This window comes from Musca domestica, unplaced genomic scaffold, assembly GCF_030504385.1.
Source record: "Musca domestica strain aabys unplaced genomic scaffold, Musca_domestica.polishedcontigs.V.1.1 12, whole genome shotgun sequence".
Taxonomy (NCBI): domain Eukaryota; kingdom Metazoa; phylum Arthropoda; class Insecta; order Diptera; family Muscidae; genus Musca; species Musca domestica.
Genome location: NW_026712155.1, coordinates 4,316,566 through 4,387,513, shown reverse-complemented (window position 1 = coordinate 4,387,513; position 70,948 = coordinate 4,316,566). Strand labels below are relative to the sequence as shown.

Below are 70,948 nucleotides of genomic sequence, written 5' to 3'. Positions count from 1 at the left end.
GAAATTGTCAAACTTTAAAGGAGCCAATATAGCACTGCCCCAGCATGAGACAATACCAGTGTTAAATTTCCAAATTGTTCACCATGCCACAAGTGTAAATTCCCCCCAAATAAGAACAAAAGTCCTTGTTTAACAATATTAACAAAAATCCCTTTTTTATTAGCTCATTAAAAATTCCACTGGAATTCCACCTTCACCTAAAATTGAAATGCCTTCCAAAAACTATTTTGCAACGGCATTAAACCACTTCTCCACCTTCTTCTTCTTCTTCGCTCCACTTGCCATTATTGGCTTGTAATGCCATTTAATTAATGAAAGTAAATTAATTAAATGTGTCTGTAATTGTTTCATTAACCTTTTGTTTCTGTTCACCCCAAGTGTTGTACCTTCCTACGCCCATAGATAAATATTCATAGTTGATGTTCCCAAACAAAATACGCTTCTCGAATACCTAATGAGTTTTCTCAGTTTGATTTGGAGCAAGGAGAGATAGCAACGCAAATAGCAACAACAACAACAAATAGCAAAAACAATAGCAGTCAAAGGCCATAGAAGTGAGGCCAAAATGCAGAGCACATAAATACATACTTACAAACATATATTCCCTTGGATATATTTGAAATGATGGTTCACTGGGTCTTCTATCTGTGCGTCAGTTAGGTGAAATGGATAGGTTGGCTGGCTGGCTGACTGGTTGGTAGGTGGGTGGGTGTTTGCGTAGCAAAATGAAAATAAAAGAAATGGGAGAAAAATAAAAACACAATAAATTAATATTTTTTCCCACTGAGCAGTGGACTGTATATTTTTTTATAGGGTGGTTGTTCGTAGAACAATATTACCTTCGTACAAAGGGTTTTTAGCAGTAGAACGTAATCCTATGCTTGTTAGTACTCGTAGAGTCGGTAGAATACTGTAAAAGGCGGCAATTACAAAACGTCACTCCTTAGGAAATGTCATTACCTTTGACATTATGTACGAAGTACAAAGTCGTATTAAGAGGTAGTAGACATTACCTAAGGAGGAGAAAAATCACCCGTGTTACAAATATGTAATATTAACGCAATTTAATGAAAATTCAGTTTGAAATTAAACATTCCGCCGGCCTTTGCAACATTTCACCGTGTTGCAAATTTTACGTTAATGTTAGTTATTTTCACGATCGTGCTATGCCTCGAGGAGGAACTGATCGTATCATGAAAACAATGGTCAAAAAAATTAAAAATTTTGTTTTCAATTTTTCATGCGAGCTCATAGAGCACGATCGTGCAATGCCCGAAAAGGAACCGATCGTAACATGAAAACTGAAAGAATGTGCTCGTAGAGCAAGATCGTGCAATGCCTCGAGAAGGTCCTGATCTTTTAAAGGTTGAACTCGTTGAATCCAATGTGGCGAAACCACTGATCTCTCCTGAAGGAACTCCAGGGACCGTCGAAGACGGATTTTTTAATTAAATTTTCTCCGAGGGAGGTTCTGCTTCATCCGTTGTGTATGCCGTGGGCTTCAGGGATCAGCGCAGCCATCAAATCGTTGTTCCTTATTGTATATGGGACGTAATCCGCACACCATCATCGCAACCATCATTCTAAATTTTCCAACTCATATGAAAATTAGAGAGGAAGCGAAAATGTAAATAGGAACGAACTTTGGTCAGAATGACCACAAAACCGTAGGTCGTTTTTCAACTGTATAGTTCGATGCTTCGCGGCTCTAACGCGGCCATCAAACTAAATTTTTTCCAAATTTGTAGCGAAAAAGTAGAGAGGAGGCGAAGACGACGCGAAACATCGACTATAACTAACTCCGTAGGAGTGGGAAAGGAATTGAAATGGCCGTCGGACGAAAGTGCCGTTGCCAATATTAAATTTCGCTCCTCACATTCGGTTACATTTATGTGAATTATGGATCGGTGATCCAGCAATATAAATAATTATAGATGCGTAGCATCTGCCTCAAGATTTGGCATTCAAAACATTCCCCGTGAACAATATGGGATGCCTCTTTGAAAACGAAATACAGACGGCCGTGTAGCCAATGTTTATGTGGGTTATTCACGTGGTAAATAAAAAAATATGACGAAGTTAACATAGTCGGTCGTTGACCAATATTTGCGTAGCAAGTAAAAATCAGAAGTGTAGGCGATGGAATCTTGAAGTTTTCGGTAGGAAAACTGACCTATGTATACCAAAACGTATGGAAAAATAGCGTCCGTATAGAAAAATGTGAGCAGTAATGACTCAAAGTCCCCAGTCGTAATCTTAATCTAAGGAGAATCCCTAAACAGAAGGTTGTAGAGGGGAGTTTGGCATGGGACCAGTAATGATCCAGCCGAAGACGGTGCTCTGCGCTATCAATGAACCTAGTACGTTGGTACGTGTACCCTGTAGCAGAATCTTCGGATAAAGATCTGCTCCTAGTAATAGGTCAACAGGACGGGAAGAAAAGGGATCAGGGTCGGCCAAACGAAGATTTGGCAATTGCGGAATGGTGTCACGTTTTAGAGAAAATGATGGCAGATTTTCTGCAATTGTCGGCAGAACCAGAGCATTAGTTTCCATTGTCTGCGTAGCATCCAATGGAGAACTGATACGAATGGGACATTGCTTACGGGAAAATTGTGAAACGGACCCACTAACCCCCGAGATTGAAGCTTGAACGTTATTCGCGCCTATACCCAATCTTTTTTGTATACGTTCAGAAACAAAAGATGCTTCCGAAGCAGGATCTATTAAGGCTCTAGCTGGGTACGTAGTACCTTTGTGCACAATATGCACCATAGCTGTGCCTAACAATATTTTTCTGCTCTGGGTGGTATGAAATACCTGTCGGTTTGAAGACCCTGATATAATAGTGGTAGAAGTAGTAGGTAGAATTACCTGATCTGAACTCCTAACATTTGAAGTCGTCGGAGACGATTGAGGCGTGGCCTCGATGTGTAACAGCGTGTGATGCCGTTTTTTGCATATAGTGCAGTTGTAAATGCTGTTGCATTTTGAAGATTTATGTCCGTGAGACAAACAATTAAGACAACAGAAGTGTTTCTTAACTGTGCTGATTCTTTCAGGAACTGAAAGTCTAAGGAATTTATGACAAACTCTTAGATGATGCCTTTGTCGTGAACAAAGGGCACATGATTTAGGCGAGGATGTATGATGAAACCTTGAGAAATGAGGGGCACTTTGGGCCGTGACGGAATTTGATGTATTCGTTGCACCATTCGTAGAAAGCGAACGTTTATCATTGTTTAGAGGTTCGACGTAATCGATGCCCCTAATGTCACGTAAGCAGGTCAGAGTTTGGATCCTTTCAGTAAGAAAGTGATCCAAATCTTTCCACGAAGACAAAGTAGATTTGTTCTTTACGCTTTGTTCCCAAAGCACCACGCAGTTCTTAGGTAACCTCTGAAGACACAGGAAAACTATAATAGGATCCCAGTCTTTTGACGACACATCATAATTAGACATGGATGACATACACCCGTTTATGCCTCTTTGTAATTTCTTTAACCCTGCACTAGTTTCTTTGTCTAAAACTGGAAGGTCAAAGAGGAGCTTAAGTTGGTGGTTCACCAAAATTCGAGGATTGTCATAAGTAGAAAACAAGGCACTCCATGCTAAGCTAAAGTTTTTGTGTGTAAGCGAAAACTTAGACACAATTTCATGGGCATCACCGCTAGTTTTGTTATTTAAATGGCATAAACGCTCGATATCGCTTATACCGCTATTATTTATATATATGGCAGAAAATAAGTCCCTGAACGTAGGCCAGGAAAGAAAATCGCCATTGAATACTTCGATGTCACAGGGTGGCAAATTTAACCTGTGACTGGAATTTTCATTTCCACAGGATGTGAAAGATGAATTTTGGGAAGTTTCAGATCGATGCGGAGCATTCGATGCGGTCGCTGTATCCTCGGAACGAGATATTGAAGTGTTACCTACATGAGATTTTGGTGTAATTACAGTAGGGGACTCAGGCGGAGCCCGTAGCGCGCCTAACTTTCTATTAATGGACGCTAAAACATTTAAAAAACATTTGTAGGCGACATCGTATTTTATGTCAGCGGCTAAAATGTCGTCCTCATTAGAATTTTTATCTTCATGTAGGTAATCGAGGCACTTTTCAAATTGGAATTTAACTTTATCCCATAGTGTTCTGACCTCAGCTCCTTGTAATTCTAGGATGTAAACATCGAGCTCTTCGTCCCGTTGGGAACTGAAATTGGCATCAAATTTTACCAAAGCATTAGTAGCTCGGATGAATAAATCCAAAGGAGTGAGTGGCATTTTGAATGCAAATCAGAAGCAAAACAAATGAATAATTTTTATTTAGACACGTAATGTCTTGTTTGAGAAACAAATGCAGCCGAAAAATACAGAACTGCAGCGAAAATACAAAAAATTGTAATTTAATTTGCACGAAAATGCGTAAAATATTTTTAGAACGACACGTAATGTCAAGAAATTCAATATTTATTTGATGAAAATGCACTTATTGTATAATAGTCGTGGACTATTCCCAATATTAATTGAGGTTTAACGTGATTAAACCACAAGAAGTAAAATATTATTATACAGAAACTCGAAAATTTTCAATTTTTTCTTTCAGTGTATTTTATATTGTTTACAATGTATCGTAAAATACACACAGTGCCTGGCAGGGTATCGTTAATACCACTTACCGATACAAAAATCTAAAAGAAATGTGTAAAAAGTCGAAAAACTCAAAAATGTGACGAAAATCACTAAAGTCGATGGTAGGGTGCACAGACCGTTAGTTGTGCTCTTCCAATCGTTCAGAATAAAGCAAGAAACAAAACAGCTTTTTCGAAAGAGTTTACAAAAATAAATAGTAATATTTGTATTAAACGTTATTTAATAAAATATTACTATGCACGTATATGTATGTCTATACCGAATGTAGGGTGTATTGTATCGGAGACACAAGCAAAATTTTATTATTGGTTGATATTCGAAGAAATCAACACAAAATTTTATTGCAAATGGCACTTTCAATTTTTCAATAAATATATTATGATAAATGATCGTGAACACACCTATTGTATGTGATCAGCTATCATTTATCAGTGAGTGTCACTATTGTAATTTACACGAATGTGTAAACAAAACGGAACCAACAATCAGCAGTGATGACAACAATTACTCTTTTATATTGTTGTTGTTGTGTTTTACAAACTTACAAGAAGATGCAAAACACAAAAAGAACAATGAGAAAATAAAGTAAAATATAAAAGAAATATGCCAAAAATGTAAATAGGCAATGAGAAAATATGTTAGTCTGTGATTGTGGTTGTGTGTGTGTTTTGTTGGAAACAAAAATCACTTTGACACTGTTTTGTAGTTATGATAAATGCCGACGGCAATCTCATAGGAGACGGACGGACATGTAAACTTGTTGTAAAACGACCGAAGGCTTTATTTTGTTTTACAAGCACAACAATAACAAAGTTCGGTATGTCACTTTAGAAGTAATTCAGAGCGTACATACCTTTGTTGTGGCGGTTTAAATAAAATGAAAATAATTAAATAGATGTGATGGTGGTGATCGATGATCCCGTAGTTGTTGTTGACGACGTAGTCGTTGTATCCTCGGTGAGGCAAAGAGACGGATCGTAGAATCCAATGTTTTTGCTGCGAAACAGTCGTTCCTTTGTTGTTTTTCCTCGTGAAGGAAGGAGACAGATCGTAAAATCCGGGTCGATCGGACCAATGTTTGCGTAGCAAAATGAAAATAAAAGAAATGGGAGAAAAATAAAAACACAATAAATTAATATTTTTTCCCACTGAGCAGTGGACTGTATATTTTTTTATAGGGTGGTTGTTCGTAGAACAATATTACCTTCGTACAAAGGGTTTTTAGCAGTAGAACGTAATCCTATGCTTGTTAGTACTCGTAGAGTCGGTAGAATACTGTAAAAGGCGGCAATTACAAAACGTCACTCCTTAGGAAATGTCATTACCTTTGACATTATGTACGAAGTACAAAGTCGTATTAAGAGGTAGTAGACATTACCTAAGGAGGAGAAAAATCACCCGTGTTACAAATATGTAATATTAACGCAATTTAATGAAAATTCAGTTTGAAATTAAACAGTGGGTGTCATTGTCTTTTAAATTGATTTTAATTGTCAGTATCACACAAATAATTGGAACGTGGGAGCTTTGCGGAGAGAAATGTGCTAAAATGAAAAAAAAAAACAATACAAATTGTATTTTAAATAGAAATTTTTAAATTTAGAGAATTTATAAAGAAATTGCGCTCATGTGAGCAGAAAAAAAATTTTTGAGCAAACTCATTTGTTCGATGTTAATTGAATAGGAGTCAGCAAGTTTTCCTAAAATTTTAAATTTAGAGAATTTATAAAGAAATTGAAAAAATAACCTATATTTATACCCTCAGCCATATGGCTATCATTTGATACGATCAAAACTTGCCTCATCGAAATAACCGTTTTAGACCCTAGGTCTTTTTGGACCAAATCCATTTCAGAACATTTAGTCGAGTCGATCTAGCGGTGTCCGTCCGTCTGTCTGGCTGGCTGGTGCGCACTATAACTTTCAAAGGAAGTATCCGTTTTGGTCCAAACTTGGTAGATCGTAATATTTTTGTCAAACTTAGATTGAGTTCGGAGATGGGCAATATCGGTCCACTCCTTCTGATTCCTCCCCCAGAAAAGGTCGAAATTTTCAAAATATATTTTTTGCACAGAAAGAGAAAGGATAATCCGATTTTGCTCCAACTTTGCATATCCTAATATTTGCGTCAGGTTTGAAAATGGACAATATCGGTCCACTCCATCATGTACCTCCCCCACAAATGGTCAAAATTTTGAATAATTACAACTCTCATAAAATGTGATGTAAGAGTCCGATTGTCTTCAAATTACACACATCCTATTATTTTTATGAACCAAAGATCTTATGGTAAGACGGAATATATCGGTCCACTCCTTTTGGTACCTCCCCACAAACACTTGATTTGCTTGTAATTTTCCCCATGCCAATATTTTTATCTCTAGATAGATAGTATGAAAATGGAATACTTCGGCCGACTATATCTGGTACCTCAAGCACATGTTTACATTTTCTAAATATTATCACATATTTTATAAAAAATTATCACATAAATTATCACAAGGAAGTTACAAATATAGTCTACACCTGGCACGTCGCAATGTTTATATCATATTTATTTAGGTCCGATACGAAATGGACAATATTGGTACATTCCTTCGGAACCTACTACATAGAGGGTCACCAATTTAAATAATCATAAAAAAGTAAAAATATATTTAAGTAATCGAACGTTGGCTAAGGGTAAATCATAAATTCCTTATTCTTCGGCTCAACCGACTGATACTTTTTAACTTGTTTTAATGGACTTGTCTTAAAATCCACACAAAGGGTTCCTTCTGAGTATTTTGATTCCTAAAAGATAATTGTCTAAATAGGTCCACGTTTTATATGGCGCCCATATAACTGTACCCCAGATATTCGGTATTTTCATGATTTTTGCGACATTATTCAAGGGAATTGTTTCGAATTCGACGGAATTTTTTAAAAATATTCAAGTTTCTTCCAAATGGTGGAGGGTATAAAAATTTCGGTCTGGTCGAACTTAGCTACTTTTTTACTTCTTAGTATTACTATGCATGCAAAAGTACTCTCGTCTCTGAGTTGGGGCATGATAACAAAAATGATGCCAACAGCAACCCCAAAGTCCACCGAAGAAAGAGCAAAAGAGAGGCAAGCAAACAATCCCCATAGAAACTTCTCAAGATAAGAAAAGTATGTCCACTCCAGTCGAAACTATCCTCGAGAAAAAGCAAAAAAATCTAAATTAGAATTTTATTATCCAATATTGAATAATTATAATAAATATGAACACAGGAAAAAAAATCTCCAAAGGTTTTTCTTTATTTCAATATCAAACCCAATTAAATTTCCCAACACATCGGGCCCACAAAATTTCCTAGAATTTCTTAATAAGCTGAATTTAATAAACATTCTCTCTGGACTTCTTACACCACCTTTTAAACCCTTCCTCCTCCTCCACATTACCATCTATTGTCAGTTCAAAGTGAAATGATAAATAACATAATTAGTCTATTATTACAACTATTTTCTCGGGGTTTGAAGGGGTTCGATGCTATCTCATTTTGTGTGTGTGTGTGTGTGTGCACACATGTTTTAATAGCCATTAATTATAAGGATTACGAGGAGAACGTTTGTGTTACTTAACCAATGGCCAATAAAAAGGGTTACACCTTTCTGTCAACCATTTAAAAATTAATGTCCATAATTTATTTTCGGGGGCATGTTTCTAATTTGTTAGAAATTGTATTGAGGTAAGAAGCAAACACTTTAAGGAAATTGATATTAAAAAAAGGGAGGATTATGGATAGGGAGAAGACGAAAATGATTTCTTATAGAATTTTTAAAATCCTCTTGTAAAAGGCCAAACTGTCGACTTATGGAAAACTAAAACTTTTCCAAAAACAAAACTTACATCCTTTTTAAAGAAAACCAAAAAGTCTCCTTAAAGGAGGCCAACTGAGGACCAATATGGTTTCAATAGAAACGAACATAAAGAGAAGGCTTGTGGAAGTTGAAATATAATTTGAAATCTGTGATATTTTCGCGAAGAACATTTAGAGTTTGATGTTGAAAATGACTTTTTTGAAGACTCCTAACTTAAAGGTATCTGTGTTCATCTCAATGCATACGACATTGCAAGGAGTTTACCTTAAAGGACTACAAGAAAAACAGGAGTCATACAATTTTTACCTACAAGAAAAGTAATGGATTTCTCTCCTTGGTCCTCCAAAAAACAGTAAATAAAATTTAGTCTGAAGACGCTTTCGCAAACACACACACACACTCACCCATAGAAAGTCAGGTTCATTCTCCCATAAACCAGGCGCAGCAGGCTATCAAGTTCAAGCAAAAAAGACTGCACAATGATGACACAAACCGGCAAACGGCAGTACATAACTAATTTCTATGTCTTCTTTTGCTGCTGCTGCTGGTACTTGTGATGGCCGTTGTTTTGACCACCACCACCGCAAGAGAGTCAGACTATTGCTGTTGGTCAAGTCAAGGATATGGGTTAAGAACGACCAGTGCTTATTACACATACTTGTATTTGTGTGTCTGGATGGTATTAAAAAGTATTACCAACACCATTCAGAAGTAAGACTCCAACCCGACAAAAAACCCAGATTTGTTGGCCTAAACGTACATACATACCTACATATTTATGTGTCTGTTTGTAAGCAGACAATTTTGTATCATTTAAGTCCAAACATGTAAGACAATATTCATTTAAATGTCTTTGCGCCATAACTGAAGAATATATTAAAGTGTTTATGCGTATGTGTGTGTGCACTTAAGTTGGCTAAGACAAAGGTGGAGACAGTTTGAACCAACCTCTTGAAAATGAAGAAGAGAAAAAAAAAAGACATGAAAACAGTACTGCTGATGGTGTTGGTAATTTAGTCGAGACTTAAGTAATGGCCAGCAGACGACACCATCCTCATAACCACAGCCATCGATGTTGTCGGCATTGTCCATCCCCACCACTGGCCACTAGCCACTGACCGACCAAAGGGGCCAGTAGAAACAAAATGAAAATCAATGAAATTCATTTATTTTGCTCTCAAGAAAGTCTCCATTTGTTATTTTCGGACAAAACATGGAAACTGTGGTTTTGGGGAGTCGATAGGTAATAATTTAAAATAGGGCTGGAAATCACCAATGGGATCCAAAAATGATTTTTGAAGCCAAATGAAAGCTGCAATGCCATAACCAAATTTTGCTATTCTAAATGTTTTCTAAAGAAAAAAATAAAAATATTTTTCCAAGGAACTTCAGAGCTATAAATGTGGATTTTTATACCCTCAGCCATATATCTAGAGAGGGTATATACCATTTGATACTCTCAAAACGAACCTCATGGAAATAACGGTTTTAGACCCCAGGTCTCTTTGGACCAAATCCGTTTTAGGATATTTGGAGTCGATCTAGCTATGTCCATCCGTCTGTCTGGCTGGTGCTCACGATAACTTTCACAGGGAGTATCCGATTTGATCCAAACTTGGTACATCGTAATATTATTGTCAAACTTAGACCGAGTTTGGAGATGGGCAAAATAGGTCCACTCCTTCTGATACCTCCCCCACAAAATGTCAATATTTTCAAATAAAATAATTTACAGCATAGAAAGAGAAAGGATAATCCGATTTTGCATTAGTGCTACGTCACATCCGAAAATAGACTATATATTATAACTCTTATAAAATGTGATGTAAATGTTCGATTGTCTTAAAATTACATAGACCACAATTTTTTTACAAACTCAAAGTCTGGTTTGAAGGTGGAATATATCGGTCCATTCTTTCTGGTAACTCCCCCACAAAGGGTCAAAATCTTGAATATCCATGAATCTCATAAAACGCGAAATTAACAATCCATTCAGACTTGGCATATTCAAATATTTCCATCAACAAAAGATCTGCTATAAAGATGGTCGGACCATTCCTTCCGGTACCTCCCCCACAAAGGATCAATGTTTTGAATAACCAAAACGATCATAAAATCCGAAATAAGCATCCGGTTCTCTTCAAATTACACACATCGCATTATTTTTATTAACCCAAGGTCGGGTGTGAAGATTGGATATATCTGGGAAACCTTCTGGTACCTCCCCCACAAAGGCTCAAAGTTTCGAATATCCATGAAGCTCATAAAACGGAAAATTAACATCCGATTCCTTTCAGACTTGGTACAACTCAATATTTCAATCAACAAAAGATCTGTTATAAAGGTGGTAGAGATCGGACCATTCCTTCTGGTACCTCCCCTACAAAGGGCCAACATTTGGGCCAACATTGGTCCACTCCTTCTGGTACCTTCCCCACAAAGGGTAAACATTTTGAATATCCATGAAACTCATAAAACGGGAAATTAACATCCGATTTCATTCAGACTTGTCACATCTAAATATTTTCATCAACAAAAGATCTGTTATAAAGATTATAGAGATCGGACCATTTCTTCTGGCAAAATATTGAAATAGTTCCCTCATATCGGTAAATTCCCCTATTCATAGTACCCTTACCGGTAGTTCCCTCATACCCAAGTACTACTTTTATAAATGTCTTAGAACATTATCCAACCCCATGGATTATGCTTTGGTATTCTAAGTTTGTAATGGAAAAACCATTCCTGAAAAAGTTCAATATTGATATAATGTTTAACTTATTGCCTGTAACAAAGAAGTCGCAAAAGATTGCTTCCCTCTTTTTGCAACAGTATAAAGTGGTATGACCACAGTTTCCTTCCATATCTCTTCTGGAAAACATTTTCAAATTAATTGCAATGTTGATGCAGTTTCCAGTTGCCACTACTGGGATGCCAGTAACTACTTTGGCAGTTACATCGTTAAAAGTCTTTTATTATAAGCCTCATTAAATCACAGAATTTGTAACGAACGAAAACTATGCTTGTCGTTTATTTTCAATTTCCATTTTTGCATTTTTGCTTTTCCACCAAAAAATAAAAACACCTACAAAGGAGAGAGAGAGAGAGAAAACATAACGACTTTTCATTGCTTTGTTAATAAAATCCACCCAAAAAAAAAACAGAAAGAAAGAAAACTCTTTGTTAACGTTTTGTATTTTGTCATTTAAGTGAAATTGTTTACATGCAAATGTCACCCGAAATTGTCATGTCATGCGCTTTCTGCTGTTTGTAAGGTGCGCGTTAAAGCAGCGGCTGGCTTTGGAACGTTTTTTGATTCATGCCATTGTTAATTAAATGTCAAATTATGTTAATGTCATTGTTATTATGTATAATTAATGTTGTTGCTGATTTGTTTGTTTCTTTGTATTTGGTTTTTTGTTTTGTGTGTTTGTTTATGTTGTTGCTGTCACATTAAATGAAATTCATAACAGTGAGGTGATTGTGATTAGATCTTAATTTGTTTAATTATTTGAGGTTTGAAGGAGATAATCTTTTGAGGTGGTGTATAATGGATGGGTGAGGTGAGGCTGAGTGGGGAAGGAAAGTATGAGACAATAACTAATTGAAAAATTTCTAAAACGAAATGAAACTAGGAGTGCTCCATATATAAATACGTAAAGTAAGAAACAAATAAGACAATATTTATATATGACAAATAAATAAATAGTAAATAATAAATGCATTTTCCCTGTTCCTGAACCTGTGTACAACAGATATAATAAAGGAAGAACCTGTACTTTCTTGCAATTCTGGAACATAGCAATTATTAGTAACAAATAATTAGTAATAAATAATAAATAAATAAAGGCATAGAAATTAAAAATGCATAAAAATTTAATGATTAATATAAATAGATAAAAATCTGATAAATTACCAAATAAATAAAAGATCTTAAATAAATGACAAAATAAAGTCAACTAAATAAACAAATATTATATATGTTTAGCAGTAGTAGAAAGTTCTTCTTTGTTAAAAAATTATGATGTTTTTTTAATTCTACAATGTTTACTATTTAGATACAATTTCAACTTTAGAAGTCTTAAAAATCTGCGATACGTATATCGAGCCAAATATGAGCAATATGCAGGGTGAGGTAAATAAACTGCAACAAAGTCTAACGCCATAATTTTTATTTATTTTTTTTTTTTTTTTTTGATATTATTGAATGAAAGCAAAAAATGTCGGAAATAGCATCAAATTTTAGAATAAGTTTAGATTTGTTCGAATTGGTCACCTTTGGTACGAATTATGTCCTCCCAACAGCCAATGAAACCGTCACACACTGCCCGAAAGTTGCTCTGAAGTATTTTCGCCTATTTCCGGCGAAGCGCTTGCTTGAGGTGATCGAACTTCGGTATTTTTTGGTGCCAACCTTGCTTTCCAAAATACTCCAGACACAATATTCCAACGGATTGGTATCCGGAGATTTTGGTGGCCATTTTGCGTTGGAAATGAAGCGAGAAACCTCATTTTGTAACCATTCTTGGGTGGCGCGTGCCAAGGAATGTCCAAGGTCTGCGGCCAAAATGTTTGCGTGCCCAAGGCTTTAATACACCCTCTAGAATATTTTCGCTATAATATTCGGCATTCATTCTGATGCCACGGGCGATTAATACGAGCGGAGAGTGACCATCTGCTGTTATGGCGGCCCACACCATCACCATGGCCGGCGCTTGAGTTCTGGTGAGCTAACCTCTTTAGCAAGTAAACACGTTTGTTTACAAACTGCTGGACCACGAATGCTGTCGGCCAAGCGAAGCAACTCTTTAGCTCTTTTGAGTCAATTTCTTTCTATTGCGGTGTAAGTTCCTGAACCTTTTGGAATTTCAATGGTTTTACACCGAGCTCATTTTTCAATATTTGCCGAATGGAATATTTCGATATGTTCAGCTCACTAGCCATTTTTCGGCCACTGCGACGCGGGTTTCGAACAAGTCGCTTCTTTACTTTTCGAACCATTTCTGCTGATGTTGCTGTTTTCTTCCTTGACGTCGGGATACGCTACCACTATCACGGTAACGTGCGATGTAATGAGACACAAAAGATTTATTCACATTTAAATACTGGAGTGCTCTAACGATAGCCACTTGTGGTTTTCCAGCCAAATATAAAGCAATCACACTATCACGCTTGAACTCTATCACGAATAACTTATTTTTCTGTAAAATTCTCACCAAAATGCTTTTGTACGCTTGTAAACAATATAATGAGCTATCACTGAAATAATTTTAACAGCTGTCGGACGAGTGGCTTAGAAATGACAGCAGTCTGAATTGGTTGCAGTTTTTTCATCTCACCAAGTACGTCTTATGCTAGGAACACAATTGGAGCGAACGACGAATTTCGCCCTACGCGGCGACAAAAAGAGCCGCGAAAATTCGTCGTATGGAACACAATACCGACGAAATTATAAAACAGCTGATGAAGTTGTTTCCTTTTTGCTCATTTGGTGACTACAATGAAAATTATACAAGAACTCATAATTCTTTACGTTCTCTATTATAATTTCAGTTATATCCATCTTCTCTATTATAAATTCACTGATATCCATCTTCACTCAGGTGCAAGTGCACAAATAAATAAACAAATTATTTATGTTTTTTTATACGAATAACAGATAGTAGAGTGACCATAACAAATTTTTAAGTAAAAAGTAACTTTATTTACTAATACACATAAATTCGTACAAGTATGGCCACCTTGTACTGTTTTGTCGCCGTTCGCCGGCGTATGAAATAGAAATAAAGCTAATTGAGTTCGCGGCGACCGACGAAAGTTTCGCCGGCGCCGTGATTGCTTATACTTTATTTACTTTTTAGCCTTTTTTATTTGTTTGTCTGTGATTTTTATGAAAATAATTCATTATTTTTAGCGCATTAATAATTTAGAAGATACGTAATTTTCATTATTTCCGGTCTGGATAATGCATGAGCTTACCAAGTTTTTGCGTGCGCATGTATTATTACTGAAATTTAAATTTTTTACTCAAAATTTAGCTTTTTATCTCTCAAACAAAATGCGTATAACAAATTGAAACCTCAAAATATTCGAATTTGACAATAAATTAAAAAAAAATAATTAAAAATAAATTAATATTTTAATATAACATTAATTGGGGTACTAAAATTTCGCACATGTCCCTTTGGGGCAATAAAATTCGAAATGATCATGTAAATTGTTTCTTAATAATCGTCGTCGTCGGTATTGCTTGCAACCGATAATAGGCATATTTTCTCAGGTAAAAATTTATGTCTTGCTATAAATTTTATCGTTTATTAAATTAACAAAAAGATATAAACATTTTTAACAACGTATTCTAGGCGATTATTAACAAATTTCAGATATGAAAACTAGACAAGTTATTTTGACTTTTCAGATTTAATAAAGTTAGGCATTTAGTGTCACTTTACAATTCAATGACAATAAAAATAATTACGCTTCGAAGAAGATAAATGGGTCCATATTGCCATTAAATTCTTGGAAAAGAAGAAGAAATGTATAGTAAAATTGTTAATTCAACATATTTGTATTGAAAAATAAAAATCCTAAAAAATCCCTAAATAATTTGAAAAGGAGTATGGCTTTCTATACGGGTTCCCACTTATGTTTTAATAACAAATTTGTCCTTGTAAATATTGGGACATTATTACCAACACCTCCCAAAAATCCCTGACATTCCTTTACAGCCTATAAAATGACAGTTTTAATTACATTCTCCTGCTTTCACCGGCAGGCAGGCCACAACACCACCTCCTCTCCATTTTACGATCCCATCGACATATGTAAAAGTTTATCTTTAATTACACATCTAAACTTTTATTAAATGGCGCTTAGGTATTTAATGATCCAGCCATCTTATTTTTTATGGGGCAATATTCAAATCATGTACCCTCTGCAAGTGATAACACTCTGGCTCTAGATGGGAGGAAGTTGAAATTACGAATATGTCCTACACATTGTCATTTGTTGCAAGACAATTTTCTTTATTATTATAACTGGCAATGAAATCAAATAGTCGAAATGATAATGGGGTACTTTTCGGGGAAGAAATAACTGCTAGCAATAGACTTTTTATAGCTGGCGCCAAATATTAAAATATTATGACTTGCAAATTTTCCTTGAACCGCAATAATTTTAGTTATTAACATTATTGGCATTGTTAACATTTAAATGAGGAAACAGAAATATATTTATGGTTTAGAATAACTTGAAGAAAATGGTGGTTTCATTGTTTTTAGTTATTGAAATGTTTTTGCAACGATAAATCTTTGAATGTGAACTACACTAATGTTGGTCATCTGTTAAAGTTTCTATAAGACGAAATGTTTTTGCATATGTAATGTCAAATTTTCCATATATACAAGTTGCACATATCGTATGATACATGAAGACAATTCAGTTGTGAAGTAAAGTACAAATGTACTTTTTCCATAGCAGCGAACCCTATTTTCATGGGAACAAGTTAAAAAGTATCAGTCGGTCGGATGTACACCCTCGGCCAATGTTCGATTATTAAAATATATTTTGCATTCTGTTATGACTAAGTATTCAAACTGTTGACTCTCTATGGGGTAGGTTCCAAAAGAATGGGTATATATTGTCCATTTCGTATCGGACCTAAATAAATATGATACAAAATATTGCGACGCTCAATCTTTGGACTATATCGACTACTTCCCTCGCTTTGCATGAAATATGTGATAATTTTTAGAAAATGTTAAAATGTGCTTCATCTAAAAAGATAAAGACTTTGGTATGGGTAAAATTAAAAGAAAATCGAACATTTACAGGGAGAGATGAAAAAACTTCAACCAACTTCAGACTGCTGTCATTTCTAAGCCACTAGTCCGACAGCTGTTTAAAATTTTTCCAGTGGCAGCTCATTCTATTCTTTACAAGCGTACAAAAGCATTTTGGTGTGAATTTTCCAGAAAATAAGTTATTCGTGATGGAATTCTAGCGTGATTTCTTTATATTTGCCTGGAAAACCACAAGTGGTTATCGATAGAACACTCCAGCATTTAAATGTGAATAAATCTTTTGTGTCTCGTAAAATCACTCATTACCGTGATACTGGTAGCGTAGCCCGACGTCAAAGAAGTGGACGGAAAAACATCAGCAGAAATGGTTCGAAAAGTAAAGAAGCGACTTGATCGAAACCCGCGGCAGTGGCCGAAAAATGGCTCGTGAGCTAAACATATCGCAATATTCCATTCGGCAAATGTGGAAAATCTGCTCGGGGTAAAGCCATTGAAATTCCAAAAAGTACAAAAACTTACAACGCATCGCACTCAGCACGCGCCACCCAAGAATAGTTACAAAATGAGGTTCCTCGCTTCATTTTCCAGCGCACAATGGCCACCAAAATCTTCGGATATCAATCCGTTGCACTATTGTGTCAGGGGTATTTTGCAGTTTATTATATCACCCTGTGGATTAGCCTGATGTTCACAAAGGACAAGTTGTCTTGAATTGTATAGTGTGTGTATTGTGTTAGAATTTCACTACCACATACACAGCGGTTCGATTTATTTTGTCACTGTCTAGCATTTTTCAAAACATTAATATATCGAACAAATGCAAAAACAAAATCAATTTAATATTAAAAAAAAAGAACGGGATAAACAAATGAATAAGGGAAAACAAAATTGTTAGCTTTTCATTGATGATTTTGGAAATGTTTTACACAACTATCCGGACGTCTATGTCACAAAGACACATTGTGGTATTTTGACAATCAATATATAAACTCTATTGTAATGTCTTTTGAAAACTCAGGGTAAGATTGGTAGTTAGAATTGATAAAATATAAAAATGCCGGATTTGGATTTCCCCTGGAGAAAATCAACTCTGTAAAAAATTCAACGACAGTTTACGTTTACCATAAGATGGTTCCAAACGATTAAAAAATTATCGGTAAGGACGCATTCGGGCATATTTTCATCACTTTGTTATTTAGTAAAGGTATTGAGAACTTTATTATTATTCATGGCTATGGGTAATTATTTAGCATTTCCTGTATATGGGTTTTTATTTAGCATTTCATTTTATATTTAAAATTTATGCAGTTTTAATATGCCTAATTAAAGAAGATTTCATCACTTTGCCTTTCATCGAACTTAAACCTTTTATTAGCATTAATAACATTTAAGCATGTAATCGCCTTTTCGGCTAAAAACCCATTACCATAAGCTCCCCTGAAGGGATCTTATGCAAAAAAAAAAATTGTGACTCCCAATCTCATTTGCCTTGAAATGTAATTTTTTTATTTCACTTTGACTTTTCAACTTTCCCCCAAAATATCCTTTTGTCACATTCGTTTGTTTGATTTCTCTCTCATAAATGCTAAAGTCAAATATTTGCAATATCATTCGTTGTTTCATGGTTTGTTTATCATCATGGGAACATAAACATGTGGTCGTCGGTGTTGTTGCTACTGCAGCAGCAGCAGCAACATTGGGCTGTCAAACAACCCCCTTTATGGCTTGTGCTTTGGGTTTGCTTCTCTCAAGTCTTGATCCCCCAGAGATGGTGGAAAAATTGTATTTCATTATTTTCCATTTGTTTGTTTGTCGCTTTGATTGTGTAAACAATCTGGCTAATGAGTCTTAAATAGATTTCATTTTTATGGGATTTGGGACTTGGCCGTCCGCTCTGATGGTGTAACGAATTGCACAAATATTGCATGAAAGTGTTGCAATGTGTGGCGACTAAATAATCCGACCAAAGTGTACACGTGTTTCGAAGTCAAAATGCTGTGGCCCATAATTGGAAAGGTTGACAATAAAGGACAATGATGGGAAAATATTTAATTCTCATTTATATTCATGTATGAATGAATCCCAAAAGAATTCGGATGGCCACAAAAAGGATTATTTTAATGAGAGAAGAGAAAATTGTTTTTTTTGCAATATTATTAATGTGCGAACAAAACATGTTCTCACTACACCCACAAATCATGTAAATATTTAATAAAACATTTGAAATCATTTAAGAAAACAGCGGTATTCAAATAATTTGTAATGTCCTGTTTTGCATATTTGCTTTCTCGATAAAAAAATGATAGGTCAAAACTTAAGCCCAATTTAAAATACATCTGATCTGATTCAGTTCATACACATTTTCACCGAAAATGAAGTTCGTCCTTAGCCTGGTTGGAATCCAAAATAAGAGGCTCTTGTTTAGAACAAAATTAAGAAAACTTTCCACATTTTAACAATTAACAGTAATACCTAATTTATAATAAATTCAACCCTTTTCAGACATATACACCCAAATTTCTGTTAATTAGCATACAGGGTGAGATAAAAAACTGCAACAAAGTCAAACGCCAAACACCGGAAAGCATCAAATTTTAGGATTACTTTAGATTTGTTCGAATTGGTCATCTTTGGCACAAATTATGGCCTTCAAAAGGCCAATGAAACCGTCACGCACTGCCCGAATGTAACTCTGTGGTATTTTGGCCCATTTCCGGTGAAGCGCTTGCTTGAAGTGGTCGACAATTTGGTATTTTTTAGTGCCAACCTTGCTTTCCAAAATACTCCAGACACAATAGTCCAACGGATTGGTATACGGAGATTTTGGTGGCCATTGTGCGCTGGAAATGAAGCGAGGAACCTCATATTGTAACCATTCTTGGGTGGTGCGTGCTGATTGCAATGGTGCTGAGACCTGTTTGAATGTCCAAGGTCTGCGGCCAAAATGTTTGTGTGCCCAAGGCTTTCATACACCCTCCAGAATATTTTCGGCATTTATTCTGATGCCACGAGCGATTAAGACGAGCGGAGAGTGACCATCGGCTGTTATGGCGGCCCACACTATCACCATGGCGGGCGCTTGAGTTCTGGTGGCCAACCGAAGATGCACATTTTCAGCTGACCTCTTTGGCACGATACAACACTATCATTTTGTTTGTTTACAAACTGCTGGACAACGAATGTTTTCTCATCGGAGAAAACCAAATTCGGCAGTTCACCACTTTCGGCCAAACTAAGCAAGCCTATTTTCTTGCTGTTGCGGTGTAAGTTCTTGCACTTTTTACCCGAGCTTATTTTTCAATATTTGTCGAATGGAATATTGCGATATGTTCAGCTCACGAGCCATTTTTCGGCAACTGCGACGTGGGTTTCGATCATGTCGCTTCTTCACTTTTCGAACCATTTCTGCTGATGTTGCTGTTTTCTTTTGTCCACTTCCTTGACGTCGGGCTACGCTACCAGTATCACGGTAACGAGCGATGTAACGAGACACAAAAGATTTATTCATATTTAAATGCTGGGTTTTCCAGCCAAATATAAAGAAATCACACTATCACGCTTGAATTCAATCACGAATAAATTCTCACCAAAATGCTTTTGTATGTTTGTCAACAATATAATGAGCTGTCAGTGTAATAATTTTAACAGCTGTCGGAAGAGTTGCTTAGAAATGCCAGCAGTCTGAAGTCGGTTGCAGTTGTTTCATCTCACCCTGTACTTGTCAAAGCTAAGTTATTTCTTCCAAATATAAGGGGGTTTAATTTCAACGCAACGATTAAATTTCCTTTATTTTTGATCAAGGAAAAATAGAAAAGTTACTTCCTCACTTTCTAATCCCATACCAAATCACATCAACACTATTTATGTTTGGTCGAATGTCCATTAGACTTTTATGGGTACCGAGAAAAAGGAAACCAAAATAAAATATTCACAATAATCCCTGAAAGAAAAAAGGATAACAACAACAAGTGCATATGTTTCTGAGTGTAATGACAACGAATCCGGGGTGGAAAGTTCTCTTGAATCAATTTACTCTCATCGATTGGGTGATAAAATATTCAATGGCGAGTCTGTGGGGTTGACGATGTTTGCTTACCCAACAATGTTTTAGGGGGAGTGATGGCCTGGCCAAAAGTCAAAGTTGTAATGATTTAATGAAATGTCACGATGTTGATGCTAATAATGATCGATGTTCTCACAGAACCGCATACAAATTAAATTTTAAATACTGAAATCATGAAAAACATTGGAATTAGTTGTAAAATCAAAGAGTTTTTTGGGGCGGGATGTTGTTTGCCCAAAGGACTAACTTGAAAGGGACAATTTTTCATTTTCTGAGCAAATTTGTCATTTAAAGGGGGAAGATTTTAAAACAATCTGTCAAAGCTTAAAAATTTAATGAAAGTTAACTAATTTTATATGTCATCCAGGAAAAAAGGGGAACAAAGCGGAACGTTTGGAACGTAAGAAAATCTGTTGAATAATAAACATTCATTGGCAGATTTCGAAAAGTAAAGAAGAGATTTGTTGGAAATCGGCGTCGCAGTGGCCGAAAAATTACTCGTGAGCTGGACATATTGCAATATTCCATTCGACAAATATTGAAAAATGAGCTCGGGGTAAAGCCATTCCAAAAAGTTGAAGAACTTACACCGCAACAGAAAGAAAATAGATTCAAAAGAGCTAAAGAGTTGCTTCGCTTGGCCGAAAGTGGTGAACTGCCGAATTTTGTTTGTTCCGATGAGAAAACATTCGTTGTCCAGCAGTTTGTAAACCAACAAAATGATCGTGTTTGATTATGCCAAAGAGGTGAGCAGAAAATGTGCACCTTCGGTTGGCCACCAGAACTCAAGCGCCGTCCATGATGATGGTGTGGGCTGCCATAACAGCCGATGGTCGCTCTCGGCTCGTATTAATCGACCGTGGTATCAGAATAAATGCCGAATATTATCGCGAAAATATTCTGAAGGGTGTATTAAAGCCTTGGACACGTAAAGTTTTTGGCCGCTGACCTTGGACATTCCAACAGGACTCAGCACCACCCAGCTCACAATGACCACCAAAATCTTCGGATACAAATCCGTTGAACTATTGTGTCTGAAGTATTTTGGAAGGCAAGGTTGGCACTAAAAAATACCAAAGTCTCGCTCCCCTCAAGCAAGTGCTTCGCCGGGTTTGGGCCAAAATACCGCAGAGCACGTTCGGACAGCATGTGACGGTTTCATTGGCCATTTGAAGGTCATAATTCGTGCTAAAGGTGGCCAATTCGAACAAATCTGAACAAATTTTAATATTTGATGCTATTTCCGATATTTTTTGCTTTCATCAATAAAATTTAAAAAAATGTAAAAATTATGGTGTTTGACTTTGTTGCAGTTTTCTTATCTCGTCGTGTATTGTCAATTTCCCTGATCTAACCAAAATCCCATTAAAATGTTACTAAGACCCCATGTCTCGTTGCGTTAGTCGGTGTACAGATAATTTACGAATATCGGAATAATCAGAAAACTAGGTCTTAAACCGTTATTTCGATGAGACACATTTCGGCCGTATGAGGTTAAAAGAGGGGGAACTACAGCATACAAATAAAAATCAATTCTTAAATTTGAACTTATAAAGGGAACGTCTGGGTTTACATAAGGAATACATGATATAAGAAGTACAATATACCTTTATGGTTCCAAAAAAAAAAATCAAGCATTTTCCTACCTTAAATATTCACTCTATATTATTACCTTGAGTTTTATAGGAGGTAAGCATGAAGTTCTAATTTTTACTTTAAAATCTAATTTGTTGGATCTACACACAGCAGCATCCTCTCAGGTATTTGAAAGACAACATCCGATACCGATTCAATGTGATTTTCCAAGTATCAATTTTTCATTATCCCCACTTCAATAGCGTTTCCATTATCCCAGCATATACATTATAAATTCCTTCACTTCGATTCTCTGATCCGACCGACAAGTCATTCAACCGTTATTAAAATTGAAAAACCATTAAGAAAACCCCACCAAAGAAAGGGAGAGACATAGTGACGTCGATAAGACGAGATACACACACACGTAAAGAGCAGTGATTTAATGATTGATTAAAGTTTAAAAACACACCTATTGTTTTATAAGAAGTACAAATTTGTACGCCTTAAAAATCGTTTTATTCTATACGCTTAGCTCATGAAGCGTAAGCTGAGAGGCTTTGGGAATTACTTTTGGTTTTCACACCTAAGTATGTAATTGTAATTTTCACGCCATACTGGATGTGACGTTATTTTTTTCTTTATTATCATCCTAATCCCAATCTATATAGAGTTTCTACTTGAAAAATAAAAAAATATAATTAGAATTAATACAACGTGTGTGTCCATGTGTAAAATTAACATTTATCACATATCGATGTATCGAAACTGGTAGACATAATGTCTGGCAGGGTATGTTCATTATGGACCCGAAAAAAATCCATTATTTCTATAAGAGCAATGGTGAGATTAAATGGGTAAAAAAAGAATCAACACATCAGTTATATTTAGCGAAGTCAAAGGCTCTCAGCTCAATTGGCAGCACCGGGAGACTCAATTCTGTTAGAAACCCAACAAAAACGCCGGAAACAGTGCAACTCCATCCTACATCGATCAATAGCGAAGGTGGTGGAGCAGGTGGCTCTCGGCACACTTTTGCATAGTCAACATGCCGATTTACGCGGTCGAACTACTCGACAGCGAAAACACAATTCATCGTATTTCAACAATTTCGATTGATTATTTCCCCATATTGCGATGTCATTCTCTTATTATGGAACAATTTTTAACTGATTTCATTTCATTCCTTTGTCTATATTTGCATTTGTCTATGCCTTATTGACATACCTAGAAACTGACATTGATCTCAGTGGCATTGGTTTCATTAAATGACAACGACTAAAAATAGTGATAGCGCCATCTTTATATCGTTTTATTTTACCCTACTGTTTTAAATTCCAAGCACAAACCCAACGTTAAAATAAAACGACATTATCGACGCATAATTGAGATGAACACCGTTGTTTGTCAATAGATGTCAGGCGACTATATATTTTCCTCTTAAAAATAATACAAAATTGTAATAGGCAAAGCAGTTTAGACATGTGAGGACAACAAGTTTTCTATAAAACAAAAACACAGATGTACAGACATGGTACAATAAAAAGGTAAGTTAGAGTTTCCAGCTGATTACAATTTTTAAGTATGCCCAACTTTTGCCATTTTTGTGTATGATTTTTTTGGTTTGAAAAACAATAACAAAATATTTTCAAAATTAATGATTTGCATGTCGCTATGAAAATATGGAATTGACAGATTGAACAGTTTGGTTGAACGGGGGGCATTTCACTAAGCTTTCGCACAATTTAACTAATTTGGAAATAAGGAAAAATATAAAATAAATGAAAACAAACTTGTTACATATAATTTTCAATAATTCTGGCAGGAAGAGGGCATAGTCTAAGAGCTGTATTTCTCTAGTTTTATAAAGCTGTTCTATCTACTTATTGTACCATGGTCACACCTATCCTTTAATATGTTTTGCCCCTTACCACTTTAAAATGTTTTACTTGGCCCTCAACTGTCTCCTATGCTTAATGGTCACAGCAGAATGAACGGACCACGCGTCATCACAACAACCGCAAAGAAAATTTGATAGTCGATAATGCCGCTTTATGCGTTACGCAATATCAATGAAACAACAACGACAGAGGGACAGAGTAATGCTAGGAACACAATTGGAGCGAACGACGAATTTCGCCCTACGCGGCGACAAAATGAGCCGCGAAAATTCGTCGTATGGAACACAATACCGACGAAATTATAAAACAGCTGATGAAGTTGTTTACTTTTTGCTCATTTGTTGACTACAATGAATTATACAAGAACACATAATTCTTTACGTTCTCTATTATAATTTCACTTATGTCCATCTTCTCTATTATAAATTCACTGATATCAATCTTCACTCAGGCGCAAGTACACAAATAAATAAACAAATTAATTATGTTTTTTTTATACGAGTAACAGATAGTAGAGTGACCATAACAAATTTTAAAGTAAAAAGTAACTTTATTTACTAAAACACATAAAATTCGTACAAGTATGGCCACCTTGTACTGTTTTGTTCGCCGGTCGCCGGCGTATGAAATAGAAATAAAGCTAATTGAGTTCGCGGCGACCGACGAAATTTTCGCCGGTGCCGTGATTGTGTGCACTTCCATATACACATATGTGTTTTATTTTTGACGACGAACATACGCCGCGAAAAAATTCGTCGTTCGCTCCAATTGTGTTCCTAGCATAAAAGGTTCTGACAAAAGTTGTGTTCCAGAACCTGCAAATTAGTACTAATTAGCACTAATTCTGCTACAACGCGTTCCCGTACTCCAAAAACTAGCAAAACTTGCAGCTCTCTCGAGAAAAAATGGCGCTGAGTGCTGCACATTTCTGCTTGTTTTAGCTACATGAATTTGGCCGAGCAGAAATGTGCATTTTGTAAATTTGACATTTAATTGGCAGGGCTAACAAGGTTGAAAAATGTATTGATACATTTCAATAAAGAAAATGATCAACTTGAAAACTAAAGGAAAAACTAATATTTGTCGTGCAAAAAACAAAAAGAGAAAATATGGAGCAACTGATGTATTCACTTTTGGATGATTCCAGCAGTGAAGAGGACTGGCTGAATGAGGAATCGATTATTAATTATTATTATAAATTATTAATTTTAACTTATCGTCTTCAATATTCATTTTTTAAATGTTGGCGCTCTTTTCAGTAAGGTTTCACCAGTCCGATTTAGGCTGTTTACTTTTGGAATTTTGAATTTTGACATTTTATCGCATTTCTGCTAATTTTCCGTTCCCTTATTTTTTGAGCAAACCTAAATGAGAATGACATTTCGAACTGTTCTCTCTTCTGCTAGTTTTACTATTAAAAAAGTACTGGAACACAACTAAAGTTTTTTTCCCATCCTTAAGTTCGCTTAAAAACCAAGAAAGCTACCTTAAACCGCCATATTTTACCAATAAGAGAAATTCGGAAACAATTGGAAGTATCATTGACAAATAATCTCTTACAACAGTGTTGTTTTCTATGTGGTTGTTAATGCATGTCAGGCATATATCTTATATAAATATACCCAGTTAAAGCCTATGTTGAGTCTTTATACGTTGTTGGACAAATTAGCTCAAAATCGGTTGTTAAATTAATAATTTGTTATATTCGATTCATTGTTTTAAAAGTGACCATTCATTTTGACAGATAATCATGATATCAGCTGGTCTTGTTTAATGTTTTGCGGCATTTGGAACGTTTTTCAATCTGTTAGGCAGAGTTCATCAGAAATGGCCAAAATGGCGAATTAGATTGTCGTCCGCGAATTAACTTGTTTACAATACAATGCAGCCAGTAAGAACAAATTATTTCAAATAAATTATTTATTAAAAACTTCTCTTTGCAGACTATTGCATCGTTCTTTCAAAAAGCATCCTCGAGTAATGGAAGCAAACCAAAAGAAGCTGAAGCAAAAGAGCCGAAAAAGCGCAAAGCTCGGGTAATTTCAAGCGATGAGGACGATGAAGTTGTCCCGGCGTCCCCTCATGTTTCCAAAACGAAACATAGCAAGAAATCAAAAACTGAATGTAATGGTTCAGGGACATCGAAAACATCGCCCACTTCCCCAAAGAAGTTAAAATTGGACAAATTGAAATCGAAGTCACCTTCGAAGAATCCATCAACCGCTGTAAAACCAGTTGATCCAATGTCGTTGTTTGGTGGAGAAACAAAGCGCATTGAAGCCAAGAAACCGCCAAAACCCAAAGATCGGGCTTTACAAGAACTTGAGGATGATGACATTGATAAAAGTCTAATGGAAATCGATTTGGAGGAAAGTGTGTTGGAAACTACCAAAGAGAAGAGCAAGAACGATGCTAGTGAAAGGCCGCCAAAGAAGGATAAAAACAAGGAGGAAAAACACACTCCAGATCATGAAAAAATTAAAGAAGAAAAACGAACACCAACAGAGGTCAAGGTCAAGGAGGAAAAAACTCCAAGGAGCAAAAAACATTCTTCTGCTGGACATGATGATGAAAAACCAAAATCAGCCAGAAAATCAAGTGCTGATTTGGATTCAAGTAAGAGAGCTATGAAATATATTATAATATTGTATACCTAATCAACTGCAACCATATGATAATTTTTTAGGTATTTTAACCGACGAAGAACGTCATGAACGTAAGCGCATGACAGCTATTTTGTATCAGAAATATAAAAATCGTTCATCTGTCATTAACCACGGATGTAAAGAGGTTCCTAAGGTAATTCGAAAAACTTGTATTAAACCATATTTGCAATTGAATTAGCCTTACTAAATACACAGGGCAAACCGAATTGTTTGGCTGGATTAACATTCCTTGTAACCGGGGTATTAGAATCACTTGAGCGGGATGAAGCATGTTCCATAATTAAGGAGTATGGTGGAAAGGTTATGACCACTGTGGGTAAACGTTTAAATTATCTGATAGCCGGTGAGGATTCTGGTCCCAAAAAGCTTGCCCAGGCCGATGAGTTTAATGTCAAAATCATAACAGAAGATGATTTCCTTAATCTTATCAGAGAAAAATCGGGCATGAAAGTTGAAAATGGTGGTCATGAAGACAATGAAAAACCTACCACAAGCCCCAAGAAAAAAGAAGATGTTAAAATCAAAAAAGAAAAGCACAGTACCACTCCAGAAAAGAAACACAAAATGGAAGAAATCGAAATTAAAAAGGAAAAATTGGAATCACCTCCAGAGAAGAAACCTAAAAAAGAAGAATTGAACAACAACATAGCTGAAACAAAAATTAAAAAAGAAGTCCTAGAGGAAAAGCAGCATATTAAATCAGTAAAGGAAGAATTTCCCAGACCACCACCTGTTACAGAAGATATGATGGCCTGGGTAGACAAATATAAACCAACATCGGTCAAAGAGATTATTGGGCAACAGGGACCGGCCAGTAATGTGGCAAAGTGAGTATTTCCTAGTTGTATTAGTTTCCTAGTAATACAATAATCACCTATCTTTGCTAGGCTAACAAATTGGCTTTCTAAATGGTACGTTAACCATGATGGGAAGAAAAAATTACAAAAGCCAAATCCATGGGCCAAAAATGATGATGGTAGTTTTTATAAAGCCGCATTACTCTCCGGTCCACCTGGAATAGGTAAAATGTTTTCAATAAAATTAAAAATAATCTAACCCGAAATAACGCATTTCAGGAAAGACTACCACTGCAACATTGGTATGCAAGGAACTGGGATTTGATACTGTGGAATTTAATGCTTCGGACACCCGAAGCAAACGACTACTGAAAGAAGAAGTCTCCGAGCTGCTTTCGAATAAATCACTTTATGGCTATTTTTATGGTAATGCCCAGGCTGTTACCAAGAAGCATGTTCTTATTATGGACGAAGTAGATGGCATGGCTGGCAACGAAGATCGTGGGGGTATTCAAGAATTAATCGGACTCATTAAAGAGTCCTCTGTTCCTATTATTTGTATGTGTAACGATCGCAACCATCAGAAGATGCGATCGCTTGTTAACTATTGTTATGATCTGCGTTTTAATCGACCCCAATTGAAACAAATCAAGGGTCGAATCTTAAGTATTTGTGCCAAGGAGAATATTAAACTTGACTCCACTAAATTAGATGAAATTATATCGGCAACTAACAATGATATTCGACAGTCTATTAATCACATCTCATTGCTTAGTGCGGGCAAGGAATTGAATCTAACATCGGACAAAAAATTGTCCAAAGAGGAAGATAAAACAGCACAAAAGGATTTGAAAATGGTAAAAGTTCAAAAATAATTTTATACATTACCAAGTGTATATTTTAATGCAAAACTCTTTCAAGGGTCCCTGGGATGTCGTTCGTAAAGTATTTTCGGCGGATGAACATAAAACTATGTCATTTTACGACAAATGTGATCTTTTCTTCCACGATTATAGTCTGGCTCCATTGTTTGTCCAACAGAATTATTTGATTGTAAGTCCAGCCGGACCCAAGTAAGTATAAAATTCAGATTCTATAACCATATATGTGCTTGATTATAAAAACTTTATCCTTTTAGATCTGAGGTTATAAGCAAAGTTGCCAACACAGCAGACTCCTTGAGTTTGGGAGACCTCGTAGATAAGAAAATTCGTTCCAACTCCGCCTGGGCCCTTTTGCCTACACAAGCGATTTTCAGCTCAGTTTTGCCAGGAGAATATATGAGCGGCCACTTCACGGGCCAAATAAATTTTCCCGGCTGGCTGGGAAAAAATTCACGCTCGACCAAACGTAGCCGTTTGGCTCAAGAAATTCACGATCATACGCGTGTAAAAACCTCTGGCTCACGTCTTTCCATTCGTTTAGACTATGCGCCCTTCTTATTGAATAAGATTGTAAAACCTTTGGTAGACAAAGGTCAGGAGGGAGTTGAAGAATCTCTGGAAACATTGAAGGAATATCATTTGCTTCGAGAAGATATTGAAAGTTTAATTGAACTAAGTTCATGGCCGGGTAAGAAGAGTCCAATGGATGCAGTAGATGGAAAGGTTAAGGCTGCACTCACAAGAGCTTACAATAAGGAGGTTCTGGCATATTCATATTCAGCAACAGCAGGTGTCAAGAAAAAACGTGCCGAGGCCTCAGATGATCTTGATGCATTGGGCGGCGGAATGGAAGAGGGTGAAGAGGGAACAACCAATGCCGCCGTCGAATCCGAGGATGAAAATGATGATAACTTGGAAAACGATGGTTTAATTAAGGTTAGTTTTGTTGAATAATTGTTTAGAAGTTATTCCATTCAATTGATTTTCTTATAGGCGAAGAAGAAAAGTGCATCTTCCACAAAGGCTTCTACGTCGAAAGGCTCAGCAGCCAAAAAATCCACAACTACCAAACCGAAAGCAGCAGCCAAATCAAAGAAATAATTTATTTTGTAATTGCATGTTTGAATTTTGTTGCATTCTTGTGATTATTTTTGATTGAAATATATGTGTATACATTGAATTGTGTAAAATTCTCACAAAAATCAAAAAGGCCTGATCAGCATTGTCAGCATATTGTTACTTTATTATTGGGATTCCGAAGCTCGTTTATGTTTCTTTTCTGCAGTGTCCTCAGTACTGTTTGGCAATTGTATATTAACTGCGGTCAAAGCTTCTCGTATCCACTTTGGTACGGGCTCATCCACAAAGTGTTTGCTCATAAAATCTTTAACAAATGCCGGAAACTGATCTTGTTCAATTGCTTTACGCATTGTGCGCATCAAACGCAATTGAAATGCTATATTGTGCACACTTAAAAGACTACAGGATACACTTTCTATTGTCGCGATGTGGTGGAGGTACGACCGGGTATAGAGTTTGCAGGTACTACATTCACAATCTTCATCGATTGGCCTCAAGTCCAGTGCATATTTTTTATTCTTCAGATTTAATTGACCCTCCATGACCAATGCACAACCAAATCGAGCTGTGCGTGTCGGAAAAACGCAGTCAAACATATCTATACCCAGGGCCACACATACAACAAGATCCGCTGCGAAACCCACACCCATAAGATAACGTGGTTTGTCCTTGGGCAACAGATCGGTACATGTATGAACTGTTCGCCAAAACTCATCTTTGCTCTCACCTCCACTCAAACCGCCAACAGCATATCCCCTTACCTTTCTCTCCATAAGACCGCTCACACATTTCTTGCGTAGTTCCGGATCTAAGCCACCTGTTAATAGAGAGTAACAATCAGATTAAAACGTTCATGATAATTGTAAGTGTTATTCTCACGTGCCTTGAACAATTGGAAATAAACTTTGATCATCGTCTCTGGCATGAGCTTTAATACATCTATCCACCCATCTGATTGTGCGATGCATAGCCTCCTCTACTCTTGGCCCAGTAGTTGTTGTTTTCACCACATCATCCAGCTGCATCATTATGTCAGCACCAATGGCATTTTGTATTTCAATGGAATGTTCGGGAGTCAACATACACTCCGAATTATCAAATGGCGAACGGAAATTTACGCCTTCCTCGGTAATTTCAGCTAATTGCAGCAGAGACACCATTTGAAAACCGCCCGAATCGGTTAGTATTGCCCTGGGCCAGCTCATAAATTTGTGTAAGCCTCCTGCCTTTTTAAGTATATCAATGCCAGGTCGCATGCCCAAGTGGTAGGTATTTGACAAAAGTATTTGACAATTTAAATCAATTAGTTGATCTGGAAGAACTCCTTTCATGGTGCCTTGAGTTCCGACCGGCATAAAGACCGGAGTGTTTACTTCGCTGTGCCTCACAGTCATCAGTCCTGCTCGTGCCTTTGATGCGGAACATTCTGCAATAACTTTATACGTAAGCGGTGGAACTTTATTCGTTGCCATAATCAGTAAGTTTTTATAATTTTTATTTAACTCGGCAATAAAACAAGATAGACCCACTCGCCCACAAATTAGGAGGGAACTGTCAACATGTGTTGTGAAGACAAAAGCAAGGCTGATGTATTAGGGGTACTCGCATCATCCATTTGTTACAACAATAAACTACAATTAAACGTCAAATTTCTGCCCCCTTAATTGCAAAAAAGAAATTTGTCTAAAATATCTTTATTCAAAGTAATTCAATATTTATTTAGTTAATTATTAATTTTTTTAATTCTATAATTATTTCATATATTACTACTTATTTTGACATTCACGGTGCCGTCAACTATGCTGATGCGACTACATAATACTTCTCCCTTGAAAACGAAACCAACTGCTGATGACAATTCTTAAGTAGGATACACACTATTAATAAAAACTGACATTTTAGCAAGAAAGCCGAATGCTTTTATTTGCTTCAACTCTTTGCAGCAGCCAGTCTGGTTACTTTTCCTGCAGGAATTGTCCAGCAACATCTTTCTCAGAGAGAGTAAAAAAATTAGTCTTGCTAATTAAAAAAATATATATGTATTTTCAAATTGAAAGCACAAAAATAATAAACAAACAATAGAAAACACCTGATTAAATGTCAATGAATGAGAAGAAGAAGAGTTGCAAGTGATTGCAAAAAGAAATTTGTCCAGCAAGAATTTTCAAACTCTCTATGAAAGAACTGTCAAAATATCTCTCTCCAACCGCTCTCTTTTGCAAAACTTTCACTTAACAGACGACTTCCACTAACAATTTGTAACAATTGTTACACATTTTAGAGTAACCAAACACACGTATTATTGCGCCATGGTTCCATCCAATTCGTGTTAGGCGTCATCGATAAAACAACAAGCACCAGTAAAGTAATTACCTAACAAGTCAATGTCAGAATTAATGACATTTATCGATAACCACCGTTTTTAATTTGCAAAATTTTATGTAGTCTACGCGTTCGGCTTTGTTTTAAAGTAGAGGTTGTAGGGAATGTTACATATTTTTAATTTTTTTACCAATGTGGCCCCTGCGAGCATAGCTGTCATTCAAAACTGATGTTGCGTACCCAGTTATTTTAAAAAGCTTCCTTTCGAATATTACGTCAATTAATGTTGACAAACAGCTGATTGTCATCATTAATTTATTAATTTTCCCTGAAAAAGACAAAAAATTCTTAACATAGAGGGAGAAAGTATATATTTGTTTTGTAATTTTCCCTTTCATAATAGTGTCAATAAACAAAAAGTTCACATGAAGAAAACTATCAACAATTGATGATCGGTTTGGAATAACAGCAATTTGCGTCGTATCGCTACTGTTGATATTGAAAAGTTTGGGAATTCGGAAGAAATGTTTCGCAGTCGTAGCTGGTTTGGTGGCGGTTGGAATAAACCAAAAAACCGTCTATCATTGGATCATTTGAAATATTTGTATAGCGTTTTGGAAAAGAACACAACAGTATCAGAGAATAATAGAGGCTTGTTGGTGGAATCCTTGCGAAGTATTGCCGAGATATTGATATGGGGTGATCAGCACGATTCCTCAGTGTTTGAGTAAGTGTTGGGTCCCATAGTCATCAGACCCTGCCCGGTCAACTAGCACAACTATTATTAGATATTCTAATTGCTATTCTATAAATATGCATATTCCTTATCTCTAAACTCATTCTTTCAGTTTCTTCTTGGAGAAGAATATGCTGTCCTACTTTCTTCATATAATGCGGCAGAAAAGTGGGGGCTCTAGTTTTGTGTGTGTTCAATTATTGCAGACATTGAATATACTGTTCGAAAACATTCGCAATGAAACTTCTTTGTGTAAGTCAAGTCAAGAACGATATGTAAATATTATTTCTATTTGTATTTCTAACTATTTTTAGATTACCTTCTCAGTAATAATCATGTCAACTCGATTATTGTACACAAATTCGATTTTTCCGATGAGGATGTCATGGGCTACTACATATTGTTTCTCAAAACGCTAAGCTTGAAACTAAACACCCATACCATTCATTTCTTCTATAATGAGGTAGATGTTAATGTACGTAACTACCTTTTGTTAACTACACATATTTTGTTTTTGAATTTCAGCATACAAACGATTTTCCTCTCTATACGGAGGCTATTAAATTTTTTAATCATCCCGAGAGTATGGTGCGAATAGCAGTTCGAACAATTTCTTTAAATGTATACAAAGTACAAAATGCTAGCATGTTGCGTTTTATAAGAGACAAGTGAGTTAAAGTTTGTGTTGTTGTTGAAAATGTTGATCAACTTTTATCTTCGTTTAGAACGGCTGCTCCATATTTTAGTAACTTGGTATGGTTTATTGGTAAACATATTTTAGAGTTGGACAATTGTGTACGCACAGATATAGAGTAAGTTGTAAGGTATTTAATGTTGTAATAAATTAATTGATCATTTGTTCTCTCTCTTTTTAGCCATCAATCGAATCAAAAACTCTCAAACCTGGTTGCCGAACATTTAGATCACCTGCATTATTTAAACGATATACTCCTATTGGAAATAAACGATTTAAATGCGGTGCTAACAGAACATCTGTTACATAAACTTTTTGTACCTCTATATATATTTTCATTAACACCGGCACCACCTCCACCATCTTTGGCATTAGTTACACAAAACTTGGCTGCAGTTTTGAATCGCAATGTCGATATTGACATTCAGGAAATGCAAAATCCCAGAGTATCTTCAATTGTTGCTCTATATCTTTTATCGCTGGTATTTTTGGTGGTGACCCACTCCCCACTGGTCCATGCCCTGGCATGGGTTATATTGAATGGTGATAATAGCGTATTTAAGGAAGGTGCTGCATCAGTTCTGTACGAGGAACATCGTCAAGTTGTGGTGCCCAGTTTTACAGAACCCCGTGAAAGTTTGGAACAAGCATTGGATACAGCGGCTAATTTCTCCGGTTACTCATATGGAGAAGAAACCACCGAGGATAGTTTGGTGACAGCTTCTAATAATGACTCAGCAACGACTAGCAATATCCATCCCGTAGAAGAAACTGAAATCCACAGCTCTACTGAAGCCTTAGAAAATGCTGTTTCGACCTTGTCCAATGCAACGAAATTGGCAAATATCACCGACGAAGAAAAGGAAAAATTACAGCAACTAACATCTCCCACCGCAGTGACGGTGATCCATCCAACATTAAACAGACCTTTTTTGGATACTGTCTTATCGGCATTGGACTGCTCCGAAAATGACTATTTGGCGCTTTTGGCTCTGTGTTTAATATATGCCATGACTTTTAACAAAGGTTGTATTTTTTTGTAAATCGAACTACCCATAAAAGTATTCATATTTTCTTTTCCAATCTTACTATTCATGCTGCTTGCTATTTCTAACTTTAAATTATTACGTTTGAGTAGATGGTATGTAAATGATCACTCATTTCAATAGCTCTTCAATATGCTTATTCCAAACATTTCTTAAAATCTAAGACATTCGCACTGGATACATTTATATAAGCTATAATTGATGGTACTATAACTAACATTAAAATTATACTCTTCTAGGAGTCAAAAATGATTGGTTTCATCAGGTGCTATCCAAATCAAATGGAGCACTCAGTTATAAATCGGAGATAATTGAACGCCTACTGAATATTATTACATTGTCCAATCAACCATGTAAGTAACATAACTTATTTTCCATGCGAAATGTAGAGAGAAAATTTGCCAAATACTCTGTTTCTTTTCTCGTTACAGCTTGTCGTATTCGTCTCATTACTATTGAAATAGCTTTACATCTACTGGTGACCTTTACAAAGCCAACAGAAGATTCGCCTGCCACAACCTGTATAACAGAAGCTCAGCAGGATTTGTTGTTTGCAGCTCGAAATCAATCAATGTCTGTGTTGCGAAATTTCTATAAATCCGAAGATATTTTTCTCGATCTATTTGAAGATGAATACAATGAAATGCGCAAAACCAATTTGAATGTCGAGTTTCTATGCATGGACTCGGCAATTTTATTGCCACCCACCGGTACTCCATTGACTGGTATACCATTTACTAGACGTCTTCCCTGCGGTGAAGTAGAAAAGGCAAGGAGAGCCATAAGAGTATTTTTCTTACTACGCAAAACGTGCCAACAATATCTGAATGAAAAAGAAAATATGCTGCCGTTGACGAACTCCGTTAATTTGGTGCAAATTGACAATGTCTTGGATTTGAGTCAGTATTTTAAAAATGTAAAAAATCACATGTTTCTAAATTTATTTATTTTTTCCAGACAACAGTGATTTGATAGCATGCACGGTTATTGCAAAGGATAACGTTAAGCAGCGTAGATTCCTGGTCATTGATTCGCTGCAGCTGATCCTAGTTGAACCCGATGCCAAACTTTTAGGTTGGGGCGTAGCAAAATTTGTAGGATTTTTGCAAGATGTTGAAGTTATTGGCGATAAAGATGACAGCAGGTGCTTGCACATAACTGTGCATCGCGGAGGTGCTAGCCACAACCGCACACCTCTAATATCTGCCAAATTTTTATTTGATGATCATATTAGATGCATGGCTGCGAAGCAAAGGTTGACGAAAGGCCGTAGTAAGGCCAGACAAAAGAAAATGTATCAAATAGCACAGATGATCGAAATACCGGGCCAGGTGATAGATTCGCCGGTTTATGCTGTTGCTGGTTTAAGATCTGCCAGTGGTCCCAGCAGTAGTAGCAGTTCTAGATCTTCACGTGATCACAGGCCAATCTTTTCTACAAATAATCGAGTTCCTGGTTTCGCAGCTGCTTTACGAAGAGAAAATGTGTCGGGCGGTGTTAGTCGCATTCAAATGGCTCAAAATCGTTCCATAGAAGGGTAATTTTAAATAATTTGTATGTATTTATAAAAGTAATATAAACTTGGTCTCTATATATGTCCAGTATACGTAATGAAGGTTCGGGGCGTTCTCGCAGACGTAGCCCAACTTCCAGTGCTGTTGTAAGTAATGGAGAAACAGGTTCATCGCAGCGCGAACACTCTCATTCTCCCAGTATACGTGCCAAAAGTTCTTCTCACTCAAGAGACAACTCATTACAAAGGACATCACGCGAAGGTAGCCCTCTGACTCAAAGGCCTCGGTATGTGAATATATCAATTATATGCGATTTTTCCTATCAAACATTATCGTTGTATTAATTGCAGGTCCGAAGAAATTCCTTTGGAGGATTTTCAACATTCGCGTAATAACAGTCCGCATGGAAGAACGCCTTCATCATCCTCTAATGCTGGTTCACGTTCACATACACCGTCAAGAGTGTTAAATTTTGATCAAATGTCAGTACACAATGCCTCGCCACGACGAGACAGTGCAATGTCTAATCAAACCAATGGCGTTTCGAGCAGTAAAGATAATGTATTACAAACTCAAAAGTCTTCGGAGGAAACATCGTTTATAGCTACGGAAGAACCAAATTCCTCGAATTGCACAGCTGGTTCTAGTGCTGCTAGACGTAAAGGAACCATAGAAACTGTTTAAATCAGTTCATATTCATATTTTTCGATAGCATATACTTTTAAAATTTAGACTAACATTGAACAATTGTTGCACGGTAATGGTGATTTGTTTTAATAGTTGATAATAGTTTTATTTACAAAAGATTTGATTTTACTGCACTTACAAACATGTTGACTAAAATAATAGAATAATAGATTATACATACCTACCTATATATATATTTAATAGATTGTAAATAACCAATATTTAGAATACAATTGTATGTTATTTTAATACTAAACAAGGATTACTAATAACCGAAGCGAAATCGTGGGTAATATTGAAATACTTAAAATTAAAATAATAACAGTTAACATGATTAAATACATTTTTTGATATTATTTAAAACGTAATTGAAACTGATCGTGAGTTGGTATCACACACCCAGCTCATAATCGAATTTAATAAAACTTCTTCTATTTAATATATGTTGAGTGGAACGAGGCTATTTAGCGGCAGTCAAATGTCTCATAACTTGATTTTGAATGATTGGGGACAAATTTTGAATACTTCAGTTATAGTATTTTCTGGATAGTAGTATGGTACAATAAAAAGGTATGACAGAGCTTTCTACTGATTTAAATTTTTTGAGTGTGTCCCATATCTTTGAAAAATAACAAGTAAAAACGAGTTAAGTCTGGCCTGACGAATTTTTAATACCCATCACGAGGTAAAGAAAACCTTTAAAATTAAAAGTATCGGAGTTAAATATTGGATCCATTTTCAAGTGAAATCGGTTAGTAAACATTCTTCAAACTACCGTGCAGTCGATGGTAACGGGTTTCTATTATAGTGGTTGCAATCTATTGCAAGTTTTTAATGCGAAAATTTAAAAAAAAAATATGGCTAAAATCTCAAAAATATGCGGAAGTACCCCTATATATGTGATATCAGAAATCATAGTCTTATTCCATCAACAGAGTCTATGACAAAGAGTGCATTCCGAATTTTGAACGATTCCGCTGAAAATGTGGCTAAAATCATCAGAACACAGAATGTCGAAAAACGTGAACCTATATGACAGTGATGGTCTGTTCCAGATCCATAAACATTTTACTACGATAACCGTTTTTTTCCTTTATGATATCCAAAAAAAATTGTAAGACTAGTAGATTCTTGCAGGTTCTGGAACAGAACATGAACTGCCACAGGAGATAGAACCCATTACGGACCCTCAGTACCTAATTTTAAACAATTGCATTAGGAAATGGAGCTACAATCAGAGTTAGAAAATGTTACAAACTCTTAATACTAAAATTGGAACAATTCCTATAGAAAATGGTTAAAAAAAACCGAATATAGGGAAGTGCCGTTATATTGGGGCTATACGAAACGTAGACGGATAATTTGACTAAAAGATGCTAATGTTAATGGCGTAGTGCTTTTCCCAAACTTGTTATGTCTTGAACGTTATTTTTATAAAAACAACAATAAAGGGGTTAAGCCTGACCATTTTGCAACAACAATATACTATGGTATCCCGAACAAACAAGCCAACACTATTCAATTTTTACTTCCATAACTTATTTTCGTTTATGCAAATGGAGATTTGAGCAGGTTCTTCAACAGAATCATAAGCATCAGGCGTAGTCGTAAAGTACTAGTGTTACTAAAGGAATACACGAGCTACATCTAGTTCCGATAGTTCTTTTTCCTGAAAAGTGTTTTTGAACTAGTTCATTTCGGAACGACACAGCTCTAGTGACATAACAAGAGTGCATTTTATTTGTTTTAGAATTGGACGGTGTCTTTAAAAATTAAACATGTCTGCGAAAAAGTACACCGACTTGGTTAAATTGACCACACAATATGCCCGCAGGATGAATTATTTGTCCAACCGCATTTTTGGAGAAGTGGCTCGCACCACAAATGATAAATCAATGAAGGTTTGTAACGCGAATTCTTTTTGTGAAAGATGAATGTTTTTGTTTACAATGTGCTCGTTTTATACAGGTGGTGAGAATGTTCAGCGAGGAGCCGGTGGACAAGCGCGACTATGTCGTAAATTGGTATCCCAGACATGTTGAAACACATCTTCTAATGATGAACCTTAGAGATTATGGTCTATTCAGAGACGAACATCAAGACTTCAAAGAAGAAATGAAACGTATGCGCAAACTGAGAGGCAAAGCTCCGCCTAAGAAAGGCGAGGGCAAACGTTCAAAGAAATAGATATACATTTTATTTTCCTAATTTATTGTTGGAAATAAGTAGCTTAGCAAGTCCCTCAAATACAACGTTATCGCCTTGTTTACATTCATAAGTAACAGTGGAAATTTTGCGTTCGTTTTGTGTTCGAATGAGAAATTCACATTCAACATTTATGCGGCAAGGTTTGGGGAATTTAAAGCTCTGCTCCAAAACAATTGTTTCTGGTGGAAAGTGAGTTCCAATGAGACCGGCTATGATCGCATTTAAAAAGGCGCCATGTACCATACGACTTTCCTCTGGAATGCTGTTACTGTGAATAGGATTTGGGTCGCCGGTCAAACGTGAAAAATTGTCGAGATCTTGTTGAGAAAATATTTTTACCAGTTTGATAGGCTTTTGTTGGGCGGCGGGTGTAGTACTCAAGCATATCTTAAAAAAGCTACTATTTAGCTGGCTCCTCAGTAAATTCATAGCGTCTACAAAAATCTAATAGCAGTAATTCCGAAATATTGGCCAGTCTTTTGTTGTTCTTGTATTGGGAATTGATGTGTTGGATACGTTTTACTGTGTCTCTGTAGAGTATGTCTCCTCTTTCTCCTTGTTGATTATTTAGGAGCTGATATATGATTGTACAGCAGTTCAGGAGAATTTCAGTATTCTGCGAATTCAAAAGCAATTCTTGAATAATTTTAAAATTAACGGAATTGCTTAGGTGCAACGATATTTCGTGGTCTGAAAACTTAATGAGTTAGTGATATTTTGAAAGACGAATAATCCTATACATACCCAAACTTATGTTGCACAATCCAGCGATGCCATGCAATTTCAGTCTGTCATTGTTGCTTCGCAACAACTCTAGGAACAGTTGAACCGCTTCCTTCTTTTTCAAATATTCCCAATTAATGGGATCATACGCAAAGTTTGCAAGATTAGCAGTAACTTGTTCTTGAGCTTCTATAAAGTTAAGTAACTTAAAACGGAATCTAGCAGAACGTTAAAATTTCATACCAACATTCGTTGTAGTGTAGTACTCTTCCACTAGGTGTTCTATGAACTCTTCGCGATTAATTCCAGGACATGGGGTCTTTCTTTTCAAACTCTGATGGGAACTGAACATAATTTGTTCCGAAGTTGTATCGTTTTAGATCGATCGAACTTGTTCAAAGAAACAATTCTTTGAAAGGAACTATCGGAACTGAATCGGAATTTATACTGTTATTATTATTATTGCCGTATTATTATTCCTAAAAATATGACACGAATAATAATAAATTTAAGCACTTCTGGAAGAGAAATTCGCTGTTTTGTCGTAAAAACTATTCTCATTGCATTCTCCTTTACCCTGCGTTTAAGCACACAGAACAATATAGTTTATGGTCACAATACTACAATTTGTTTTTGTGACGAAGAGTTCTGCCATTTGCGAAGACAATTGGAAATCATAACTGAAACGGTTTTATGTTGGTTTAATTGTGCCATGGTACAACACATGGTAGAAAAATACAGGTAGACGCATCGACGCTTGAAACCTAAATAGTTTATATGTTTTCTTATACGAGGCTATTATAATTAGAGTTTTTCGACAATTTTTACAAATTTAAATAATTTTTCATTCAAAATTTTCAATTCCATAATTTGTACGACTGTTCATTGTCCCAGCAGCTGTGTCGATTAAAATCACATATTTAATCGGATTCCGTTTTGTTTAGAAGCACTCAACGATGGTGTTGTCCCTTCGAAAATAAGCACGAATTTAAATTCTGTGAGACATGCCCACAACCTTTACAATCGGTTTGTAAAACATGCCAAAAAAAAATGGATTTTCTTTACAGATGCAACTTTGTGCAACTAGCCCACGAACGATACACTCTTGAATGCAACCTCTCCAGTTGTACAACTAGTTGTATCGTGTGTGGCTTGTATAAAACGCACTCTCTTTCACAATATTTATCTTTTGTATACATGCTTGTAAATACAACTCTGGCCTTTAACTGCACCTCACTTAAGCTCAATTCCGGTAATCAACTTTCTTTTTGTCTTCGCCGTCTGAGAAGAACAGTCGGTATATAGAACTTGAGAAATGGTAAGAAATTATTAAGTAATAATTTATTTAAAGAAATAAAGTTTTTGAACGTTTTGATCTCGTTAGAGTGGCAAACAATATATACACACACAAATAACTGGTATGAAGTTGTGTGAATAAAATAAATGGCGATACCTTTCGTCTTAAGAAAACACGTGTTTGTCTTCGTGCCATAAATTTCTTTTAAAAATCAGTGAAATTGACATATTTTTGGAAAAATAAGCTATACTCGAAATCTTGTGTGTTTATGTTGACTTGCCACGTTTTGACTATTTCACAAACATAACCTCAACGTTTGCATATTTCATTTGCCAAATTGTAACATTCCCATTTGTTTTTCTATTTCAGTCTCACCGTAAATTCTCGGCTCCCCGCCATGGTTCCATGGCCTTCTACCCCAAGAAGCGCTCTGCTCGCCATCGTGGTAAGGTAAAGGCTTTCCCCAAGGATGACCCCAGCAAGCCCGTCCATTTGACTTGCTTCCTTGGCTACAAGGCTGGTATGACTCACATTGTCCGTGAAGCTGACCGTCCTGGCTCAAGTAAGTTTACAACAATCGACATATTCTTTAATCAATTCAATATTTTTTCTATGATGAGAAACAGTTAATTTTTTATGGTTAGAACAAAAATGATTCCCATGATTATAATTTAACTAGGGCGGACTGATCACTCATCATGAAAAATCAATATTTCTACGCTATTTGCAAGCTTCTAACAATTTGTTTTCTTTTGTATTCCCGCATTATAGAGATTAACAAGAAGGAGGTTGTTGAAGCCGTTACCGTTTTGGAAACTCCACCAATGATTGTTGTTGGTGCCGTTGGCTACATTGAAACTCCATTCGGTTTGCGTGCCTTGGTTAATGTTTGGGCTCAGCATTTGTCCGAAGAGTGCCGTCGTCGCTTCTACAAGAACTGGTATGTATTTATTGTCACGACGCCATTTTGTTTTACTGTCAACGACACGTGTTCCTTCAAGCAATTGTGTGATGGTCGCTTTGTTAAATGATGATAGATGGTATCTGAGAGCTCTTATGAGGATATTTAAATGTATTACCATCTCTGCCTGCCTTCCTTCTGATACTACAAAGCACCCAACACCCTTTTTTTCTAACTAGTGGAACCACGTTGAAATGAGATAATTTTTCTTTGTTATACCTTACTTAATGTAAAAATCACTATAAAGTTCTTGGATCAGTGTTACACTGAGAGGGCTTTTAAAATACCAAGTGTCTGGATGAGCTATGAAATTTGACAATTTGTTGAATTGGATAAAATTTCATTGTGGCGAGCCCGGACTGGAAGATGCAATCTCCGCTCACTTAACGTGATGAGGTTCGCTTCCCTTTTGTTTATTTTAAAAACAGCTACGATATTGCGTTTATTTTTGAAACCAATGGAGCTGCCCGTCTAGAGGATAACTGGATCGAAATCTCACGTTGACAATGCTTTAAAGCGACGACATACAGTAATGCCGCCACATTTTGACACCAAAAGCTAACAAAAGATTTCATTGATTGTAACCAGGTACAAATCCAAGAAGAAGGCTTTCACCAAGGCCGGCAAGAAGTGGAGCGATGATTTGGGCAAGAAGAGCATTGAAAATGACTTCCGCAAGATGCTCCGTTACTGCAAAGTCATCCGCGTTATCGCCCACACTCAGGTAATTATTGCAACATTCAGTATAAAATCGAGACTCATATAGCGCGACGTCCTTGGGCATTAACGCGCTGTGTTGTAGCTGTGCCTTCGGGTATAGCGGCGACGCGGCGTGTCTATGTTCCTAAAAGGCGGTCTGGCTGTGATGCTCAATGCACAGTAATTAACCGCAACGTCGCAGATCAAATTGCCCTTCGGGTGGCGATTTGTGATATATTCCACTAACTGTTTGTAGCCGCTTAGGTCATGACCATGCAGTTAAACCATATCACAGACATTCCCACATCATCCATTTTGTTGCATTTTTATTTGAAACATTCGATTCTAATGAAACATTTCATTTAATTTTTGTAGATCCGTTTGATCAAGCAACGCCAAAAGAAGGCCCATGTTATGGAAATCCAATTGAACGGTGGTTCCATTGAAGATAAGGTTAAATGGGTTAAGGAACACTTGGAAAAGCCCATCCCCGTCAGCAATGTCTTCGGCCAAGACGAAATGATCGATTGCATTGGTGTCACCAAGGGTAAGGGTTTCAAGGGTGTCACTTCCCGTTGGCACACCAAGAAATTGCCCCGCAAGACCCACAAGGGTTTGCGTAAGGTTGCCTGTATTGGTGCCTGGCATCCTTCTCGTGTGTCGACCACCGTCGCCCGTGCTGGTCAAAAGGGTTACCATCACCGTACCGAAATCAACAAGAAGATCTACCGTATTGGTGCCGGTATCCACACTAAGGATGGCAAGGTAAATATTACTCATGTTATTCAAGATTCCATATTTGTATATCTGTGATGATAAACTCATAAAGTTCCGACATCAAACATAAAACTTATATTTGATTAACCACATGATATTTAAATGATAGGACTGACTCCATATATGCATTTAATGTGCATTTGATATTTACGCAACTCTCATTGATTCACTTCTTTCTTCTTTGCTTTTTAGGTTATCAAGAACAATGCTTCCACTGAATACGATTTGACCGACAAATCCATCACCCCCATGGGTGGTTTCCCTCATTATGGTGAAGTCACTAACGACTTTGTCATGATCAAGGGTTGCTGCATTGGCTCCAAGAAACGTGTCCTTACCTTGCGTAAGACTTTGTTGAAGCACACCAAGCGTTCTGCTTTGGAACAAATCAAGCTCAAGTTCATCGATACCTCCTCCAAGATGGGTCATGGTCGTTTCCAAACCCCTGCCGACAAATTGGCCTTCATGGGTCCACTCAAGAAGGATCGTATCAAGGAAGAGCAAGCTGCCACCGCTACTGCTACCACCACCTCTGCTTAAATTTAATATTATACATATATTATGTATATACATTTCCCAGAAGCGTATGGTTTTCCATATGAAAAATACCTTCGTATGGTAGAAAATAAAGGATGTTATTAGAAAAGATTTGTCGTTTTTGTTACTTTGTGGGTAAAATAGGTATAACGATTAAAACAGTGTATCTTTTTCGGAGACTCCATACAAGTTATGATCTCTCGTTAAGAAATGGGTATCAAAGCCAGACAGAGGGCAAATCATTATGAACGTTGCAAGCCTTAGATGCTTGCTAAAATGAGAGGAAACCACACAGCATTTTGTTTAGCAATACAAATGCTGAGAGGCCAACGCGAAATGGACGCGCTGCGCGTTGCGATAAGTTACGCTTGTCACATACCACGCGTCACAGCGCGGATTATACACAAAGCATATGTCTACCTTGTAGCGACATCTAAATTACGCGATTTGTAAAGATTCGTCTGACGTTTTGCCAGAGGGGTGCGAAGATTATTTAAATAACGTTTTAAAATACAAGTTTGGTGTAAGCATGGTACAATGAAGACTACGTAGCATGGCAGAAGAATACAGGTAGTCCCATCGAAACACCTGCTGAAACAATGAACTGTCAAATTAATTTTGAAATTGAAACCTATTAAAATATACTTATTAAAAAAAAAAACAAAATTTTTGACGTATCAATGTTCCCTTGCGTCGATCCATCTACTTGTATTCTACTTTGTTTTTATATTCGCCTTTTGTTATTCGTTTTTTTCACAACGCGGGACAAAAATTCCACAACTAAATATATGAAGCATATGTGTATACTGAGTCTGTCTGGTTACTTTTGCTGCAACTATTGCTCAGAAACTTCTTCCATTTACAATTAAAAAAACATGTGACTAAAAAAAGTCAAAAAGTCGGTAGTCCTAATAAAAAAATGTACAAACCAATAATGTGCAATTTTTTTAAAATTATAAAATTTCAATTTTTATGAATTTTATTTAATCGTTAGTTTAATCGTTAAAACACAAACCTTAATTTTGACCAGTTGATTTTTATATAAATGCACATATGGCTGACATCCAACGTCTTTATAAACTAGAGGTTTCACTTCAAATTTCAAGTCCATATTCCCATCTCAAATGAGAAGAGGGATATATAAAATCAGAAGCACATGATGTCAGACCTAACAAAATAATCTAAAACGACGAAATCTGTTGATTTCCCCAAAGGTTAAGAAAAGCCCAATACTTGAAATAAATTGTTCATGTATAAACTCAAAATTACAATTTATTTAATAAAAACGTCATTTATATTGTAAAGTATGTACATTGTTGGTTTTTATTTATTTTGTAAAATACTTTTCTCTATTTGTGTTTGGTTTTGAAATAAATAAAAGAATGATATACATTTTTTGTTAGTTAGACATATAGTATTTAAACGTACAGCTTCATCTTCTTCTTCTTCATGCAGACATAACAGGTTTATTTATCATCAATTCAATATCACAGGGCAATACAAAAATCTCCTGAGAAATGGTACGTTTGTTTTCATCGTTTCGTTACATTTTTATGAGTTTTGTGTTGGGTGTTTGTTAAGTTAATTTTGCTAAAGCTAAACACAAATTGGGCAAACTATTTCAACTGGACAATTTAGTACTGTAAAAAAATAAAATAAATAAATAAAATGATGAAAAAATGAACATTTAAAACTTAAAAAAATGAGACAACTATTTTAGTTCGTAATGTATAATGGCTATGATTTATATTGGGACATTACTCTTCTTTAGGTTTTTGCATAAAATATTGATTGTACATGGTGTATGCTAGACCTAGTGTCAGACATCCAACAACTGTGCCCTGCGCCGCCACACGTAACTGCATAAGGAACACGCTTGTGCTCATCGTTCCACGATGTTTGTATTTATAGGCGCCAATGAGACCGGCAGCAACGAAACCAGCCAGACCTGCAAAAGAATGTTAAAAATTGGTTATTGTCTGGTTTTGTAAACTGTTTTTGAACATATCCTTCATTAACTAAGATAGTTAATGAAGGATATGTTCAAATATAATAGCATCTCTACAGAATCAACATATCTTTACTTATTTTTTTTTTTCAGTAACTGAGTTTTTTTTAGTTTTTTTAGTTTTTTAAAATTCAATTTTAAAATGTTTTCTACATTGTCTTATATCGATTACGAGTTTTTTGATATGGACTCTAATAGCTCAATTCGTTAAGTTGCTAAGTGCAAAATGTTTACAAAATAACAGCTGATTAAAAAATTATCTACAAAACAATGAAAAGTGTTTCAGACACCCCATTGACTCATACTTTTAAATTCTACGTCACACTGAAGTACAGTCTCTGTTGCTTTCGTAACAAGCTGAGGAAACGAGATAGAGCACATAGTTCCTGTGGTGATCTCTGGAGAATCGCATTCTAAGGAGATTTAGCCGTGTGTTTTTGTAAGTAAAGGACAGTCCGCATTTACTGTATTTTAATTTAGTTAACTGATAATTGACAGTCAATCAAAAAATGCAGTGTTTTCGCGGAGAGAAGAGATCTTTTATATTTTGAAAGGGACAGAATTGATTGAACCCGTGGAGAATGAAATAATTGAACCAGTGTCTATTTATGTAGATAGTCAAGCGGCTCCTCAATTAATCTGTACATTACTCTCCGGCTTTGCCTGAGGGTACCTGGTCATTGTAATATCGAAGGAAATGAAAAAGCCGATGAATTGGAAACGATGGGTTCGCACTCAACAGACCTTGAAGTCGCCGACATGTTGAAACCTACATTTTAACAGAGCTTTAGAACTACTATTAAGGGAAAAACGAAAGTGGGCACATATCTCCTCGCGTAGAACTTAGTTTCTGCTAATTATGAACTGCAACTTTCGATTAAGAACGGCCAAATGGGATAACTCTAAAGTCGATTACGGCAGGCTGTGTGAGGGTAATGAAGAGAAAAAAACGATCGAACACCTTTCATGCCACTGTCCTGCTCTATCAAAGCAACGACCTATGGGGGAACATTCGACTCATGACCTCAGTGTGCATTTAGACACGGATTCTTTTTTCATCTATAACTTGTCCATCCATTCTATTTCTCTGGAAAGATCTATCACCTTTTATATTTTGCAACCTTCATTCATTCTTACTTTTCTTTTCTTCAAATACCAAATTTGAAACAATTCCGGTGAATAATGTCGCTAAAATCATCAAAATACCGAATATCGGGAGGTACAGTTATATAAAGCTGCCCTCAGACACACCAACAGTTGGCACAACTTGTCACTTTTAAGTTGTATTAAAAAGTTGGTCGGTCTCCTCGCACGTACCAACTTTTCATACAACTGTTGTACCAAATTTTCATTTACAAAGTATTTTTGAAGCGTCAACATGAACTCGGATGCTCTTGCGCTACTTGGAATTGATATAATTTTTATGATTATGTTTTGTTTTCGTTTCTCTTCTTGCGCTCAGCGCTCAGCTTATGTATGTGCTGCTTCACCAAAGTCAAGACATAAATGAAGAAAACACTGAAGTTGGTACAACTTGCCCTCGCACGCACCAACAGTTGGCCCAACTTACGAAATGATCAAAATTTTTTGATATTTCCAACCAACTTCAACCAACTTTCGAAAAAGTTGTACAACTAGCCCTCAGACGCACCAATAGTTGTACCAACTTGTCACAAGTTGGGCCAACTGTTGGTGTGTCTGAGAGCAGCTTAAGGACTATACGAAGTCTTAGACCTGCACATACAATTTTCTGTCGTAGGCTGTAGGAATTTCCCGAAAAAAAGTTATTGTTGATGGAGTTCAAGCGTAATGGTGTGATTTCCTTTTATTTGACTGGAAAACCACTAGTGGCTATGGTTAGAGCACTCCAGCATTTAAATGTAAATAAATCTTTTGTATCGCTCGTTACCGTGATACTGGTAGAGTAGCCCGACGTCAAGGAAGTGATGAAGAAAACAGAAACATCAGCAGAAATGGTTCGAAAACTAAAGAAGCAACTTGATCGAAACCCGCGTCGCAGTGACCGAAAAATGGCTCGTAAGATGAACATATCGCAATATTTCATTCGTCAAATATTGAAAAATGAGCTCGGGGTAAAGCCATTGAAATTCCAAATAGTGCAAGAACTTACACCGCAACAGAGAGGAAATAGACTCAAAAGAGCTTAAGAGTAGCTTCGCTTGGCCGAGAGTGGTGAACTGCCGAATTTGGTTTTCTCCGATGAAAAAAACATTCCTTGTCCAGCAGTTTGTAAAAAAAACAAAATGATCGTGTTTACTTGCCAAAGAGGTCAGCTGAAAATGTGCACCTTCGGTTGGCCAACAGAACACAAGCGCCGATGGTCGCTATCCGCTCGTATTATCCGATTGTGGCATCAGAATAAATCCGCAGACCTTGGACATTCCAACAGGACTCAGCACCATCGCACTCAGCACGCGCCACCCAATTATGGTTATAAAATGAGGTTCCTCGCTTCATTTCCAGCGCACAATGGCCCCCAAAATCTCCGGATACCAATTCGTTGGACTGTTGTGTCGGTAGTATTTTGGAAAGCAAGGTTGGTCCTAAAAAATACCAAAGTGTCGATCACCTCAAGCAAGCGCTTCCCCGGGAATGGGCCAACATACCGCAGAGCAACATTCGGGTAGCGTGTGACGGTTTCATTAGCCGTTTAAAGCCATAATTCGTGCCAAAGGTGACCAATTCGAACAAGTCAAAACTTATTCTAAATTTTGATGGTACATTTTTTGCTTTCATTTAATTAATTCATAATTCATTAACATTAAAAAAATGTAAAAATTATGACGTTTGACTTTGTTGCAGTTTTTTTTATCTCACCCTATAGTTTGTGGTGTCTTAAATGTATATTTCAAAGGTGTTAAGACGTCTCAAAATCATGTTATCACGATATAGTTCATGGTATGAAATGTCGTTTTGAAATTTGGCACACACATTAATACCAATTTTTATATGCGTGATTTTAAAAACCATCTTAAAACGGCATTTAATATTTCTCTTGTTTCAGTTAGATGATGCCAAAATTTATCACCATGTTTATTTACTTTAATTAACGTTTAACCCGTCACAAGTTTATTAAAACGAATTATCGGGATTCGTGTGGAAAAATTAGTTTGACCTACAATATGTACTTGAAATTTCAAACATTTCTGTTCAATATGACACATTTCGTTAGTCATATGTGAATTGCTTTGAAACGAATCAATCAATAATCAGGACAGACGTCATATTAAATTTAGTTTTGAAGTTTTTAACAAACATTAATATTACTTTTAGGATGTGTGCTATTATTAATGGGATTTAGCGCTCCACGTGTGGGTAGGTACATTATTCATGAAAAAGTACCGCCGGATATTTAGTATTTTACTTATTAAATTGAATAATACCCAAAATTATCACAATGTTTTTTACTTTAAATTAAGGCCATCAAAAGTTAATTGAATCAGACTTTCGTGCTGCACGTGGAACAAAAAATTATTTTGACCTACAGTATGTACTTGAAATGCCAAATATAAATATTTTATATGAAAAAAATTCGCTAGTCACAGCTTTGAAATGAATTTATCAAAAAGTAAACCCCCTACAAAATGATTACAGAGGTAAAGTACAGAAGCTTTCATTATTTCCCAAATGTAATAATTTACAAATCACTACTACATTTCTACATTTTTAAATAATTTAATTTTTCATATGAAATATTGTAAAATTATTATACTAACTCTAGGAACCAGATTTTTATTTAATTGTTGTGAAAATACATGTAAAAATAGTATTGCCATCATTTGGAAAAATTATTAGTTACACATATACAAAAATAAGCAAACATCAAAATGTTTACAAAAGAGATAAATGCAGAACAACTTTATTTCAATTCCCCGAACGCAAATACATGTTTATAGCTTCTTTTGTAATTAATAACAAATTTTATTTGGAATTACATCATACACAAATTATGGCTTGGCTGTTCAACAAAAGAGATTAGCGCGTCATTGCTCGCTCGTCAGACATACAGACAGCTCATGATTAGATAACACAGAAGTGCAAGTCCTAAGTCAAATGCTTATGTCTTCTATTCCTGGACCAATGTCTTCTGCCCAACATGACACATGCATACAATCAAGGTCATGGCCATGGGGTGTATTCACCACCATGATACTACACTTTTTTTTGTAAATTTCCATTGGAAAAAATTAGCGAAAAGAGAATGCTCACAAAAGAGATGGTCAACGTCACAAAAAGTATTCACACTTTGTGCTTTGATTACGGAAACAAATTTTGCAGATATTTGGCATCATGTGGTTCGATAGCTCTTGGCAACAAAACAAGTGACTTACCCACAACCATAAATGGGGAATCCTTGGCCTTTTTCGACAATTTGCCACCTTCATCTCCAGGCTCATCAAAATAGGATTTAGAACTCATGACGTTGGCAGGTACTTAACCGTTTATTTAACTACTTTTTTAACAAATAAGCGAAGACGTTCCCGTTCACTCTCTCATTGACTGGCTTTTTTCAAACTAATACAAAAATTTGGTTTTGCAAAAATAAAACCAAATCGAAAGAGAGAGAGTATAGGGATACGTAACTCGAGTTTTGACGATAACACTTGAAAAGTCTATAACAGAGTAGACACTATCAGTATTGTCCATGTGGACACAATAGTGATTAGAATATTGGAACTGTCATTTTCAATGGGAAGAAATCACCCATGGCGCAATGATAAGATATTACACCGATAAGACGAATTATCAAAATTTGTCAACGTTTTGTTTCGTACCCAATAAGTGTTTTGACAACTAATCTAGATGATCAGCTGCGGTAAATTTGGGACCTATTGATTGTGCCATGAAATTACCAATAATGCGTTTATGTGATTCTATTTATCCATTTTATTTGAAAAAGTTTATTATTTATTGGACAAAGGATCAGCGTCCTAACAAGGTAAAACTCAAAAATTCAAAATTCTGCTGAGCATGGCTGGAATTGGAAACGCGAACCTCGGTGTGTAGCCAACGAAAAGTTGCACTTTAAAAGTTCCAAATATGAGCTTAACCCGTTTTCTTACAACAGCACTACAACAGGTATATGGATTGGAAGCAATGTAGTTGTCGTTTACAAAAGACCGATCCCTACAAGAACAAACTTGGCTGAGGAAAGGATTTGCTAGTAGAACTTGAATCGGGCTTGGATGGTGTTCGTGGTTTAATTCGTATAAACACATTCGCAATAACTTAAGGTGGGAATACATAATGCGCTTATTTGGGTGGCTTAAGTTATCGGCAGGCTTCTTCGTAGAGGAATAAAGGAGTTTTATTTTAACTAAGTTCGATTTTGGCCCTAGGCTCCTTTGTTCATTTCCGAAGAAGCCAGCCGATGACTTAAGCCAGCCAAATAAGCGCTTTATGTATTCCCAGCTTAAGCTCCTTTGTTGATTTCCGAAGAAGCCAGCCGATGACTTAAGCCAGTCAAATAAGCGCTTTATGTATTCCCATCTTTAGAGATTTATAGAGCATGATTTTGAAAAGAAAATTTTAGCTTTCATTCATTTTTCGCTTTTTTGTTTATTTATTCAAAATTTATGCCACAAGTTGCTTTGTTTACTTGACAAATTGTTGCATTTGTTCACAGTAATTCTGACATTATAACCCATACAGGTAGGTCTCTATACTTGCAGCTTTTTTCAACTTAAGCCAGCCAAATAAGCGGTTTATGTATTCCCACCTTAAAGATTTATTTCGCAATAAATATTTCTTTAAAAATAAGTAGATTTGTATATGTTTTCCTATATGGCGCTAATCGCCTATGCCGTTTTTAAACAATTTTTACAAATTACAATAATTTTTCATTCAACAATTTCAATTCCAAAATTGGTTGGTTTGACAGTTCATTGTCCCAGCAGCTGTGTCGATGCGACTACCTGTATTCTTCTACCATGTCAAAGCATATTTAACTTGTTCCTTCTTTTCCCCAGTGAACTAACGTGTTCATTTGCAACCATCTGTTGTATGTGTTTGTTGTTAGCTTCGGTTAATTTGATTTCACAAGAAACAGAAAAAAACACTGGTTGAGATGAGTTCCTGGCATCCAGAAGATGAAATATCCATATCGGATTCCGAAGACGAGGATGATGGCTTGAAAAAAGCTTTTCATGGCCGGGATGCCATTGTTTTTGTGGTTGATGCCTTTTTGTACCATGAACCGGACTTTTTGATGGCAGCGTTCTCCTTAATCCGGGAAGCTTTTTTATCGGGACTGCTTGTGAATGACAAAGATCTTATGGCTTTGATATTGACTAATACTAAAAACTGTCCTGAACCCAATGAAGCCAACTGTTTGGACGCCATTGTGATGCCCGAAAATTGCGCCGTATTCCTGCCTCCACGTCAATTGAATACGGCCATTGTTAAACATTACTTGGAATTTCTGGAAACTGTTTCCGAAGATTTCGAAGAAGTCTATGGTGTGTGTGAAAATGATGGTGCCAACTTTTCTCACATCTTACGTTTATGTTTGGATTTGGTTGACCAGTGCACCTATTCCGTAGACAATACCACAATCGTTTATTTAACCGATAAAGATACGCCTCATCCAGTTAATTCCGAGGCATATGGACATGCACTACAGAAAGCTTCTGATTTGAGTGGCAAAGAGGTGGAATTCCAAATTATTCCAATGTGGGATGAATTTAACTATGATGTATTTTACAAGGAATTTATATGTCTGGTACATAACATTGAGCTAGATTCATTTGAGCCCATGGACCCTCAACGTTCAAGAGAAATGCTGGCAGATCGCAAATTCAAACAAAATTTTGTTAGACGTTCGTTGGGACACTTCAAACTAACTTTGGGCCCTGATTTGGCGCTTTCTGCTCAATACTTTAACTTCTACCAGAAAGCTAAAGGACCTCGTAAAGTTTTAATTCGCCGTGCCGACAATGCAGTAATACAGAGAAAACGGCTCACCAAAGTATTCAAAAAGGACCCTGAAACGGAAGAGTTAACTGATGGACGCTTGATTAACATTACCGACGCTTGGTACGAAATAAATTTAGGCAATACGCCCATACGCCTATCCTACGAACAAGTCAATCGTGTCCGTAATCTACATCAGCCTGGTATGATGTTATTGGGATTTCAGCCACGTTCATGTCTGGATAATTTCTCATATTCTAAAACGTGTAACTTCATGTATCCTGATGATAGTCATATTGTTGGGTCTAAACGTTTATTCCGTGCTCTCTGGGAACGTTGTAAGGCTAGAGATAAGATTGCCATATGTTTGTTTATGAGCAAACGGAAATCAATGCCCCGCTATGTGGCCCTGGTGCCAGAATCCAGAGAAGATGCAGAGAGCGGATCGCACTACTCTTTAATTACAAATGATGGCTTCAAAATAGTCTACATTCCCTGTGCATCGTATGTACGTGAATTGGATCCGTCCGAATGGAATTCTATAGAGAACAGTGCATCTGGTGAACAGGTTGATATTTGCAGTAAAATTGTAAAGAAGTTCCGCTTGGGCTACGATCCAACAATGTTCTGTGATCCGGAATTAGATCAGCTGCAAACCAAACTATTGGGTCTGGCATTTAATGTTACAAATGAATCTACGGGCAGCCGTTATTTTCCCGACGCAGAAATGCAAGATAAACGTATTGAATCAATTCTACCAAAGTTTCAAGAGCTCTTTGGTGAAGATGAGGAACCTGCCAAAAAACGTTCAGCCGCCGCCAGTAAGGCAGATGGCTCAAATGCAGCTAAAATTCCAAAATTGTCGACAGACAATTTGAACAATAAAGATTATGTTTTGGATATGGCCAACAAAAAGGCACTGGATTCCTGTACTAAGGATCAGTTGCTACAAATTTTGGAACAACATTACAACAGAAAAGTTGCCAAGTCAACTAAGAAGCAGGATCTTTTAGATATAATTTACAACAACTGAAAGAGTTTGAATAAAAATGAATTTGTTATTCTTTTCAAAAGAAAAAAGTAGTTGAATTGGGTCTTAAATTGGAAATGGATAATGAGATTCGATATTGAGTAAAAAACCCAGAATAAATTGGCAATTTTGAAAATTCGTCCTTGGAGGATTCTAAAAATGGCATTTCGAATAGTTTTGCTTACAAATGTCACAAAATAAAGAATGAATGAATGAAAAAGATGGGAATGCTAGTTTCCAAATTCAAATTTATCAAGAATAAAAAGGCAAGTAAATTGTAAAGCTTACTTTGCAAAGATTATCATTAATTTTTGAAACTATATCTAGTTTGAAATGAGTTTCGCAAAAAAGAAAAGGTTTAAACAAATGTGGGATGTTAGAAACAATAATTTTTAACAAAATCTGTGGATAAGAGACATAAAATTGTAGAAAATTTAAAAAAAATATTCAAAGACCATTAATTATGTACCACATAAACATTACCTTAGGAAAAAATCAAATATAAATATGAGCGATGGAAGTACCAAATATAGTTTAAACTTGGCACATCGTAATATTTAGATAAGACTTAGGCTAGGTACAAATATGGACAATATTGGCCGACCTCTTCATGTACACCCCCACTGAAACTTTCTTACTTGTTAGTATTTATTATACCATTATTGGTATTATAGACAACACGAAACACCATTGAAGCAAAGTGTTTCCTTATCCCTGAATACTATTTAAATGCTTCAAACTCCCTTGTGTATCGCGTTTCGTTCATATAACAATAAGAACTTATCTTTCCGATCATTCAATACTAATGGTGCAATATTTAGCGATTTTTAATACCTCGTTTTGTTTAATTAAACCCCATGTTGCTTACATTTTACTACAATTTTTCAAACATATAGTCGTATTACACAAATCTTTAAGACAAGACATAAAAGATATGCAGGGTGAGATAAAAAAAAACTGCAACAAAGTCGAAGAACATAATTTTTACATTTTTTTTTAAATTTTATTGAAAAAAAAAAAAATGTCGGAAACAGCATCAAATTTTAGAATAAGTTTAGATTTGTTCGAATTGGTTACCTTTGGCATAAATTATGGCCTTCAAACGGCCAGTGAAACCGTCACACGCTGCCCGAACGTTGGTCTGCGGTATTTTGGCCCATTCCCGGTGAAGCGCTTGCCAACCTTGCTTTCCAAAATACTCTAGACACAATAGTCTAACGGATTGTTATTTTTGGTGGACATTGTGCGCTGGAAATGAAGAGAGGAACCTCATTTTGTAACGATTCTTGGGGAGCGAGTGCTGAGTGCGATGGCGCTGATTCCTGTTTGAATGTTCAAAGTCTGCAGCCAAAATTTTTGCGATAATATTCGGCATTTATTGTGATGCCAAGGTCGATTAATACGAGCGGAGAGCGACCATCGGCTGCTATGGCGGCCCACACCATCACCATGGTCGGCGCTTGAGTTCTGGTGGCCAACCGAAGGTGAACATTTTCAGTTGACCTCTTTGGCAAGTAAACACGATCATTATGTTTGTTTACAAACTGCTGGACAACGAATGTTTTCTCTGATCGGAGAAAACCATATTCGGCAGTTTACCACTTTCGGCCAAGCGAAGCAATACTTTAGCTCTTTTACGTCTATTTTCTCTCGGTTCCGATGTAAGTTCTTGCACTTTTTGAAATTTCAATGGCTTTACCCCGAGCTCACTTTTCAATATTTGCCGAATGGAATATTGCGATATATTCAGCTCACGAGCCTTTTTTCGGTCACGACGCGAGTTTTGATCAAGTCGCTTCTTTACTTTTCGAAGCATTTCTACTGATGTTGCTGTTTTCTTCCGTCCACTTCATTGACGCCGGGCTACGCTACCAGTATCACGGTAACGAGCGATGGTACGAGACATGAAAGATTTATTCACATTTAAATGATGGAGTGCTCTAACGATACCCACTTGTAGTTTTCCAGCCAAATATAAAGAAATCACACTATCACCCTTGAATTCCATCACGAATAACTTTTTTCTGGAAAATTCTCCCCAAAATGCTTTTGTACGCTTCAAAACATTATAATGAGCTGTCACCGGAATAATTTTAACAGCTGTCGGACGAGTGGCTTGGAAATGACAGCAGTCTGAAGTTGGTTTGCAGTTTTTTCATCTCACGTTGTATGTATAATTTCAGGTATGTATTTCCAACCCCCCAAACCTTGTTGTTTCCCCTTTTTCTGATGCGATTTTGAAAGATTCTTGTTGTTTGGTAACGGCATTCAATTACAACTCCATGGATCCTCACAAAAAAGTACACATTCCTGCTACTCATTCTGAATAATTGTGAATGTTTTAATTGCTACCTTATTGCAGTAATTTGTCATTCATTTATGGTCATTCTCATTGCTGAGTATATAATTACATTGTACCTTTGGTGTAGGTATTCCTGTTCCATGGTCTCTCATACTTGCATTTAATAACTCGCTGTCGTAGCTTGGGGCATTTAACCCCATATCCGCCTATGAGTGTGCGCGCGTCTGTGTGTGTGAAGAGTATAAAAGTGAAGAATAGCATTACATCATAGATGCCCAATGTAATAGTATTGGTGAGAGCGACGAAATAACACTGGAAGAAAATATTTTTCTATTCATTTTATTTAGTCGTCAACGAGATAGCGACGAAAGCACATGTGTGGCGGGTGTCGTAATTTTTTGCTTTTTCTGGGAAATGTAAAATTAATGAATGTACAGGGATCGCCGGGTTATACTATTGCGGGACAAAGGTAATTTTTTAATAAAATTAGTGTTAAAATTAAGTTTTTCAAAAACTTGACACAACATATTTTTGACAAACGGCCCATCTGAAAATGGCCTTCCCTTTTTTATAATATATAAACTTATTAAGTTAGATAAACCCATTTTTAAATTCTCCTCCACCATATCTTCATCATTATCTCTATATTGATTTACCCATTCCTTCAACTTTTTTATAAAAAGTTTCTTATACATTTTAAATCGTTTTTCTTTTTCTTCCCCCTGCAAACAATTCATGTCTTTATGAACAGTTTCAAAATGTTTTTTTATTATATTTCTTATTTTTTTAAATGTCTTATAACATATAACACATTGCATATCATCAAAAGCATTTTATAGCATAAAATGCTTTTGAAATGACATCATTGACATATCGCAATAATTTTCAGTTTATGTGTTCACTAACAGCAGTCTCGATTACGATTAAATGTAAATATTACACAGAATTTCTGCCTGTGTAGCTTGTCTCTCCCACTCATATTTCTGCTTTCCTATTGGTTGATTGGCGATCAAACAAAAGAGCGTAAGAATACGTGTGAGTTGAAATTGCTGAAATCAGCCACTACTGGGCATCTATGCATTACATCGAAAACACATGTATGCGTGTGGATATAACAGCAAGTGTATAACAGGGTCCTGGGTGAGCTTGTGGGTAATTTAAGCAATTAACACTCACTTATGCGAGAGCGTCACACGGTTAAACTTTATTTTTTTTTAACAATGTTCCGTGTTATTTGTGCGTACAATCTTTGTTGTAATTGTTGAAATTCTTTCACAATTTATGGTGTTGTCGGAAACGGAAGTGGGCAATAATGAACCAAAAAATGTACTGATATGAAAAGTTTGCTTTTTACAAACCAGAAATGTTGGGAGCTTCATGTACCTATATTGCCAAATATTTAAAGTTTGGAAAATTATCAATCCGATAAGTTTATTTACTTTCTTTTTATTCATAATACCTATTCTTTCATCCGCTAATTTTGTATAAATATGATATGGTATAAATATGATATGGTAGGAATCATCTCCTACTGTGCATACTCTAACGAAAAACAAGTTAGATAGCACCTATCGTTTTGCCAACAATTATTTGCCTTCAGCATATGACCGTCTATTATAAATATTATGATATAAGATAAATACACCAGCTCGTCACCAAGATAGACGGATGTATTTGGTTGGATGGACTACATATATCATGAAACGGATGAATGGGATCGTCCCAAGACACATTTTCGTCCTCTGTCGACATAAAGCTGAAGGAATACAAATTCAGTTTCTGAAAGAGGGAAACCAGTGATGAACCAGTTCCACCCTCTTTTTATACCCTCCACCTTGGAAAAAACGGAATGACAAAGTTAATATATCCTCCAACTTAGTCATTCCGTTTATAACATCCCTAAATATTCGTCGTAGACTCCATAAAGTATATACATTCATAATCAGCATAAAATTCGATTTAACGATGTCCGTATGTCTGTCTGTTGAAATTACGATACAGCCCACATTATTTGACGTAGTGGGTTAAAATTAACAGAACAATTTGTATTGTGTCTAGGATGGTTGGTATTGAAAATGAGATATATCGGTCCACGCTTTGTTATAGCCCCTCCCGATTTTTGGTATTTTGATGATTTTTGCCACATTTTTTTCACGTATTTGTCTAAAAATTGGTATTTGCTAGTCATAATGGGTTCTAGCTACGGTGGCGAAACATTGCAAGATAAGTCCACGATTTGGTATAGCCCCCAAATAATGGTACCTCCCGATATTCGGTATTTTGATGGTTATTGTCACATTTCTTAGCGGATTTGTCTAAAAATTAGTATTTGTGTGTCCTAATGGGTTCTGGCTCCCTTGGCGAAACATTGTATGTATAGGTTCACGTTCTTGTATAGCCCCATATATCGGTACCTCCCGATATTCGATGTTTTGATGATTTTTGCCATATTTTCTTACAAATATGTCTAAAAATTGATATTTGTGGTATTAGTACTAAATTATGATCAAATTCGAAGATAGGCCTAATATATTCTCACCTTCCGACAAAATCAACTGAATATTTTCAAAGCAATTAAAAAGAAGTGCAAAACATTTCAAATTACAACATTTTCTCTCACAACACATACAATTTGTTTTTAATTGCCAACAACCTTAGTCATTTATTCTATTTGCTTCTAACATTCTTCAAATGGAAATTGCCAACCGCTCCCCTTCGAGTCATAAAGAACTTTTATCAAATAAAGCTCGCTTACAATCAATTTCAATTCAAACGTTTTTTTTATTTCTTTGAACTTGCAACAAAGTCCGTGCGGCTTGTTAGCCAAAGTACTTAATAACAATTATCTGGCCATTTATAAAATGAGGCGTATACAGGACATGGTATTTTTTTTTGAAATCGCCAGTGTATAACTTCGTGTCGTGTCATCCATGGCATGCAGAGCCGGAGACTTCTCCAACCATTCATGTGTCATATTTAGCTTTTGAATGTCTATTTCAATTTCTTGTTTTATGTGTGAGTGTGAATGTGTGTGTTTGTGTTTCTGTTTCATATAAATAAAACGGAAATTACACTTAAATATTCATTTCCTGTTTAATTTGCATACACACATACGTGCATACATGGGGTACCTAAACAGGAACGTACATTCTATACCGCATGCTAAGAAGCTATGGCGTGTAACACACATACATATGTATGTGTGTTATGTATTGTTGGCACAATTTTTCACAATCGCCCATAAATGAATGAGCTATGACTCTCTCCCTTCGCACTCCCCCCCCCCCCATTGACAAGTATGAATGTGTGTTCGAGTGTGAATATGTGTCGTGTGCCTTCTAAACACCCCATGGTCTGTGTGGTCTGGCATTATTCGTATGTTGAAAGGAATTGACCAAAACAATAAGACTTGTGCATGGACAGGCCTACCAACAAACATGAGTAACATCCTGTTATACCTGACATACGACACTGGCTTGGTGAGTTATTTATGCATTTGCTGCTTCATCATGCTGTGAAAAACATTCAATGTCACAGACATACCAATACAAAGTCAATGAAGAAGACTACATGAGAAAAAAATCGTACGCTTTTAATGGAAAGTTGTGGAAAAGTTTAGTTGGTTGAAAAATTCAACTTTATATCGTTGTGATAGGATTAATACAGGGTGAGATAAAAAACTGCACAAAGTCAAACGCCATAATTTTTAAATTTTTTTTAAATATGATTGTATGAAAGCAAACAATGTCGGAAATAGTATTTACTTTTAGAATAAGTTTAGATTCGTTCGAATTGGCCAACTTTGGCACGAATTATGGCATTGAAACGGCCAATGAAACCGTCACACTCTGCCCGAATGTTGCCCTGCGGTATTTTGGCCAATTTCCGGCGAAGCTTGAGGTGATCGACACTTTGGTATTTTTTAGTGCCAACCTTGCTTTCCAAAATACTCCAGACACAATAGTCCAACGGATTGGTATCCGGAGATTTCGGTGAAAATGAAGCGAGGAACCTCATTTTGTAACCATTTTTGGGTCGCGCGTGCTGAGTGCGATGGGGCTGAGTCCAATGTCCAAGGTCTGCGGCCAAACTGTTTGCGTGCCCAAGGCTTTAATACACCCTCCAGAATATTTTCGCCATAATATTCGGCATTTATTCTGATGCCACGGTCGATATGGCGGCCCACACCATCACCATGGCCTGTGCTTGAGTTCTGGCGGCCAACCGAAGGTGCACATTTTCAGCTGATCTCTTTGGCAAGTAAACACGATCATTTTGTTTGTTTACAAACTGCGAATGTTTTCTCATCGGAGAAAACCAAATTCGGCAGTTCACCACGTTTGGCCAAGTGAAGCAACTCTTTAGCTCTTTTGAGTCTATTTTCTTTCTGTTGCGGTGTAAGTTCTTGCACTTTTTGGAATTTCAAAGGCTTTACCCCGAGCTCATTTTTCAATATTTGCCGAATTTTGCGAGATGTTCAACTCACGAGTCATTTTTCGACCACGCATTTTTCGGCTACGCTACCAGTATCACGGTAACGAGACACAAACAATTTATTCACTCTTAAATGCTGGAGTGCTCTAACGATAGCCACTTGTGGTTTTCCAGCCAAATATAACGAAATCACACTATCACGCTTGATTCCATCACGAAAGTTATTCGTAGAAAATTCTCACCAAAATGCTTTTGTACGCTTGTAAACAATATAATGAGCTATCACTGGAGTAATTTTAGCAGCTGTCGGAGCAGTGGTTTAGAAATGACAGCAGTCTGATGTTGCTTGCAGTTTTTTCATTTCACCCTGTATATGATTTTCGACAATTTTTTTTACGAATTTCTCTGTTCCATAGCCTGTCTGGGTTCTGGACTCAGTTTGTATATCAAAGCCCCAAAGGATTTCCGGGTTCCTAAACCAAACTTTATTAAGGTTCTATATAGCCTTGACCATATAGCCTTGAGGGGTTTGTCTTCCAATCGTTAGTTTGATCTATTTTGTTTTGGTTACTTTAATACCATAACTATTTTAGACATCTGTGATGTGCCAAATGATATTTCGACCGGGAAAATTGAATTCTTTCATCAATTATTTCCTTAAATCAATTAGACAGTGGAAAGGAGGGGCCTCATCACCATATTGTGTCCTCTAGTTGCAGTAATAAAACGAAATTCGTTGACATGAAAACGTGCTATAAAAATATCACCAACCTTTCTTCGTATTCCGTATTTTTGTCCAATGGTGTCCAATTAATCAAAACTATCGGAAAGGCAGGCATAAAACCAAAACAATTTGTGCTAGCTGTGGAAAAACAGGAGCATATGTCAAATCTGGTGATTTGTCATGTATCTTTGGAATATGCTAAAAATCTTTCCACACACGTAGGCACACACACTCCCTCACAGGCATACAAACGTTTGGCTGTATGGAAATGTTCTCCTCAAAGGAAAGCGACCATTTTAACAACTTCATTTGGTGTCATACTTACGGTTATAAACCATATAAAATTCTGTGACGAGCAGAACTTTATCTGGAAATTTTGTTGGAGGCAGCTTCGGCTGCTGCTGTTGTTTTCGGTTTTGTTTCATTGATGGAATATATGAGTGTTGGTGTGTAGGTGAAGTTTTGCTCACGTTCATTTGACAATAGTTTTTACCACAAAAGTTATCGGCATTTGAACAAACCACTCGTTAAACCATAAATGTATTACGTCTACTCGTCTCTGTTGATATCTGCTGTACCCCCACCCGCCCCAACCTCAGCCAGCCAACACCACAAACAAATGACTACAAAAACATAGCAAAGTTTTCAACTGCCAACAGGCAATAACCAAAAACCGTTAGTTAACTGTTTAATATGCATAAGATGTGATTTGCGTACGAATGTATGAAAGAATGAGGGGAAGACTGGATGTGGGGGTACAAGTCGGTTCAGTGTTCGTCGCCGCTTCCTTTGGCGAATAATTTCAAGTGTTTGCTGGCATTTGTTTGCCAGGATATCTTAGTTTGGCTATTGGAAGGTGTCTGTCTGTCTGTCGGTCGGTGTGTCTGTGTTTGTGGCATTTGTAACCACGTCAACATGCTTGCATGCGACTTTTGTGTGTGTGTGTGAGTGCATATGTGTGTTGTTTACAATGCCAGTCTGTTGGTGACTTATTGTTGTTATTGTAGTTGCCGGTTGGTTGATAGTGGTGGTAAAGCTTTATTTGCGGTTTATTTAGCAAATTCGCCACTGTTGGTGGTGTTGTTTTTGTTTTTGCTGTTGTTGTTATTTTCGTACACTTTTAACTGGTCCACTTGGTTTTTGGTTGTATTTATAATCAATTCTATACACATTTGCATATCAATGTGACAGGGTTGGACCATAGGGGGCTAGGTAAAAATATTTGTGTTAGAATAATTTTTATTAAATCATATGTCGAGAATGAAATCTTCCCGGAACATGGATTGGGGGAGTGATTCCTCTGAGGTAAGCTTAGTCTCAGCTAGGGTCAACCTGAGGACCCACATATATAGAACGTTTACCATTTGTACAACTTTCTTTTAGTAAAATGATTACCAGCTTCTTTCTGATTGGCTAAAGTTTTGATTTTGAAATAATGGAAATGTTGAGATGTACCAAGTCTGAATGGAATCGAATGTTAATTTCGGGTTTTTATGAGCTCCATGTATAATAAAAACCAGAAAGAGTGGACCGATATATCCCATCTTCATATCAGACTTAGGTTAATAAAGAGAACCGGATGCTTATTTAGATTTTTATTATCGTTTTGCTTTTTCAAAACTTTGACCCTTTGTGGGGGAAGTACCAGAAGGAATGGTCCGATAACAGATCTTGTGTAAATGGAAATATTGAGATGTATCAAGTCTGAATGGAATTGGAAGTTAATTTCGCTTTTCATGAGCTTCATGAATATTCAAAATTTTAACCCTTTGTGTGGTACGTACCAGAAAGAGTGGGCCGATACATTCCATCTTCACACCAGACCTTGGGTTAATGGAAATATTGGGGGAGGTACTTCATGTAGTAGCCCCATATTTTGATGACTATACCTAGCACTGATGCAAGTATTCGAATTTGGAAATTTGAAAACAAATCGGATTATCCTATCTCTTTCTGTTCAGTAAATTATTTTCTTTGAAAATCTTGATATTTTGTGGGGGAGGTATCAGAAGCAGTGGATCGATATTGTTCATCTCCGAACTCGATCTAAGTTTGACAATAACATTACGATGTACCAAGTTTGGATCAAACCGTGCGAAAGTTATCGTGTGCACCAGCCAGCCATGCGGACGGACGGACGGACATTGCTAGATCGACTCCAAATGTCCAGAAACGGATTTGGTCCAAAGTGACCTAGGTCTAAAACTGTTATTTCCATGAGGCACGTTTTGGCCGTATCAAATGAATATACCCTCTCTAGCCATATGGTTGAGGGTATAAAAATGGGGTAGCCAGTTGTGGATAAGTCTCAGGGATGGAAAACTCAAGAATTGGCCAAAGGCTGTCTGTTTCAAAACTATCGTTCGTATAGCAGGTTTTGGACGTATCTCAGAGCAGATAATATAATTTCCCGAAATCAGGGAAAAATATATACCTTTAGAGAATATTTAAAAAAATCGGTGAGTTTTTACTAAACCAAAATAGTTCCTTGAAAATCCTTTAAGGTCTTTATAAAGAAGATATACCCTTTGATAGCATGATATCAAAAGATCAAGGGGCTCCTTTTCTTAAGAAAGCCTGAGGAAGGTTTGAAGGTTGACAAGAGGTATTTTATTTGCTGAAACTGTCATAGAAGGACTACAGAAGACCTGTGGAAAGCCTTTAAAAGACCCTTGATTTGCAGTGATCCAAATTACAGTAAATTCTAGAGATGTAATGTCTACTGAGAAATCGAAGGACAACATTTCAGCCATAATGGCCGGAAAAAAGGATAACATTCCCAAAATCGTGTGGTATGGATCTAGGGGTATTTTATTTTAGAGTACTTCCTAGTATCGGAAATGCCATATTACAAGACATTGAATTTTCGAATTCCGCCACTGAACAATTATTTGTTAAATACACTTGCATTTGTATGTGCCCTGGGTGTGTGTGAGTGAGTGTATGTGTTTGTGACGGGGGTCTATGTTTAATTTGTTTCTATATGCGATTTTGTCTCAATTTGTTGGTGCGTTGTTATTCTACTCCTTTCTCCTATCCTGGGTAGAATGTAATGTTTTGTTGCACATTTGTTTGTGTATCTATGATTGTGCGAGTGTGTGTATATAAGAGATAAGCGCGAAATATGTGTTGAGGTCTCTCTACGTATCAAAAAGTCACACACATATACACAATGCTAAAATCTGTTTGTGTGTTTGTCCCCACGAACATAAGTCCTTGTCGTCTCTCTCTGTTTTCGTTTTTGTTTTTTTTTTTTTTGGCAAAACACCACAATTTCTACATATGTTTGTGTGCACAGTAGTTGTTGTTGTTGTTGTTGGCATTTAAAGCTGTAACAGAATTTCATGATTCATGTTCATTAATTTAATCTTGGTCGAATAAAGTGTGGACTTTTAGAAAATAATTTTCCTGCAGTCAAAAGTGAAGAAGACAAGGAATTTAAAACAAATGAAATAGGGTAAATTGTTTTTTTTTTCCTTTAATTAAATTTAATATAAAATTTCTGAACAATAAAAACCCAGGATTTTTTTATAGAACCCTTGGACAAAGAATTCTTACAAAATCTGTATTTTGTACAAATAGCATAGGGACGACACTTTTTAACATTTATAACAAATAAAATAAATGTTCAGCTTAAATGTAACGCTTAACCTAGAATATTTTATAAACGGACAATTAAGACATAGAATATAATAATCTTTTTGTTTTAAACAATATATCCACAGAATAAAGATACATTACTTCCTTAGATACAATAAAACTTAAATATTTTTCCCTCTTTGATTTCCATGAATGGAGAATAGAAAAGCAGATATATATTTTTCTAATGGCAATATAATGCAAATACAGGTATTAATTAAAGTTTATAAAATATACATAAGGATTTGCACAAACTCAATACACACACACACATCTACGTGTATCCTTGAATATATAATCGCATTCAAATAAATTTCAAATACATATGATAATTCTCTTTTAACTAAGAATTGCATCCATCACCAAAAAAAGACCTGGAGAGTAACAAAGTAATTCTGTTATTGTATCTGAAGTGTGTCATTTTATATGTGAGTGTGTGTGTGCGGATGCAGGGAACAACTTATTGTCTATATAAAAATATATATGTGTTACAAAATAAAAACATTTTTTAGAATGGATTTGTGCCACAAAGTAAAACAATAACGTGTAACATAAACAATTGTTGCTTGTAGTTTTTATTACAGTTTCAATTACACTGTGAGATATTTAAGTAGGAGCAGCAGTAGAAATTCAAATAGGAATATGGTAACAAAACTTTCACGATAACTGTTAAGTCCGCCCTATACAGACTTGGTGAACAATGTCGGTGAAGCTCCTCCAACATCCAATACGAGTGGAGAAATTCAAGATGAAAATACAACACGACAGTTTTAATAAATAGTTTGGCCAATTGCCGTGCGTTTATTGAGTTTAAACGATGTTACCTTTTAACAAGTTAAAAAGTATCAGTCGGTTTGCCGACAAATGTATACCCTCAGCCAATGGCCGATTATTTAAATATATTTTGGCACAGGTTCCGAAGGAATGGGCCAATATTGACCACTTCGTACCAGACCTAAATAAAAATGATAAAATTATTGCGACATGCCAGGTTTGGCCTATATCGACCACTTCCTCCTCTTTATATGAGGTATGTTAGTATTTTATTTTAAATAGGCGTAAGGTTCCACTTATAGTCGACAGAACTTCTCCATTTTCATACTTCATTTAATACAGATAAAAAAATTGGTATGAGCAAAATTATAAGAAAATCGAACATTTATATCCAATTTTATGCGAAATCCATATTCATCCTAAGTTTCTGGTTGCGAGAAATATTTAGATATGGTAAGTTATAAAGAATCACTGACTTGTTTCGTAAGTTATGACAGACAAAAATATTGAAAATTGTGACCCTTTGTGGGTGAGGTACCAGAAGGGATTCGCAGATATATATAATCTTCACAACAGATATTTCTATAAAAAAATCAGTCTCTCTGACAATTTTTTGCCTAGAGAAAAAATCAGCCTTAGTTTTCTAAGGATTTTTCTCAATAGGAGAAAATCAGCCTCAATTTTCCGAGGATTTTTTCTCTATAGAACAAAACATCAGCCTCACTTTTCTGAGAATTTCGATCCTTTGTGGGTGGGATTCGCAGATATACAGGGTGAGATGAAAAAACTGCAACCAAATTCACACTGCTGTCATTTCAAAGCCACTCGTGCGACAGTAGTTAAAATTATTCCCGTGACAGCTCATTATATTGTTTATGAACATACAAAAGTATTTTGGTGAGAACATCAGCAGAAATGGTTCGAAAAGTAAAGAAGCGACTTGATCGAGACCCGCGTCGCAGTGACCGAAAAATGACTCGTGAGCTGAACATATCGCAATATTCCATTCGGCAAATATTGAAAAATTAGCTCGGAGTAAAGCCAAATGCCAAAAAGTGTAAGAACTCACACCGTAACAGAAAGAAGACCGAAATAAACTCAAAAGAGCTTAAGAGTTGCTTCGCTTTGCCGAAGTGAACTGCCGAATTTGGTTTTCTTTAATAAGAACATATTCGTTGTCCAGCAGTTTATAAACAAGCAAAATAATTGTGTGTTACTTGCCAAAGAGGTCAGCTGAAAATGTGCACCCTCGGTTGGTCACCATTACTCAAGCGCCGGCTATGGTGATGGGTGGGCCGCCATAACAGCCGATGGCCACTCTCCGCTCGTATTAATCGACCGTGGCATCAGAATAAATGCCAAATATTATCTCGAAAATATTCTGGAGATTGTATTAAAGCCTTGGGGCAGCAAACATTTTGGCCGCAGACCTTGGGCATTTTAATAGGACTCAGCACCATTGCACTCAGCAGGCGCCACTCCAGAATGGGTACAAAATCTCCGGCTACCAATCCGTTGGACTATTGTGTCTGGAGTATTTTGGAAAGCAAGGTTGGCACTAAAAAATACCAAAGCAAGCTCTTCGCCGGACAAGGGCCAAAATACCGCAGAGCAACATTCGGGCAACATGCGACGGTTTCATAGGTAGTTTGGAGGCCATAAAAAAATCTAAACTTATTCTAAAATTAGATGCTATTTCCGACATTTTTTGCTTTCATTCAATAAAATTTTAAAAAAATGTACAAATTATTGCGTTTGACTTTGTTGCAGTTTTATATCGCATCCTGTACTATTTCCAAATTCATCTCAAAGCTACAGGCTCACAGTAATCTTAATACCAAAATTCATAATTCCATGTAGTTCCTACGCTCCATACCGAATTAAGTACTCTTCGTACACTATATAGCACGCATTTCCAAAAACTGCCATTGTCTAATCTGCAGTGACCCTTGTTGCAAACTTCATAAGCTCAGCTCTATTCCTACACTTTATATCCAAGTCAGCATTTCAAAAACAACTTCTTTATTTGAATCCTACCCACTAGCAAGCAGCTAGAGTTGTGCCAAGCAAGTCCGAACGGACTATTTCCGTGACTCTGTTCATTTGTATGAAAATTCTGCGTATGAGTGATATGAAGTTTACAAAATCACTCATACGTTTAGGAAATGGAGTACATATGGACACAACAGTACAAGCAGCGACCCCATTACCCATATTTAAAATTCCCAGCTCCATTCGTTCACCCAAGACCGAATTGTACCAAATTTAGTACCAATTAGTACAGTTCTTACACTTCCAAAATAACATTTTTTTAAACAAATGTATTTCCCAGATATAACTCTTATACGAAAAGTCAAAATTGTAGTTTTATTCCTTCACATAATACCAAATGGTTATTGCTTTTTAGTACTTTAAGTACAGTTATGGTTCGAATTTTCAAAATTTTGGTACTTCTACTCGTATCCATCTGTGACCCTTATTTCAAAATTCAGAGTTCTAGCTTTATCCCTTCCATAAATACCAAATTTAATACCATTTTGTATATAGTAAGGTGCAATTGTACCTTACTAGTTTCACACATGCAAGATAATATGTTTCATGATAGACCATACCCTGCAAGGTTATAAGCAGTTTAAAGGTCTTGGCCGTAAAAGAAGTTTTTGCAAGTTTTGGCCTCTGAAACTTGTCCCAAATTAAGGATAATTGATTTCACGATAGTTTAAGTTTTTACATGGTGGGTCCTCACTGGGTTTCTTTTTTCAAATATCCGGCAGTGTATTTTGTATTTTTAATACTTTTTATTTTATTCAATGACTTACCGGAAAGTGATTCTATTTTAGTTATTACAACAGCTTTTGCTCGACTCTCGTTGCAGGTTTTTGTTTTTTCAATATATATATATATATATATATATATATATATATATATATATTTATATATATATATATATATATATATATATATATGTATATATATATATATATATATATATATATATATATATATATATATTACACAGCAATAGCATTTTTCAATTGAATACAAAATAATTTCAAAAAAATGGAAACTTGCATCCACACCCACCCAACCAACCAACCAACTACCACAAACGTCATAGACCAACAAGCATTTGATATTGCCAACGCCAGTAATGTTCGGCAGTAGTTATGTATATTTGGATGTTGGTTCGACTGCCAACTGGTATTGTGGGTTTTATTTAACTCGGGTAAGCGACTGCATATTTTATTTTATTTTATTTATGTTGTATTTGCATGACACATAAAGTTAATTAAATTCAATATTTTTCCTGTTTCCTAAGCCACAGCAGAATCAAGGGAAAAACTAAAGGTCCCCATGCATGTAGATTTATATAAATGTGTGTTTGGATGTCTGTATTGCAGTTGTATATTGTGTGTGAGAAGAAATGAGCAAAAGACAGAATAGAAATAGAAATAGAAAAACCAAATAATAAAATAAACTGACAAATACTTAAAATGCCTTAGTAAAATGCCATTCCGTTGCGATAGTGTTCTTTTCTGTTGACTTTTTTTCTTCTTCTTCGACGAGCATTTTATTTCTTTTGTTTTGTGGCTTTTTTTCTTCGGTTCCTAAGTCTTTTGTATTTCTAGAGCATCCGGTGTTCTGTTTATTTTTTTTTTCTATTTTGGAAATACTTTGATGATAATAATAAAGATTTTACAGAGGGCGGAGGATGGTGTTGGCTGCAACAATAGTGATGCAGATACTGTTAACAATTTCCAAGTTGTTATTTCATGGACATCTTTGAAAGATACTCAAATAAACACAAACACACACATACATTTATATATATATATACATTCATAGATGGATAGATAGCAAGACACATGATCACATTGTAAGGTAATACGCATATCCTTGTTATGCTACAGCCACCATTATATGAAACACAAGCACACCCACACCCATACACCGTCACACAGATATCCTATTGGGTGTCTGTGTGTGTGTTGCAAACATAGTTTGACTAAGTTTTCACAAAGTAATTCTTTACAATTTGTCTCAAATTTGTAATACATTTTCCATTGAATATGAAAAATAGAAAAAAAAAACTGGTTTTGTTTCGTTTTATTTGTCTCTTTTTTTGTCTTGGCGTTCACACAGAAGATGTGCAAATGTACTTTGGCTTTGCCGAAATGTATTCAAATGAGGTTTTAGGTTTTTTTTTTTGTGAATATAAAAGAGAATTTAAAAATGGATGGATATTTGAAAAAATTGGGAGTGGTATGTTGTTAGAATTGTTAAAATAGGACAAGCATATCAAACACCTACCCTCAGACTTGTCACTACAAGGGCCATAAATCATTTGATACGACCAAAATTTGCCTTATCGAAATAACGTTTTTGGACCTATGTCTTTTTTTACAGGCATATGGCTAGAGAGGGCATATGTGAATTGATACGACCAAAACGAGAATCATCGAAATAACGGTTTTAGACCCCAGGTATCTTTGAACCAAATCCGTTTCAGGACATTTGGAGTCGATCTAACAATGCCCGTCCATCCGTCTGTCTGTCTGGCTGGTGCGCACGATAACTCTCGAATCGTAATATTTTTGTCAAACTTAGATCGAGTTTGGAGATGGGTAACACCCTTTTAAAAGCACGGCCTTTTCAAAAAATATATTTTCTGCAAAGAAAGAGAAACGATAATCCGATTTTGCTCCAACTTTGCATATCCAATTATTTGCATCAGGTGTGAAAATGGACAATATCATCCCACTCTACCAAGTACCTTCCCCCACGAGGGTCAACATTTTAAATAATTTCAAGTCTTAAAAAATATTATGCCAGAGTACGATTGTCTTCAAATTTCACACATCCCAATAATTTTAATTACCCTGGTCTGGTGTTAAGATTGAATATATAGGTCCACTCCTTCTGGTACCTCCCCCACAAAAGGTTGAAATTTTGAATATTCATTAATCAAAAAACGCGAAATAAACATACGACTCCATTTAGACTTGGCACATCTGATTATTAAAGATGGTAGAGATCAGACTACTTTTTTCTGGTACCTCCCCCACAAAGGGTTCAAATTTTGCAAAACCAAAACGAGCATAAAATCCGAAATAAGCATCCGGTTCTCTTCAAATTTCACATATACAGGGTGAGATGAAAAATCTGCAACCAACTTCAGACTGCTGCCATATCTAAGCCACTCGTCCGACAGCTGTTAAAATTATTCCAGTAAAGAAGCGACTTGATCGAAACCCGAGTTGCAGTGACCGAAAAATGACTCGTGACCTGAACATATCGCAATATTCCATTCGGCAAATATTGAAAAATGAGCTCGGGCTAAAGCCATTGAAATTCCAAAAAGTACAAGAACACGGCAACAAAAAAGAAAAAAAAAATTCAAAAGAGCTAAAGAGTTGCTTCGCTTGGCCGAATGTGGTGAACTGCCGAATTTGGTTTTCTCCGATGAGAAAACATTCGTTGTCCAGCAGTTTGTAAACAAACAAAATGATCGTGTTTACTTGCCAAAGAGGTCAGCTGAAAATGTGCACCTTCGGTTGGCCACCACAACTCAAGTGCCGGCCATGGAGATGGTTTGGGCCACCATAACAGCCGATGGTCGCTCTCCGCCCGTATTA

General features: G+C 36.2%; 8 protein-coding genes and 1 non-coding gene across 10 annotated transcripts; 6 read left to right on the top strand and 3 right to left on the bottom strand.

The window, feature by feature from the left end:
- The first annotated feature begins 25,582 nt into the window (after window positions 1–25,582).
- Window positions 25,583–29,396, top strand: LOC131800620 (replication factor C subunit 1). The gene is made up of 9 exons (XM_059118103.1): window positions 25,583–25,731; window positions 25,784–26,456; window positions 26,527–26,639; window positions 26,702–27,333; window positions 27,394–27,527; window positions 27,583–28,160; window positions 28,225–28,376; window positions 28,442–29,123; window positions 29,181–29,396. Exons 1-9 carry the CDS (start codon window positions 25,723–25,725, stop codon window positions 29,286–29,288), a joined length of 3,081 nt encoding a protein of 1,026 aa, XP_058974086.1. The 5' UTR covers window positions 25,583–25,722; the 3' UTR covers window positions 29,289–29,396.
- On the bottom strand, window positions 29,308–30,815 carry LOC101892666 (queuine tRNA-ribosyltransferase catalytic subunit). Its single transcript, XM_005181591.4, has 2 exons — window positions 30,151–30,815; window positions 29,308–30,084 (listed from the first exon to the last, which is right to left on the bottom strand). Exons 1-2 carry the CDS (start codon window positions 30,737–30,739, stop codon window positions 29,432–29,434), a joined length of 1,242 nt encoding a protein of 413 aa, XP_005181648.1. The 5' UTR covers window positions 30,740–30,815; the 3' UTR covers window positions 29,308–29,431.
- Window positions 30,816–31,891: 1,076 nt separating this feature from the next.
- LOC101893014 (protein CLEC16A homolog) lies at window positions 31,892–36,739 on the top strand. Its single transcript, XM_005181593.4, has 11 exons — window positions 31,892–32,316; window positions 32,438–32,577; window positions 32,640–32,788; window positions 32,851–32,993; window positions 33,051–33,137; window positions 33,201–34,045; window positions 34,305–34,418; window positions 34,497–34,964; window positions 35,023–35,602; window positions 35,668–35,865; window positions 35,930–36,739. Exons 1-11 carry the CDS (start codon window positions 32,114–32,116, stop codon window positions 36,261–36,263), a joined length of 3,261 nt encoding a protein of 1,086 aa, XP_005181650.2. The 5' UTR covers window positions 31,892–32,113; the 3' UTR covers window positions 36,264–36,739.
- Window positions 36,740–37,954: 1,215 nt separating this feature from the next.
- On the top strand, window positions 37,955–38,557 carry LOC101893584 (small ribosomal subunit protein mS33). Its single transcript, XM_005181597.4, has 2 exons — window positions 37,955–38,167; window positions 38,235–38,557. The coding sequence occupies exons 1-2, from the start codon at window positions 38,045–38,047 to the stop codon at window positions 38,451–38,453; spliced, it is 342 nt and encodes a 113-aa protein (XP_005181654.1). The 5' UTR covers window positions 37,955–38,044; the 3' UTR covers window positions 38,454–38,557.
- Window positions 38,461–39,634, bottom strand: LOC101893418 (armadillo repeat-containing protein 7). 2 transcript variants are annotated; one of them, XM_059118102.1, is made up of 3 exons: window positions 39,441–39,634; window positions 39,219–39,383; window positions 38,461–39,164 (listed from the first exon to the last, which is right to left on the bottom strand). In XM_059118102.1, exons 1-3 carry the CDS (start codon window positions 39,547–39,549, stop codon window positions 38,875–38,877), a joined length of 564 nt encoding a protein of 187 aa, XP_058974085.1. In that variant the 5' UTR covers window positions 39,550–39,634; the 3' UTR covers window positions 38,461–38,874. The 2 variants fall into 2 exon arrangements, with proteins under 2 accessions (XP_058974085.1, XP_005181653.4); XM_005181596.4 differs by having other exon boundaries at window positions 39,219–39,386; window positions 39,441–39,628.
- A 789-nt stretch (window positions 39,635–40,423) lies between these two features.
- On the top strand, window positions 40,424–43,577 carry LOC131800619 (large ribosomal subunit protein uL3). The gene is made up of 6 exons (XM_059118101.1): window positions 40,424–40,515; window positions 40,864–41,056; window positions 41,266–41,434; window positions 42,044–42,179; window positions 42,530–42,919; window positions 43,124–43,577. The coding sequence occupies exons 1-6, from the start codon at window positions 40,513–40,515 to the stop codon at window positions 43,469–43,471; spliced, it is 1,239 nt and encodes a 412-aa protein (XP_058974084.1). The 5' UTR covers window positions 40,424–40,512; the 3' UTR covers window positions 43,472–43,577.
- LOC131800683 (small nucleolar RNA U43) lies at window positions 41,107–41,187 on the top strand. Its single transcript, XR_009341498.1, has one exon. It is a non-coding gene; the product is annotated as a small nucleolar RNA U43 (small nucleolar RNA).
- A 1,143-nt stretch (window positions 43,578–44,720) lies between the features above and the next one.
- LOC131800618 (HIG1 domain family member 1A, mitochondrial-like) lies at window positions 44,721–50,033 on the bottom strand. The gene is made up of 3 exons (XM_059118100.1): window positions 49,829–50,033; window positions 45,230–45,416; window positions 44,721–45,108 (listed from the first exon to the last, which is right to left on the bottom strand). Exons 1-3 carry the CDS (start codon window positions 49,914–49,916, stop codon window positions 45,090–45,092), a joined length of 294 nt encoding a protein of 97 aa, XP_058974083.1. The 5' UTR covers window positions 49,917–50,033; the 3' UTR covers window positions 44,721–45,089.
- A 1,431-nt stretch (window positions 50,034–51,464) lies between these two features.
- LOC101894263 (ATP-dependent DNA helicase 2 subunit 1) lies at window positions 51,465–53,661 on the top strand. Its single transcript, XM_005181601.4, has one exon. It carries the CDS (start codon window positions 51,565–51,567, stop codon window positions 53,440–53,442), a length of 1,878 nt encoding a protein of 625 aa, XP_005181658.3. The 5' UTR covers window positions 51,465–51,564; the 3' UTR covers window positions 53,443–53,661.
- The last annotated feature ends 17,287 nt before the right edge of the window (window positions 53,662–70,948 follow it).

Excerpts from the sequence above, each read along its gene's own strand:
- LOC131800620 (XM_059118103.1), top strand. Across the intron at positions 26,640-26,701 it reads GATGTAAAGAGGTTCCTAAG|GGCAAACCGAATTGTTTGGC; the intron begins GTAATTCGAAAA and ends CTAAATACACAG. Across the intron at positions 28,161-28,224 it reads CACAAAAGGATTTGAAAATG|GGTCCCTGGGATGTCGTTCG; the intron begins GTAAAAGTTCAA and ends AACTCTTTCAAG.
- LOC101892666 (XM_005181591.4), bottom strand. The coding sequence starts at position 30,739 with ATGGCAACGAATAAAGTTCCACCGCTTACGTATAAAGTTATTGCAGAA. Across the intron at positions 30,085-30,150 it reads TTTATTTCCAATTGTTCAAG|GTGGCTTAGATCCGGAACTA; the intron begins GCACGTGAGAAT and ends CTCTATTAACAG.
- LOC101893014 (XM_005181593.4), top strand. The coding sequence starts at position 32,114 with ATGTTTCGCAGTCGTAGCTGGTTTGGTGGCGGTTGGAATAAACCAAAA. Across the intron at positions 35,603-35,667 it reads CAAAATCGTTCCATAGAAGG|TATACGTAATGAAGGTTCGG; the intron begins GTAATTTTAAAT and ends ATATATGTCCAG. Across the intron at positions 35,866-35,929 it reads CCTCTGACTCAAAGGCCTCG|GTCCGAAGAAATTCCTTTGG; the intron begins GTATGTGAATAT and ends TATTAATTGCAG.
- LOC101893584 (XM_005181597.4), top strand. The coding sequence starts at position 38,045 with ATGTCTGCGAAAAAGTACACCGACTTGGTTAAATTGACCACACAATAT. Across the intron at positions 38,168-38,234 it reads CAAATGATAAATCAATGAAG|GTGGTGAGAATGTTCAGCGA; the intron begins GTTTGTAACGCG and ends CGTTTTATACAG.
- LOC101893418 (XM_005181596.4), bottom strand. The coding sequence starts at position 39,549 with ATGTTCAGTTCCCATCAGAGTTTGAAAAGAAAGACCCCATGTCCTGGA. Across the intron at positions 39,387-39,440 it reads CTACACTACAACGAATGTTG|AAGCTCAAGAACAAGTTACT; the intron begins GTATGAAATTTT and ends TTAACTTTATAG. Across the intron at positions 39,165-39,218 it reads ATTGTGCAACATAAGTTTGG|ACCACGAAATATCGTTGCAC; the intron begins GTATGTATAGGA and ends TTAAGTTTTCAG.
- LOC131800619 (XM_059118101.1), top strand. Across the intron at positions 41,435-42,043 it reads CGTCGCTTCTACAAGAACTG|GTACAAATCCAAGAAGAAGG; the intron begins GTATGTATTTAT and ends GATTGTAACCAG. Across the intron at positions 42,920-43,123 it reads TCCACACTAAGGATGGCAAG|GTTATCAAGAACAATGCTTC; the intron begins GTAAATATTACT and ends TTTGCTTTTTAG.
- LOC131800618 (XM_059118100.1), bottom strand. The coding sequence starts at position 49,916 with ATGAGTTCTAAATCCTATTTTGATGAGCCTGGAGATGAAGGTGGCAAA. Across the intron at positions 45,417-49,828 it reads TTCCCCATTTATGGTTGTGG|GTCTGGCTGGTTTCGTTGCT; the intron begins GTAAGTCACTTG and ends ATTCTTTTGCAG.
- LOC101894263 (XM_005181601.4), top strand. The coding sequence starts at position 51,565 with ATGAGTTCCTGGCATCCAGAAGATGAAATATCCATATCGGATTCCGAA.